This window comes from Hibiscus syriacus, unplaced genomic scaffold (assembly GCF_006381635.1).
Source record: "Hibiscus syriacus cultivar Baekdansim isolate YM2019G1 unplaced genomic scaffold, ASM638163v2 tig00110893_pilon, whole genome shotgun sequence".
Classification (NCBI taxonomy): Eukaryota; Viridiplantae; Streptophyta; class Magnoliopsida; order Malvales; family Malvaceae; genus Hibiscus; species Hibiscus syriacus.
In genome coordinates this window covers 10,128,796-10,199,231 of record NW_024062901.1, presented here as the reverse complement: position 1 = coordinate 10,199,231, position 70,436 = coordinate 10,128,796, and the positions used below count along the sequence as shown (strand labels likewise).

Here is a 70,436-nt window from a genome sequence, read left to right as displayed (position 1 = left end):
TGTTATTTGCTTGTACTGTATGATTCATCTCACTATTTTTTTATTTTAATATTTTTACATGTCTCCAGTTCTTCTTAATCTTTGTCTGATCTGATAATCAGCTGTGAAATTCTCAAGCTGTGATTTTTGTGAAAATGTATGTTGTTTTCAGATATTCTTTGTTTACTTATCCGCATATATTTGATGTTTACTCGTATAATTGTATCATTCATCTAGCTCTCTTTTTTAGTTTTAAATTTGTTTTTACATGTCTCGGTAGTTGAATTTTTTTTTCTTGGTCCCAATTTTTGTCTGATCTGATAATCTGCGCTAAATTATGCTCCAAAAGGTTTCATCTCAACTTTCATCATCCCCTTTTCTTATTTTGACTTTTTTGATGAGATGAACCACATCCTTCTATGCTGGTTTTAGTTATTTATGCAATCCCCAAAATTACTTGTTAAAATATTCATTTCTTTTGTCCAGAGATCATTTGGTGTCTGGAAAAAACAAGTTATTTTCAGAGCCATGGAGGAGGTAGGCGCTCAAGTAGCTCCTCCCATATTTATGCAACAGGCCCTTGGCAGCCACTTCTGTGAACCACCTTCCTTGTCCAGGAAACGTGACCTTCCTTATCGACCCCTCGATTTTCAGTACCAAGACCCTTTGCAACAGCGTGTTGCAAATCCCAGGGACAATTGGAACCCGAAGCTATGGGAGTGGGATGCAGCAAGATTCATTGCCAAACCCTTGAACACCGAAATTCTGCAGGCAGGGACTGCCACCGCAGAACATAAAAAGAAAGGCCATGCTATTGGCAATGAAAACTCTATAACATCCAAGAAGGCCGCTGCAGTAAATGACGATGATGATGAGAGGCTGCAACTGAATCTAGGTGGGGGTTTGAATTCTATGGAAGAGTCTGTGTCCAGGCCTAACAAAAAGGTCCGTGTTGGATCCCCTGGGAGTACCAACTACCCCATGTGTCAGGTTGATAATTGTAAGGAAGATCTTTCTAGTGCAAAGGACTATCACCGTCGCCATAAAGTGTGCGAGATTCATAGTAAAGCGACTAAAGCTCTTGTTGAGAAGCAGATACAGAGGTTCTGCCAGCAGTGTAGCAGGTTGCTACTTTTATGTTCTTAAAGTTTTCTTCCTTGGCATCAAGTTTTAGCTATTGGTTGAACCCACCTGACCTTTATTTTTCTTTTCTGCAGGTTTCACCCTCTTTCCGAGTTTGATGAGGGGAAAAGAAGTTGTAGGCGTAGACTCGCTGGGCATAATCGCCGTAGAAGGAAGACACAACCTGAAGATGTGACCTCACGGCTTTTACTCCCTGTAAACAGGGATAATGCTGGGAATGGAAATTTAGATATTGTCAATTTGCTCACACTTTTGGTTCGGACGCAAGGCAAGAAATTTATTCTAAAATTGAGTTTAAGTTTCTAATTATTGTTTTAAGTTGAAGCTGATGTTTGTCTGCTTAAAATACAGGCAAAAACGACAACAAAAGCATTAATTCCTCACCTGTACCAAATAGAGATCAACTTGTTCAGATTCTTAGTAAGATAAATTCATTACCTTTGCCCACAGACCTGGCTGCAAAGTTGGCCAATATTGGAGCTTTGAACAAGAGCCAAGATCAGCCTTTGATAGGTGATCAACACCAATTGAATGGGAAAAATGCAACTTCTCCATCTACAGTAGATTTGCTTGCTGCCCTTTCTGCTACATTGTCGCCTTCTTCTTCCGATGCCCTTGCAAATTTATCTCAAAGAAGCAGCCCGAGCAGTGATAGCCAGAAGACCAAGTCGATCTGTCCTGATAATGTAGCTGCTCCCAGTTCACGAATCAGGACTCCTATGGAGTTCACTTCAGTTGGAGGAGAAAGAAGTAGCAGCGGTTATCAATCACCTGTTGAAGATTTTGAATGCCAGATTCAAGAAACTAGAGCTAATTTACCATTGCAGCTATTTAGCTCCTCTCCTGAGGATGACGGCCCACCAAAATTATCATCTTCTAGGAAGTATTTCTCTTCCGATAGTAGCAATCCAATGGAGGAAGGATCTCCTTCTTCATCTCCAGTTGTGCAAAAATTGTTCCCAATGCATAGCACAACCGAAGCTGTCAAATATGATAAACCGCCCGTTGGCAGAGACACTAATACAAATGCTGAAGCAAGCAGGGGGCATGGTTCTATCCTACCTCTTGAGCTCTTTAGTGGGTCAAAAAGAGGAACTGGACATGGTTCATTTCAACATTTCCCTTCACAAACTGGGTACACATCTTCTTCTGGGTCAGATCATTCCCCCCCTAGCTTGAACTCTGATTCTCAGGTATCATAGAAGTATTTCCTATTCTAATTTTTATTCTAGTTAGACTTCATTTTTATTTCTTTTACCATGCATGTGTGTGGGTATGTGTGTTACATTAACATTTCTAATGGTGAATGGTTTCTGAGCAGGATCGTACTGGGCGAATAATTTTTAAGCTGTTTGATAAGGACCCCAGCCACTTCCCTGGTACACTGCGGACCCAGGTGAGGATTTATTTGCCAATTTTGGCTTTTTTGTCACGTATAATTGGAAGCGGAGATAACATAGAAGTCTTTCTTTTAGGGAATTACTGATGATTTTGATCTCTCATTTTGCAGATTTATAATTGGCTTTCAAATAGTCCGTCTGAAATGGAGAGCTATATAAGGCCTGGATGTGTGGTTCTGTCAATCTATGTGTCAATGTCATCTGCTTCCTGGGAGCATGTGAGTGTGTTACTACATTCTGCATTTGTCACTTTCCCTTCGTCCAACATTGAGTTGACCATTTGTATGGCACATATTTTTTTTTCAGCTTGAAGGAAACCTGCTTCAGTATGTCTGTTGTTTGTTGCAAGACTCAGATTCAGATTTTTGGAGGAAGGCAAGGTTTTTACTTCATGCTGGGAACCAACAGTTAGCATCTCATAAAGATGGTAAGTATGATGGAAATTTGTGGTTCTTGTTGCTCAGCTTTAAACTGTTCTACTTTATGCAAAACATTATTATTTATTTTGATACTCCTTGAGAATGTCTCTTTATTATCACTTACTAGGTTTAAGATGATTTCAAATGTATTCACTTCTTTGTTGATTGATTTGAAGCATGCAGTTGGATTATAAACTGTTTTGAAAGTTTTTTTTTTTTTCTCGACTTTTTCAGGAAAGATTCATCTATGCAAATCCTGGAGATCATGTAGTTCACCTGAGTTGATCTCAGTGTCTCCTCTGGCCATTGTGGGTGGACAGGAAACCTCTCTTTTAGTGAGGGGTAGAAATCTAAGTAATCCTGGCACCAAGTAAGCAAAATGAGCACTTTATATGAGAAGTTCTAATTTCTTCCTATTGTCTTTGTATTCTAGAATGTTAATTTGAAAACTGTGCAGGATTCATTGTGCGTACATGGGAGGATACTCATCAATGGAGATTAGTGGCTTGGCATATAAGGGAGCCACATGTGATGAGGTAAACATGGGCGGTTTTAAGATTCAGGTTCCATCACCAAAAGCACTAGGTCGTTGCTTCATTGAGGTAAGACTTTATGTCTAAGAATTACTATGTTTGACTCTCTGGATCATCCTCAGAATTCTGGAGGGTTGTGTTTTGACTTTTCCCCAAATTTTGAGCAGGTGGAAAGTGGATTTAAGGGCAACAGTTTCCCTATTATAATAGCAGATGCTGCCATTTGTAAAGAGTTGAGACTTCTGGAATATGAACTTGACGTAGAAGCGAATGCTTCTGATATTATTTCTGAAGAGCATGATTATGATTGTCAGCGTCCAAGGTCAAGGGAGTCAGTCCTTCACTTTCTCAATGAACTCGGATGGGTATTCCAAAGAAGTACTGATCCATTGCCCAAGAGTTCTGATCATTCCCTTTACCAGTTCAAATTTTTGCTCATATTCTCTGTTGAGAGAGACTATTGTGCTTTGGTAAAGGTACTTCTTGACATGCTGGTGGAAAGAAACTCGGATATGGATGGGCTATCCAAGGAGTCGCTGGCAATGCTCTCTGAGATTCAGCTATTAAGCCTAGCAGTGAAAAGAAGGTGTAGGAATATGGCCGACTTGCTTGTACATTATTCTATTAATGGCAGAGACGAAAGCTCAAAAATATATATCTTCCCACCAAATCTTCAAGGTGCTGGTGGAATCACACCTTTACATTTGGCTGCATGTACATCTGGATCAGACAATTTGGTAGACGTGCTGACAAATGATCCACAGGAGGTATGAGTTATTACAGCACTTTTTTAGGTTTAGTGTAAGGAATTGAAACTTTTCTCTTGATAACCTTTGTCAGACTATTTTAGTTAAATAGGTTCATTTCTTGCATCCTAGATTAGTAGTGTTTTTCCTCTTCTGATACACTACTGATCTTATCCTGAACATAAACTACGAAACCATGTTTACTCAATTTCATTTATTTGTAAACAAGTTACTAAAAGGTTTTTCAACTTTTTTGTAGATTGGTTTAAACTACTGGAATTCCCTTCTGGATACAAATGGGCAGTCTCCATATGCCTATGCTATGATGAGAAACAACCATTCTTACAACAAATTGGTGGCTGGCAAATATGCTGATAAAAAGAATGCTCAAGTTTCTCTGACAATCGGTGATGAGCAGTCGGGCATCACTGCAGTGCAGTTAAGCAAGACAAGTTCACAGCTCAAGCAAAATTGTAGTTCTTGCGCCAAGTGTGCGGTTGTGGCAACAAAGTATAGACATAGGTTTCCAGGTTCACAAGGTTTGCTTCAACGTCCTTATGTCCACTCGATGCTCGCCATTGCTGCTGTCTGTGTTTGTGTCTGCTTATTCCTACGGGGCTTGCCTGACATCGGTCAAGTTTCTCCCTTTAAGTGGGAAAATTTGGATTTCGGAACGATTTAATTGGTAGAGGGGGTAAATCATTTCAAAGCAAGTAACAATATGGGCAGATTATGCATGGTTCTTTGGACATTTGAGCCCAAGTACTCGAAGATAAAACTGGCCGTGGCCTGTGGCACAGGTGGAGGATTCCGTATTCTGCTGATTGCCTTTGAGCAAACCTGAGATATGGGGTATGCCGTTTAGGCTCTGCCCTCTGGCCTATGTATATTGGATTGTGGTAATCTCACACACCCTATAACCATACATAGAAGGCATAGTTGAAGATCTGAGCACAGGGTTGAATGAAAGTTACCACTGCTGAAATTTTGGAATGGAAGTGACAGAGTCGAAAGACGTTGTCCGAGAGGATGTAAGCAATGCAATGAGAGAAATAAATAGAAACGAACGTGCTTGCATTGTATTCTATTGTATTTGCATGTTTCACTTCGATTATTATTTTAGAGAAACAAAGTCATGGTCTGTATTATTAGTTTCATTATCTCATTGTAAAGTCGCTGAACGATGCGTAGGGTTGATTATAGTAATACAATGTTGTACTTGGAATATCAAATACATATGACCAAGTTTAATCATTTATATACACACTTGTACGTGGATTTGGTCAATCACAGATTCACAGGTAGACAACTCTTGCACGAGATTCGCCGTTGGATAAATCGTAAACTAGGGTAAGGGGCATGTTTAATATTTAAATTATTATTTTTATTTCGTGCTATTTAAATTTTATTTTTTATAATCATGTTTGATGTTTAATTTAAGTTTTAATTTGATATGTCACCTTTTAAAGCTTTTTTTTCTAATGATAATGACATGAATTTATAGTAACACGTCAACATATAATAATTTTGAAAAACAAAATAAAGTTAAGATATTAAAATGAAATAAAAATAATAATTTAAGCACTAAACATAAACATATTTTTTGTGATTGATAATACCATTATATTAATGAGATGAATTATGCCGCAATTAAGACCTACAAGTAGACACAGAGTCAATAACAGGGGCAGATAATTTGACTCTGATCGGACTACTAATAACAGAATAGAATTTTAATCATAATTAAATCTAAAGTTGGTTACTTGTGATCGAAGACAAGCTTGATTGTTTGTACTCCAAGAATGCGACTTCACACACACCGCACAAAACAACGCGTCATTGCTCACATCTTTCTTTTGCTTTTATAGTTATCACATAATTTAATTGATTCTTTACATCACTATATTTATAAAGCTAAATTAAAGGGTCTTTCAAAAAAAAATTAGAGAAATGAATATTAAATTTAAAATTATTTTTCAAATACGAAAATTTAATGTATAAATCTATTTATAACATTTTTTAAAAAATAATTTTTATTTGGAAGTCAGTCAGCCACGAGGCATTATCTATCAGTTTATGAAAAACGACAATCTTTGACTATTATGAACTCGGTCACCGGTGCTTTATGTCCCCCGCGTGACGGCGTCGATGATGTCACTCTTTGACTTTTTTAACCATGTTCACGGCAACTTCCCCGTCCACATTCAATCTCTTCCCTCTTTATTTATATTGAACAAACCCTTCAGTCTCTTCTCTCTCCGTTGGATTTTGTGTGTGTGTTTTTTAATATAAGTTCTTCTCCCAATTCGTTTCAATTCTTGTTCTTCTGTTGCTTGCGATTCCGGTAGATGCCATGGGGATTTGCTTCTCTTCCGGTACCGGAGACTCGGTCTCCGGTTCAACTCATCGACCGGCTGCTCATGTTGTTTCCATCAACGGCGATCTTCACAAATATACGCTCCCCGTCTTCGTCTCCCAGGTTCTCTACTCCGAAGCTTCTCCGTCGATCTTCCTCTGCAACTCCGACAGCTTATGTTACGACGAATACATTCCGGCCTTGGATGTCGACTACCAGCTGCAAGCTAATCAAATCTACTTCGTCCTCCCCGTTTCGAAGCTCCAGAACCGATTGGCGTCTACGGACATGGCGGCTTTGGCCGTCACAGCAAGTCGTGCTATCGAAAACGACTCTAATCGCCGCAAGAAGGCTCGTGTTTCGCCTGTGATGGTGGTGGCTGCCGCCGAATCGGTTCCCGACAAAAAGTCCTTTGCCAAGCCGCAACCTCAGCCTCCTGGGATGCTGAGATCGGGTTCCATTAGAAAGTTCCAGAGACACACCTCCAGGCGAGCTAAACTGGCCGTCCGATCGTTTAAGCTCAGACTGTCGACCATTTACGAAAGTTCTGTTCTGTAATCTCCCTGCAAATACGTACGTACGTATACGGATTGATCTACCTTTTCATGAGGTCCAATGTAAATATACTTTTATTTAATTAATTACATTGAAAACTGAGCGTGTAATTAACTTTTGAAAAAGAAAATCAGAGATTCATTATTCATTTCATTGAGGGTTTTAAATCACGGAATGAAAACGAGATAAGATAATATTTGTGAAATAACGATTTTGTCTCCGCCCGAATTACCGTTGTCGCAACCGTATTTCGGTTGGGTTTCGGGATTGGGCTTCGACTTGAAAAATGTGGATTGGGAGTCGCCACCGATCATTTATTTAAAAATAAATGGGTTGATCGGATATCCTATTTCTTACCTGATCTGCGTCTTACCAGAAATATGTCAGGCTCTGGAGTCGGTTACGGTCAAGGAAGGATTAACACCCTTAAACCGCCCTTTCAGTACTACGTAATTTTCCGTTGTCTTAATTAAGAAAATTATAATTTTAAATTAAAAGGTAAAATTTGATAATGAATTACTTACCTCTGATTAATTGACGAAAATACCCTTAAAAAGTCATAAGATGTGTCAGAGGAAAAAAATGAATAAATAAAAAATGAAGAATAAAAATAAGTAAAAAAAAATAAAAGGAAAAATAAATAAATAAATGAAATATATATATATATATATATATATAAATGAGTAAAATAGAAAAATAATAATCATAACAATAATAATAATATAAAAATATAATATAATATAAAAAAACCAAAAACAAAAATAAATAAATATATAAACCAAATATAAAAGTATACATATAATGATAATTGGCTTATAAATAAACTATTTAAAACATATATATATATATATATGTATAATGATAAAGTTAAAAAAATTAAATAAAGATAATTACAATATATATACATATATATAGTAATAATATGCTTATAAGTAAAATATTTAAAATATATATATATATATAATAAATATAGTATTAAAAAATAACCAAATTAATATAAATAAATAAAAAATATATGTATAGATAATAATAATATATAGTGTAAAAAAAATCAATTGAAAATCATTTAAAATAACATATGTATATATATTTATATAATGACAATAATATAAATAATAAATAAATAAAAATATCTATACAATAAATAAAAGGACTAATATAAAGAAAAATAAAGATTGGGGCTAAATTTGAAAGACAATTAACGTTGATATTACGCATTAGGAGGATAAAAAAATGAACACGCCTCGAGGTAAATCTAGGTTCGAAACTTCGAAACCCCACCCATTTTTTGTCATCGGCACAACCCACGTTTTGGGTTATTCGAACCAAATCTCAAAAAAATAACGTGCACATGCGAGAAATGAACAAATAAAACAATGATACCTTTTATTTCCTTTTCGAATCGTTTACAATAGCTTTGCCTTTGTATTTTCTGTATTTTCCTCTGTATTTTGTCCGTAAATCGTCTCTTACAATAGTGAGTTACAATGGATATTTATAGTGCTTGTGGATCTTATCTTTAGGAGTTTAAATTATAGTAGAACTCTATCCTATTTTTAGGAGTTTGAATCCTAGCAAAATTCTATCTTATTTTTAGGAGTTTGAATCCTAGTAGAACGAAAAGGTGTGTTGACAGCTGCCTCTCTTTGCCCATAGTCGTGTAACGGGGATAGGGCAAAGATTAAAAGACACACTTTTCGTTCGGTGGAGTTGAAAATTGACTCTGATGTCTCAATAACTCCCTGTCGAATTGAGTTACGGATGACTCCTCCGTCGTGAAGCCGAGTTCATCTTGAAATGATATGAAATTAAAGCCGTAGTTCAGAATTTGAATCAGCACGTGGCTTCTCATTGCCCTTCGGTCTTCTTCTCGGTTTAAAGACCTTGGATCGGAATCGAACTGAGAAATCTTCATTGACAGATAGCTCTTGCTTGAAAATGGTTGCTTGTCACTAAAGCACGGTTAACCCAGGTCCTCTTCTCGACTTGAAAACCTCGACTGCAACTGGAAAGTAGTGCGATTGATGTGTCATCGAGCTGAATGGAATCGAACTCGACAATTTTGATGGCAGATAACCCTTCTAGCCTTGAGTTATACTGTAAATAATGTGCCTTGGAGCTGAGCGTAGTCGAACTCGAACGTCTTTGTTGACAGATACTCCTTCTTTGAGTTGGATATCATTCGTCGTGAAGTTGAAATCCAATCTAAAGATGGATGATGCTTGTTTGCACGATTCCCTTCGTCATGAAGTTGAAACCGCGGGTGGCCCATTCGTCATGAAGTTGAGCCTGAAATTGGATATCCTTTGTCGTAAAGTTGAAATCCAAGTAAGTAGCATTGTTCTGAGTCCAATATCCTCCGTCGTGAAGTTGAAATTGGCTCTGGAACCGGGAAATTATTTGTTGACAACCAGCCATCCCTTCGTTGTGAAGTTGAACTTGTGTTGTCTCGAGTCCAATATCCTTCGCTGTGAAGTTGAAATTGACTCTGAATGAAATTTTATTGACAATCAGCCGCCCCTTCGTCGTGAAGTTGAGCTTGTGTTGTCTTGGGTCCAAGATACTTCGTTGAGAAGTTGAAATTGGCTATGAAATTGGGAAGTTGTTTATTGACAACCAGCGGTCCATTCGTCGTGAAGTTGAACTTGCGTTGTCTTGAGTCCAATATCCTACGCTGCGAAGTTGAAATTGACTCTAAAATTGGGAAATTGTTTATTGACAACCAGCGATCCCTTCGTCGTGAAGTTGAACTTACGTTGTCTGGAGTCCAATATCCTTCGTTGTGAAGTTGAAATTGGCTCTAAAATTGAGAAGTTGTTTGTTGACAACCAGCGGTCCCTTCATCGTGAAGTTGAACTTGCGTTGTCTGGAGTCCAATATCCTTCGCTGTGAAGTTGAATTTGGCTCTGAAATTAGGAAGTTGTTTATTGACAACCAGCGGTCCCTACGTCGTGAAGTTGAACTTACGTTGTCTTGAGTCCAATATTCTTCGCTGTGAAGTTGAAATTGGCTCTGAAATTGGGAAATTATTTGTTGACAACCAGCGGTCCCTTCGTTGTGAAGTTGAACTTGCGTTGTCTGGAGTCCAATATCCTTCGTTGTGAAGTTGAAATTGGCTCTGAAATTGAGAAGTTGTTTGTTGACAACCAGCGATCCCTTCGTCGTGAAGTTGAACTTGCGTTGTCTGGAGTCCAATATCCTTCGCTGTGAAGTTGAAATTGGCTCTGAAATTGGGAAGTTATTTATTGACAACCAGCGGTCCCTTCGTCGTGAAATTGAACTTGCGTTGTCATGAGTCCAATATCCTATGCTGTGAAGTTGAAATTGGCACTGAAATTGGGAAATTGTTTATTGACAACCAGCGGTCCCTTCGGCATGAAGTTGAACTTGCGTTGTCTGAAGTCCAATATCCTTCGTTTTAAAGTTGAAATTGGCTCTGAAATTGAGAAGTTGTTTGTTGACAACCAGCGGTCCCTTCGTCGTGAAGTTGAACTTGCGTTGTCTGGAGTCCAATATCCTTCGCTGTGAAGTTGAAATTGGCTCTGAAATTGGGAAGTTGTTTATTGAAAACCAGCGGTCCCTTCGTCGTGAAGTTGAACTTGCGTTGTCTTGAGTCCAATATCCTTCGCTGTGAAGTTGAAATTGGCTCTAAAATTGGGAAATTGTTTATTGACAACCAGCGGTCCCTTCGTCGTGAAGTTGAACTTGCGTTGTCTGGAGTCCAATATCCTTCGTTGTGAAGTTGAAATTGGCTCTGAAATTGAGAAGTCGTTTGTTGAAAACCAGCGGTCCCTTCGTTGTGAAGTTGAACTTGCGTTGTCTGGAGTCCAATATCCTTCGCTGTGAAGTTGAAATTGGCTCTGAAATTGAGAAATTGTTTATTGACAACCAGCGGTCCCTTCGTCGTGAAGTTGAACTTGCGTTGTCTGGAGTCCAATATCTTTCGTTGTGAAGTTGAAATTGGCTCTGAAATTGAGAAGTTGTTTGTTGACAACCAGCGGTCCCTTCATTGTGAAGTTGAACTTGTGTTGTCTTGAGTGGCACGATATCCTCCGTCGTGGATTTGAAATCGTGGATGTTTGGCTTCGAGCTAGATATCCTTCGTTGTGAAGTTGAAATCTATTCTCGAGCAAATTGTGAGTTCGAGAGAAACTTTCAATCTGTCGAGTTGGTCAAAGTGTAGCTTCTTGCTGCTGAGTTAAGAAACTAACATGAATCTTTAAAGATGCTTTTGAATCGAGTATCCTTCGTCTTGAAGTCGAAACTTGACTCTAAAAGCTGCAAAAAATTATGTATGTGGAAAATGATAAATATGATGCTCTAAAATGTATGCATAAGATGCATGCAACATGAATTGGTTATATTTTATCTCCTGAAAAAGGTCTGATAATTTGCATTAGGATGTTGAATCCAAAAATGCCCCAATATTTGATGTTGAATCTTCAAAGATGCCCCAAATGTTCCTCATTTCTTGCTTCAGTATTGATTCTGAGCATGAGTTTTGTGTCTAAAAGTCACATGTCATTTACCAAGATCCACTCTAGAGAGACTGTCTTGTTTGAAATAAATGTTTTTCTTTCTCTTTTATTTTCAAAGTTATGAAAATATCAATTAAAAGAGTTTTGAAAAATGTTTGATCCAAAGTTTTGAAAATATTGTCACTTTCACGGTTTTACAATTGAGATGAATCATAAACTAGAGTTCATCAGATATCAAAGAATTAATTATATTGTTAATCCTTCAATGAATTATAGCTATTTGACAAGTGTAAAGATCAAAGCTATTTTTGGGAAGTGGTTAAGTAAGGAAAGGATAAAAAAAATCTCAAGTTATTATGTTTGGTCAAAGGTTTGGCATTTGATATTCAAAGGTTTGGCATTTGATGCTCATAGGTTTGGCATTTGATGCTCATAGGTTTGGCATTTGATGCTCAACGGTTTGATGGGGTAGCTTGCATGCTCATCTACTGGAAGTGTTCTCTGACTCCCAACCTTCGTGGTCACACTCGGGTTGTGTGATGTCGTATCAAGGAATTTGTGTGATCGCCTCAGTTGCATAATTTTTATATTTGAGCCACCTTTTCAGGTTTTCAACTCGAACCCTCCTTTGGTTTCAAGACGTTATTCAGGATTTACGTCTTGAACCCCCCTTTGTTATTTTTCTCTACCATGCATTAATTGCATTGTTTTTTGCAAACAAAGATTAATCCTGATGGGCGGGATGAAATCTGAAGATAATCTCTTATGTTTAGAAATCCATGTATGATTAGAAGGGACTTTTAAGGCATGTAATGTAGGTCAGGGTTCATGGTTATGAAAAAAAGGATAAATAGGCCCAAACAAGTGTTTCAGGGTGTTGAACCAAGGATCAATTCATTCTGATGCCTTCAATCATGACCTGCTCAAAATGTCTCTCTCTTGATGCTCTATGATCTTCGAGTGAAGTGATTCAGTGATTCGGGAATGATTGTGCTTGATCAATCTCATAGTTTGAAGCTTGATGTGCCATTTCAAACAAGTGTTTCAGGGTGTTGAACCAAGGATCAATTCATTATGATGTCTTCAATCCTGCTCAAAATGTTTCTCTCTCTTGATGCTCTATGATCTTCAGTGAAGTGATTCAGTGATTCGGGAATGATTGTGCTTGATCAATCTCATAGTTTGAAGCTTGATGTGCCATTTTTTTAAGGAATCTTTGCATGTGTTTTTTGTCCCTTTTTCTTTTTGATTTTTGTTCTTGTTTCTCTTTTTTCTTTGTTTTTTTGCTTCTTTTCTTTTTTGTTCTTGATTGGATCTTCGCACTTGCCATTTGGTTCACCTTTTGGTATCTCATCTGAATCAATGTCTTCGCTCATGTGAGCATATTTCTTCCACCTTGCCCCCCAGTATGGAGGGTCATCCTTGGTTAGGGTTGAATCAGAAGAAAAATACTACAGGCTCAAAAGGGGACACAAGGGATATATTTTTTTCTCCTGTTGTGAAGGGATAAAGAAAGAAAGTCGTTCATCATTTCATACATTTAAATCTTCACAGAAGAGGTATCCCCAGGGGGATAGATTTTCAAGATTAATTATATTCACATGAAAACAGTGTAATTAATGCATGATAGAATTATTTTGAATGAATTTTTCTTCTTTTTTTTCCAGTTGTCTCAATGTTCAGGCTCTCCGCGAGATGCCCCAAATTGGTTCTTTAGAAGAATGCTCATGTTAAAATGAAAAACTCAATGCCTTGGGTTTTAATGGTAAGAAAGGTTATTTTTTAGTCTAAAAAAGACAGTGGTGTGATCTAAAAGATAAAGGCAATGTTTAAGAATTTCAAAAGGAGGTAATGTCAAAATTTCGTCTTTTGGTAATGACCACGAGTTATTTTGGGCAAAGAATCAAGGTATTTTATTCTGGGGTTTGAGACAGGGTAAGAAAGGTCTAGTCTTTCCATATGTCAAAAATCTATAATTCTTGAAGAATTAAAAGAATCATTAATTCATTTAATATTCGAAGAACTAAAGATTAAAATTTGTTCAATTGCTCCACCTTAGAAAGCATCATAAATTCAATCATTTAAAAGATTATGCAAACATGAAAGATCAAAGACGTGTTCAAACAAAACAATCCTCTAAGTGCAAATGGTATATGCCATGCCCCCTTCTTCGGCAAGCGCCTTACAGTTTTCAGAGGAATGTTTGGGGCTTCTTATGTGGTAACAGCTAACAGCTTCAACATCGTAGCCCTTAGGATATGGGGATTCTTTTCTTAGATCATCCTGGCAGGCTTTGTCCTACAATCAGCTGATCAGGCTCCCACTATATTGTTTTCAGTTTTTTTCTTTTGATGTTACAATCTTACTTCCATGTGATGTCATGTGGTTAAAACCACTTCATCGAATCCTCCATGAAGAAATTTCATGTTTATGAAAATGCTTAAAAATGAAATGTAGATGCAAAATGCAAAAAAATGTATGAGATGTTCGAGGCATTGATTCGAAAACATGTCTGTTATTATGAATAATCCTTATTGGGGACAAAAGTGTTTTATCTTTTAAGATACATAAAAACAATCAAAGGTACATTCGGACTAAATCCTCTAGACCCCGAACAGCTTCCAGCAGGTTGACAAGTCTTTTGTTTTCATCTGTCACTGGTTGTATGCCTTGTTGGACCACTCCAGCTTCCCTTGCCAGGCCGTGTAGATGGCGAGCTACCTTCTTTACTTGATCCAGGAAGTCTCGGATGACTGCGTCTCTGGCCTTCACCCTTTGTTGTGCTTGCTCCCAACGGAAACGCCACTGTAAACATTCGTCGAAGGGCACTATCTGAAGCTTGCTTGCTTGCTTCTTGAACCCATCTACAATAGCTTCTAACTCAGCTATTGTTTTGCCATCTCTCTCATGTTGTTTCTCCATATCAGCCATCCGGATTCTCAAGCATTGGTTTTGATGCTGACTGCCTGTTAAGTGCCTATGGGCAGTCTTCATCTGTTCCTTCCAAGCTCTCTCATTCCAGTATTTAGAAGCCACTTTCAACTTGGAGTTATTCTTGACTTTATCTTGATACCCCTTTCTCAAGTCTTCGAGCTCTAAATGTACTTTTTTTGTTCTCTTTCTAGTTTGTCTGCTCGATCTTTCTGAGAGTCGGCATCTAGATTTCACTGATAGCGCTCAGCCTCAAGTTCCTTTATTCTCTTCCCCAGCTCATTGTTCACAGCTTCAAACTCTGTTTTGGCTATCTCAAGTCTAGAAGGGACGGGCCTGAGATGTTCCTCCATGGTCCGAGTGTCTTCACAGTCTGGCACCAGAATATTGTCATTTTTCCTCAATCTTCGCCACTCCATATAGTCCGGAGCAAGCATGTTTCTGGCAGCTACCACATCCATCCGGAATACTTTCTTCCATGAATCGACTGCTTCCTTGATCATCTTCTTATAATTGTCACCGTGATACTCAAACTCTGATTTAGCTAGTCCGCATGTTGCTGGGACAAACTGGAGTGCCCCATAATGTCTAAGTGCTAACAATGGAGCATACCCAACTACATCCCAAAGTTCAAGTAAGGTCATAGTGTCAGAGTCCCCACATTTGAAAAGAACGTCACTGAGGAACAACCAGGGGGCTCTCCAAGTAATATCTTGGTCTTGATAGATGAGTGAAGACTTTCATCCACTTCTCTTTTGAAGTTCCTTCATGCCATTTCATGGTGATGAACTCTCTCAAAGGTGAATACGTAGTGCTAAATCAGCGATAGGCAACCCAATTAGTCTTCCAGAAGTGGCTGTGAATCCATACTTGAAGGAGCTGAACACATCCAATGAATCTACCTCCGCCAGCTATTTGGCAATGGTTGAGAGACCGAAAGGTCTCGGCTAAGATGGTTGGTGCTGGGTTGACTCGTTTCGGAAGTTGCTCAAACAGTTCCACCACGGCTGTGTCAATGCATCCCAAAATCTTCGGAAAGATGATCAAGCCATACAGACCTAGTGCAAAAAAGGTCTATAGTCTTCCATTCATCAGGGTGGTCATTCATTAGTTTCCTTATGTGGATCCACTAAATTCCTTGCCTGTTACCTTTGTTTCGGAGTCGGTCAGTCACCCACTTTTCATCAACTCCTGCAATCTTAGCCAGTCTGTTCTTGAAAAGCTGACTCTTGATGTGTTTGATGTAGGCTCGCTCTAGTTTAATGATTTCACAGTGCAATAGTGTAGTATACTCCTCGATGGTAAGTACCGTGTCCTCTTGGTTAAAAGTGAAGAAATTGTATCCCGGGTTCCAGAATTGAACCAAGGCTCTGATTAAGGGCTCACCGGTCTTAACATGAAGCAAAAGTGCAATGTCACCATACCGCTGACTGAACTTCTATTTTCGATCATTCTTCCAATTGTCCCAGATGTCTCGAAGTTCTTGCACATTGTTCTGTTTTAGGCTGATAGAGGCATAGCTAACAAGCTCTGACACATAACTTCCTTGAAGACTGTCTCATTTTCCTTTCTGAGTCTTCTCGGACCATAGTCGTACCTCGGGGTTTCTAATCTCCTGTATTACAACACTTTTGTCCATTAATACATATTATTTATGGTTAACGAACATGTTTTTTTGGTGGATCAACACCTCTTTTGAATGATGTGGATGATGGAAATAAAATAAAAGAGAGGAAAAAAAATGAAAAGAGTTAGTAAGGTAAAGATAATAATCAAAGCAATCATGAAAATAAAAGTCCTACCCCACATGATATCTACCCCACATGCTTATTATTCCTACCCGGACATGATCTCTATCCCGCAAGTTGATTTTGAATAAGTCCTAACCGCATGTTTTGAACATAAAGTAAAGCAGAAAATAATTTCGGCATCATAGGGTTTAAAACGAGGTTTTGGGGTGGGCCCTAACTCCTTGTAGTCTCCGAGTTTAGGTTCTAAAAAAAGGTACTCGAGTTCTCCTTGCCGGTGCCCCCTTGGGCTTACCAGACCCTTAGTCCTAAACCCATCACAAGCTTCTGTGGACTAAGTTAAACTCGAGAGGAAACATTCCCTTATGCCCATACGGAGAATAAATTCACACGAAGGCATAAGGTATATGAATCCCGAAGGTTACTTGCTAGGCCCATACGATGAATAAATTCACACAAAGGCGTCGCTTTCACCCCCACTTAAAACGGGTTCAGAGCTTGGGTATAGAGCCTTTGGATGAAAAATCTTTAAGGGCTGAAATCATTAAAAAACAGTCAGTACAACTATTTACTCGAAAATATAATCAAAAGTAAGTAATAAGGATCGAAATGTTACCTTAAAATTTAAACTTACCCTTTTCATTAAAAAGATAATTGGAAATTACCTTAGCCTGACTCACTTACCTGTGTCCCCAGCAGAGTCGCCAAGCTGTCGCAACCGTATTTTGGTTGGGCCCCGGGATTGGGTTTCGACTTGAAAAATGTGGATTGGGAGTCGCCACCGATCATTTATTTAAAAATAAATGGGTTGATCGGATACCCTATTTCTTACCTGATCTGCGTCTTACCATAAATATGTCGGGCTCGGGAGTCGGTTACGGTCAAGGAAGGATTAACACCCTTGAACCGCCCTTTCGGTACTACGTAATTTCCCGTTGTCTTAATTAAGAAAATTGTAATTTTAAATTAAAGGTAAAATTTGATAATGAATTACTTACCTCTGATTAATTGACGAAAATACCCTTAAAAAGTCATAAGATGTGTCAGAGGGAAAAAATGAATAAATGAAAAAATGAAGAATAAAAATAAATAAATAAATAAATGAAATATATATATATATATAAATGAGTAAAATAGAAAAATAATAATCATAACAATAATAATAATAATATAAAAATATAATATAATATAAAAAAACCAAAAACCAAAAATATATAAATATATAAATATATAAACCAAATATAAAAGTATACATATAATGATAATTGGCTTATAAATAAACTATTTAAAACATACATATATATGTATAATGATAAAGTTAAAAAAAACTAAATAAAGATAATTACAATATATAGTAATAATACGCTTATAAGTAAAATATTTAAAAAAAAGTATATATATATATATATAAATAATAAATATAGTATTAAAAAATAACCAAATGAATATAAATAAATAAAAAATATATGTATAGATAATAATAATATATAGTGTAAAAAAATCAATTGAAAATCATTTAAAAGAACATATGTATATATATTTATATAATGACAATAATGTAAATAATAAATAAATAAAAATATCTATACAATAAATAAAAGGATTAATATAAAGAAAAATAAAGATTGTGGTCAAATTTGAAAGACAATTAACGTTGATATTACGCATTAGGGGGATAAAAAAATGAACACGCCTCGGGGTAGATCTAGGTTCGAAACTTCGAAACCCCACCCATTTTTTGTCATCGGCACAACCCACGTTTTGGGTTATTCGAACCAAATCTCAAAAAAAATAACGTGCACATGCGAGAAATGAACGAATTAAAAAAAATGATACTTTTTATTTCCTTTTCGAATCGTTTACAATAGCTTTGCCTTTGTATTTTCCGTATTTTCCTCTGTATTTTGTCTGTAAATCGTCTCTTACAATAGTAAGTTACAATGGCTATTTATAGTGCTTATGGATCATATCTTTAGGAGTTTAAATCATAGTAGAACTCTATCCTATTTTTAGGAGTTTGAATCCTAGTAGAACGAAAAGGTGTGTTGACAACCGTTACACTCGTAATAGTGTCCAATATCGCCCACGGCCACAATCACAGTAAACCTCAAATGACCAAAAACGTGACCGTGACCATTGCTACATTATTTTTTTTCTAGGTTTATGTTCTTCTCTACGTCGAATTAATTGGAGCATGAATTCATCATAAAACAATATAATTGAGTTTATTTTGATTCATATATCGTTAATAAAAACCATTAAATCAAACATACTTAATATCTCCAAATGGCTGACATGTGGTTTTGAGAATGGCTAGTCAAGGTTGGACGCCATAGAGAAGCCCTCCAAAGGCCCTATCAAACCCATTGCATATTTGGGCCATTCACTTGAATTCATGAAGTGTAAATTTATTCTCACTAATAAGTACTATATAATAATAAAAATAACTTAAATTTTAAAATAATATTATTGAATAAAATAGTAATGAATGAATCTTTGAATATATTTGTAGAACGACTATAGATAGTATTTGAATATGTATAAGTTATATTTATTATTATGGCTGGGTTGTATCATTTACTAGTTGAGAATGTTAAGATACGTCCGTCAAACTAAATAAATTCTTCCTGACACCATACGAAAGAACCGAGATGTCTTCGTTCTAACAATAAGAGTCTCTACATTGTTGGTTCAAACATAAAAATACCTTCACTTTGCAAGTGTTGAGATGAATCCCTTACAATAATAGGAATTTCTTCATTATTATTATTATTATGAGTATCTAGATGCCTTTGTCCAAACAATAGAAAGTCAAAATCCCTTTTTTGCTACACAATGTTGATGTCAATTCATTTTGTCAACCTATGAATAATAATCACGACTCTATACTTAACACTCGCACACTAAGAGTTGATATATAAGTCTCTCAACACAAAGGATGTGCATATCATGAATACTCTTTACCCTTTTCTCTTGACACTATTCATCATCTGAACCCATTTATGTGATTTCAGTGGCACGGGACGAACATAGAAATTAAGACTCTAATAATAAGTATAAAAAAATTGAGTTGTAAGAACAAGCAAAACTAAATAAATTTGTTTGTAAATTGTTTTTATTACGTTTAATAAGATATCTAATAAATATGTCAAATTATAAATAGAAAACATCGAGAAAATTTAGGAGAGCCCATGTTAGATTTTAACATAATCCATCTTGTCAACAAAATAATAAAAGAATAATCAAGGGAAAAGTAAAAAAATAATAACTTAAAAATACGATATTAGCATCACCGTTAATTTTTTTAATGGTGGGTATAAAAACAAAATATAAAGTTAAGTATGATTTTAAAAAATGATAATTAGATGACCGAAATAGAAATAAAATAATAAGTAAATGACAAAATAAGTAATTTATCTTCTTCTTTTTTTAATTTTAAGGACGAGTTTGTTATCATTTTCGTTCTTCCTAAAATAATTCGTTGTGATTCTCCACTCAAAAACAAAATAGATGAATAGTTGGTAACCCACATTTTATAATTTAAATTAAATAATTTAGAATATAAACTATCCACAAAGAGCATTGTAATCATTATTAGAGGTGTAAACGAGTCGAGTCGAGTTCAAGTATTGCTGAGTTCGACTCGAAAACTTTGAAACAGAGCTCGATTCAACTCGAAAATTCACGAGCTTAAAATTTTCAAGCTCGACTCGAACTCGAAAACATGAACTGAAGCTAGTGAGCAGTTCTAAAAGGCTCGAAATGAAAAAAAAAACTTAAACTTAACTCGATTGAAACCTCAAACTTGAACCTTAAATACATGAAAATCTTATTGTATTTTTTTAAAAAAAAGTCCACATAAATTTTAATATTATTAATAATTTATTTAAAAAAAATAAAATCTTAATATATTATATTTTCGAACTGCTCATGAGTTTTTCGAGCCGAATATCAAGTAGTTTATTTTGGCTCGTTAATAACTCGAGTCGAGTCTATTCGATCCGAGTATTTATCAAGTATTAATCAAATTAATCTCGATTAACTCGCGATCTCTCTCATCTCATTTACGGTACTAATCATTATAATACCAACTTAACCATCCATCTCTCTTGAAATCCAAGTATATCCCAATCATGATCTGAATCAAGATAATTAATGGCCACTCATGTTTTATCTTTAATTAAGAGAAGCAATGTGAGGAATGAGGACAATGAGAATGGACGGGAATTGGTACGTGCGGGTGAGTTGGGGGGACAGGAAGGTCTGAGTCGGGTCCTATCAGTGTCTCCTGCATGCTCATGCATCCTATCCTACAACTGTTGGTTCACCTTTTGCTTTTGCTTTATCTGATGTGATCCCTTCTTTGTTGCCTCTCTCGATGGACCAAGCTCACTTTTCAAAACCCTACGCTTTCCTGGTATTATTTGTACATACAAAAATAATACTAGTACATGTGTGCCTCTCCCACTCATTTGTCTGACCTTGTAGCTGCACGCGCATGATACAAATATACATCGTTTTGCAGAGAGTGCGATCCGACAAAGGAATGTCGAATTATTAGGGAATAAGGACACGTGCGGTGCAACGCATAAATCAATCCGACTCAAAGAATGTGATTGAATTGCCTTACAAATCACTGTTTTATTTATATTATTATTGCCGGACACACAAACCAGCGTGGCCCATGCTGCATCATTCTGGTATACTTTCACAATCCAACAGCCTCATTCTTTTTTTATTATACAAATCACTGTTTTATTTATATTATTATTGCCGGACACACAAACCAGCGTGGCCCATGCTGCATCATTCTGGTATACTTTCACAATCCAACAGCCTCATTCTTTTTTTATTAATTCAGATGGATTGATTTAAGGGTAAATTGCTAATTTCATCACTTAAATTTATTCTTAACTTTAATTTAGTCATTAAAGTTTAAAAAATTTCAATTTCAGTTATTCAGCTTTCAAGTTACTCCTATTTCGGTCACTCCATTCTTGAATCACAAACGGTGTGATGGCACACCAAAACGACATCGTTTTGAATTCCTAAAAATTGAAAAGTTTGACAAAAACAATAATGTTTATGCCCTTGTAAAATAACTTCTATAAGAACCCAAAGTTATGTCATTTTAGCCTAATCGAACCCTTAAATTCAATCACGGACAGACATAAAATTCTATGCTAAGGGGACGAACTTGAATTTATAAAATTTTAAGGGGCGAAATCATATTTTTAATATAAAATATATAAAAAAATCTGAAATATATAATAATTTTAAAATTTTAGGGGACGATTGTTTCCGCCAATATCGCCTAGGTCAAATCATCTTAAATTATAAAATTATAATTTTTGCCACTACAATTTTTTTTATTTTCTCGCATGATTATTCCTCTAAAAAATTCTATTTAATGGTTCCAAATTCGGCTCCCCTCGGTTCACACACCCACAAAGGCAAAAGAAAACACATCCCACTAGGCTTCACCTACTACTTATTATCGCTATATCTATGTATCTGTAATTTTTACTAGCTTAGTTGAAGCTTCCAATAATCATCACATACACAGTAGTTATTTCAGAGTCAATTACCATGAAGATGATGATAGACCTTGGGAATCAAAGAGGTCATCCTCTCCATATAAACACAATGGACATTGCGATGGCCACTTCGATCGATTGTGGCCGTGAAGTTCGGTTCCGCCGATCCATATGGTCCCTTGTCGAATGCATGGTCCCTTGTTTCGGCTTCCCGCCTTCGGTCCCGGTCTCCGGCAACGACACCGACTCGTTGAACACGCCGACTTCTCCTTCGACGTCGACCATCACCGGGACCTTCTTCGGGTACAAGAAGGGTCGCGTGAGCTTCTGCCTGCACGACGACACGCGGGGATCTCCGATCCTGCTGTTGGAGTTGGGGGTCCCGACGGCGTACCTGGCGAGGGAGATGCAGCACGGGCTGATGAGGATAGCGTTGGAGTGCGAGAAGAGCAAGGAGAGGCCGTCGTCGTCGTCGTCGTGCTGGCTCTATGAGGTGCCGGTTTGGTCCATGTACTGCAACGGGAGGAAAGTTGGGTTCGCCGTAAAGAGGCGGGTGAGCGGCGGAGATGCGGCGGTGCTGAAGACGATGGAGTCGATGTCGGTGGGGGCGGGGGTTTTGCCGGTGGGGGGAAAGTGTGAGGAGGAGCTGATGTATATGAGAGCTAGTTTCCAGAGGGTGATTGGGTCACCACACTCGCACTCGTTTCACATGATTAACCCACTGGGTAGCACTGCCCAGGAACTCAGTATATTCCTATTCAGATCATAACATCTTATAGTATTTTACTTTGTATTTAAGTAGCACATTACCATGAATAAATTCTCTTAGTTTTCTTTCTCTACATTATTTAGGCCAAATTACAGCCTGAAGGAACAGAAATTTTCATATAAACACTATACTTTTTTTAAAATGTACATAAAACTTGTGAAATTTAAACTTTAATCATCCAATGTTTATATTAAAGCAAAACATAAATTCATTACTATAATTGAATAATAAAAATAATAATAATAATAATAATAATAATTATGTGAAATTTAATTTATCATATTTAATAAAAAAAGTTAACCGTTTAATTCAAAAAAAAAATAAAAAAAAATAAAAAAAAAATCGAACGGTGAAATTAGAAATGGTCAAACTGCTTTTGAATGAATATGGGATAATGATTAAAAAAATACACATGAGTAAATGCTTATGTCATCCGAGGCTTGATGCATTAAAATTATAAAATTAAAGTGATGGATATTTTATAATCTAAAATGTCATTTTATTTATTGTCGGTGTCAACTATACAAAAAGGAAGTGTATTTTATTAAGAAAAAAGAATATTTATTACAATTAGTATCGCAAGGCAAATGTTAATCATATTTATAATTAATTATTAAGTTGAAAAAAATGTGTGCATAGAGAGAGAATGGGAAACACTTCACGTGGAGACGAATACGATGACATGCGAAGAGACAGAGATGCCCTACGCCACGCCATTGATGATTTAAGAGAAAGAAGGCATTGCATTTGAAGGACTGACGTGACAAACAGATTACTGTCCCCAACAAAATCACTTGAACCATGCATCATTATTAAAATTTTAAGAAAAAATTAAATTTATTATTGTTAGAATTTAACTCGAATTTAATCAAGTATCTATCCATGTGAACAAATACTAAGGGTAAGAGTTAGATGTCAAATTTTTCTTTCATCAAAATTCTCTTGTATTTTCTTCTTTTATATTGAAATTATCTCCTTTATATTTGGTTTTTCCCTTTTGGATTTTTCACATCTTCAACCGTAACTGTTTATTTGTTTAACGATAATCGTTTCAATATTATAAAAAATTGGTATCCTAGATTCAAAAGGGTACGAATTCTTCAATGAAAGTGAAGCTATGAAGATTTGCAAGCGTTCTCTTGTTGCAATGAAAAGAAAGAGCAATACTGCCAAGTTTTATGTTTTACAGGATTCACCGGTTTTAAATAATGCAAGTGATGTTTCCTCCTGTGTCAAATAACATTGTTATTGGTAAAAACGTCTTGACTAAATCTAGCAAAAGAAGTTTTTTTGTTGAACAAGATAATCGTGGACATATTAGTTATGTGAATCAGAAAAGAGTTTAATTCCGTGGGTGTAACGAATTTGAAGATAGAATTATTATTAATAATCGGGATCGTGTTGTGCATGATATTGCTCGTAGTGATACATTTGTGAGTAAATTTGGCACTTACAATAAGCATGTTGATGTGAAAACTAAATCCAAACTTAGAAAAGTTGGAATTCGGTCAGTGTCCATTACCGAAGATAACTCCATTAAGGGTGTTGTGGAAGAGGTGAAGAAGTGTTCGTTGAAGTGGAGAATTGTTTTTGTTGAGAATTTTATTAAAGTGGATTTATATTCTATGTAGTTTTTCTTTGTAATGAAGTATCTATCCCTATAAATAGATACTAAGGGTAATGGTTAAATATCAAGTTTTTTTCCGACCAAAATCCTTTTGTATTTTCTTCTTCATATAGTGAAGTTCTACTCCTCTGTCTGTGGTGTTTTGCTTTTAAGTTTTCTATGTAAATCTTGGTATCCTTTGTTTTTCTTTTTTGATTGTGTTTATTTTTCTGCCGATAATTGTTTCGATATTTTAACAAATGTAGGGGAGGGAAACAGATTCTAAATAGAAATTACATAAAAAAATATAAAATATATGATAATTTTAAATTTTCAAAGAATAATTGTATTTGTCCATCCTCGATCTAACAAATTTTGACTAAATTCCATTTAGTAGGAATAAAACTTTTTAAAGAAATTCAGATTTGGAGCGAATGAGATAGGTTTTGAAAAATGAAGTCGATGTCGAATTAAGTTCATATTTAAGATAAAAGTTCTCTAAATATCCTATGACTAACAATCATGACACCAGATGTTCAAGCACAATATATGTGACTATTAAATCTAGGATAAACTGTACATTTATTATCTTAACTATTACTTTTATTTCATTCTAGCCACCAAATTATATTTTATTTCAAATTTGTACACGATGTTACATTTCGATTATTCACCATTAAAAAATTAACAATGATGCTAACGTATTATCATAAGATAATGACACGTTATAATTAAAAAAATAACATCAACAATTTTATTAATTTTTTAACAAGTGACCAACATAAAACCAAAACATAACATTAGGTAATGTTATATTACGTCACTGAAAATGTGACAATATCTCTTTCTTCACATATAGATTGATTTTAATGTATTATTCGTGACGATGTGAATTATTAATAACAAAATTTTATATAATTTAATGACGTAACTAGTTTGTCATTGAGTATCAATTATAAAGTGACGTTATGTATAAACGTCATTTATACTGCTAATAGGTAACCATGTATTGCGTCACTAATATTGTGATAACTTTTTCTTTCGTCACGTATACAAAGAAATTATTGAGTTATTGGTGACGATATGGTTTATCAATGACGAAAATGTACATTATTTGGTGACATAATTAATTGTCATTGAATGCAAATTATAATGTGACATTATCTATTAACTTCATTATATGTTTAATAAGACGTGACGAAATCTTATACATCGTCACATTTGACATTTAGTGACACACCTAGGGTGACGTTCGCCGTGACGTCAATTTTTATGTCACAAAATACAAATAGTGACAATATTTCAGATGCCACAAATAATCAAATTTGTTGTAGTGAGTGTATGTACATGTGTGTTAGTGCGTCATAGTGTTGCATGCATATCTTCTCTTCTCGTCAAGGCATGCACATGGTTGACGCGTTACTGCTTGTGCTAAATGTGCTGCCAGTGTGACTGTGTGCAGTACTACTTGTTCTAGAAGCACAACTCCATTCCGAGGAGGGAAACAATGATCAGAAGGATCTGCAAAGAAAGCTTCGCAGTCATCCACTTTTCTATGGCATAACAATGGGGCTGCTAGCTGAGGTTATAAATTCTAGGTAATTATTCATAGCCTACTGCGTATGCTGAACAAATGATGCTGAAGTGATCCAAAATGCATTTTTTTAGTGGTGTGCAAAGTGTTCAATTATTGGTTGTTGCAGTAACTTGTACCATGTTTCACGGTTAGATGATACAAGTCCTGAGCTGTGTAATTGCAGTCGGGAGTGTTAGGTTTATTCACCCGCAATTGTTAGTATTTTTTTTTTAAGTTTTTACCCCACTTGCCACAGGCTTTTTACAACTGTCCGAGATTCCCTTGGGTTAACATATGACGTATCATTTGAGCTGAACTTGTTTGATCGACTTAAGCTTGGATGGTATGTGATATCTGTAACATCAACTCCAAGCAAGGTGGGCGACCAATCCAGATACATCTGCGTTCTTTTGTTGTTTTCGTGGGTATTATTATTGTCCTTTTGACCTCATCACTGATTTTTGGGATTAACTTCCAGGTATATAAAGCTGTTGATGCTTGCAAGAATGTTCTTAGAGGTTTACACACCAACAGGATTTCTCCACGGTAATTGGAGGGGGTTAGTTCTTATATAAGTACTATGACGTGTGTTATATATTTTATGTTGCGATGTAATTCGAAATTGGTGTGGAAGAACGTGGTTCAGGTGGAAAAAAAGAAACAGAATTTACACGAGCTAGCTTTCATTTGTTTAAGTTTATAAATGCAATCCTTAAACACGCAGGCAAAGCGGACTCTTTTAATGAGACACGAAGCGGAAGTAAAGTCAAATGCGTGTTGGCTTGGACTATTGGCTCGCCTGCAAGCTTCTTCTGCTCCTAGAAAGGTGAAATGAAATTAGATAGTTCAGTCTTTATATTCTTGTTTTCCAATACCTCGTACCTTTTTTTATGTGAAAGAGATCCTACCAATATTTTTGAATTCTTATTTGTCTCATGGTCATGGTAATAAATTCCAAATTTGCTTTATTCTTTGGAGTTCAGGACATATCATGCATCAAAGAGCTTACTTCACTCTATGAGGGTGCTTCTATTGAAGATATCTACCTTGCTTTTGACCAGCTGAAAGTGGATGAAGATTCTTTGTACTCATGTATTGGAATCGCAGGGGCTGATGCCGGTGAAGATACTACGGGTGAGGACCTGCCTCAGATTTATCGTCTTATTTGGCTATTCATTTTTACTTTATTTTGTTTTCCTTAAAATTTGAGTGCATATTCCTTAGAAGAGGAAGAATCAACTAAAGTGAAGGCTTCCAAGTTGTTGTTCCGTAGGGCGCGGTTTATCTAACATGACAAGGCCAAAAAAATGAACCTCTTTGATGCCGTCGGCCAGCCGTCGTGTTGGCGAAATCTCTCCTAAACCACCCTTCTTCTCCGGTGGAAGCGCGCTGGCAGGAAGGGACCGGCTTTGGGAATTTACATGATTTTGACACCGACAGACTCGATGGTATTCTTTCGAACGATGGGAATTTTGGGTGAATAAGGCCCCCTTATCAATATGTACCCATCTTCCTTTTTTAAACGTGCAAGGCAAAATATAATGAATTCAGAGCTCATTACATGTTTTGCTGTTTTTCTGCAACAAATATGAAATTTCTATCGTTTGGTGAAATCAAAGAAGTCTTTTAAAATTAGAAAATATGACGACAAAATATATGATATTATATTTTTGATTGGTTGAATTTGCTTCGCGCTCGTTAATTTTTAAATTTACGACGTCGCTTTGTAGTGTGGTTCTGCATGTTTTTTTTTGGGGACAATCGACAGTTTTGACTTGAAAAAATTGTTCTTATCACTTAAAATAATAAAAACACTATTCCGGCTCCTCTTTAGATGCTGGAATTCAGAATCCAAAAATGGGGACGCCACCCAATTCTGCCTCCTACACTGACACTGAGGGCGGTGCATTGGCCGTGCTACTGATGTTTTCGTTTCTTTCATGGTGATCTGATAGACGGTGTTTTTCTTTTCATAATAAAACCATACAAAACCCAACCCTAGGCAACATTCCCACAAAGGGTGCATAGTTAGTTAAGGCAATCACATTCTCATTATATATATATATATATTCTCTCTCGGCTCAACTATCACATCATATTATACCACACCTAACCAAGCATTAATATACAGATATGATCCACTCCACACACAAATACAATCCACCATTGAACATGTAAACTGAGCTGTAAATTGCATTTCACAAAAGTATAATATAGATATAATTACATGCATCACAAAACATGTAGGTCATAGTGAAGCTAGGGTCAAATATAACAGAATACGCTCATAATCAGAGACATCAGGTCACACACCTGACCCAAAGAAAGAAAGAAAGAAAGAACCATTAACGCAAGTTAAACCTAAGGAAAACTGCAGTTTTACTACATCTGGAAGCAGCTGGATTAACTTACTTGTTTCTCGAGTTGGTTCTTAGTCATGGAACTCAAAATATCCTTTACGTTCTCTTAAGCTTCTTCCTCTCCTATAGTCAATCTCCGCATCAGAGCATGACAAGCCCGTTTGATATTTCCTGCTCCTTGACGAACCCTTCTTCAAAAGTACATCCTCTTCATCGGTCAAGGGATGGTCGATAGGCATACCTGACCCAGAGACATCAGCCACCTGCCTCCTTGATTTGTGATCTGCACCGTATTAGGAAAGAACGTTATTGATTTTCATGTAACAGGGCACAATAACTAGGATGCACGAGATTCCTATTACAGTGCCGAAACAGTCCAGATGCTCAGGAACTTAAATTTTCTTGAGCAAGATTAAATTGTTTGATTCATCACGGCCTCCAATTCTATCACAATGTTATTGTCTTTTACTCCTTTTACAGTAAAAGTTCAGATATGTACCTTAATAAATTTGGGTATAAAGTAGGATTACTAATGCCACAAATTATCACTAAGAATTTTAAAATAAATATATCCAAAATCCTTAAAAGGTTAAATATGAAGATGCCAAGGACTTTCAGTAAAATTGCAGTTGTACGACTTCTTGACAACCAACTGCTTGAGTAATAAATGAAGATTAGATCAACTAGAGGACACTTTACCTTCATATCCATTGCATGGCACTTGCACATCATGCTGTCCAGCCCAATGGACAACATCAGGTTTTGATTTTCGTTTCATATCACGCAGAGAGTTTTCCTGTAACCTCTCTGCCTTCGGTCCTTTGGCAGCCAATGCAAGTTCCGTATCCTCGGCAGGTTTATCTATAGGAAAAGGTGTCATTGTAAACGAATCATCTGTAACATCATTAATCTCTACATATTGAGTAGTAGTGATTATTTCATCTGCACTGAATCCAAAGGAAGCCCTATAAGCTTCAAGTTCTTCTACATCTTGCTTAGGACTTTTACTCTGCTTATTTTGATGCCCACTGCTACTGGTAGGGTAAACATCAGAATCCTTCGAAACACTTAATCTCCCAACAGCATGAGGAAGTGGATTCTGATCCAGATAGAATCGTGCAAATGTATCGGGACAAAAGAAGTTAGTATCTTGAGACCCTATGGAGGAACCGATTGCATCATGCTCAAATAGCCTGCCAGAACCACTCCTGGAACATTTGCCATTCTGAGGAGAAATTGAAGGATCCCATTGTGGAGGAAAATCCCGTTCTGGAAATGAGGATGACAAACAGTCGGCTGAAGTCCTAGAGATTGGCGATCTGAGACTACTAGCAGGACTGCCTGGGTAAAGTGAATATGTAGATTGAAGATCGTTTGCAGCAATATAATTATTCTTATTGGCATTTTCAAGATCTGCAGAGGTGGTCAAGAACCGTGCAAAAGGGACATCAGGTGAAGAGGGGGTAGTCAGGTGGGCCAACTCGGGAGGAGGAGTGAGAGGAGCAGTGGAAGGCTCGGTTGTGAAGGTTGAGAAAACAGGAGGAGAAACTAGTTGTGTCTCATGGGCATATGGTCCAGTGGCAAACATTGTGGACGACGGCCTTCCAGGTGAGTTAGCTGATAATGACAAGAAGCAACTAGGTGATTGAGCAGTTGAAGGGATGGCAGAATTGGAAAATGACGCTGGGGAAGAAGGCGGTGCTAGAAGCGATGGAGCTAATGAAGTAGATTGATTGGTCAACCCAGCAACAGCCTGAGAACCATTCGGCTGGGCAGCTGATGCATTGCCCTCAGGCATACGAGATGCAGGTACAATCCGTTTTCCACCTTTCTTTGTACCTAAACAGGAAAATGCCCCCCAACATCCTCCCCATCTCTTCTGCTAACAACAAGATTAAACATAGAAAGATTATGATACTAGAAAAGAAAATTGAAATTAAACAAGTAAAAACCAGCAATCCCCATAACTTCTAAAAAAGCCAGACAAAACTCAGAAACAGAGATACAAGTACTACAAAATATCTCTACATCTACTGCAACATTAAAGGCAACGCATATAACAAATACCCAGATTCTGCATATACAAACAAAAGAGAGGGAGAAAATCATTATACTGAATCGTGTGTTTCTACTTAATAACCTAGAACAGAAAACTCACGTTCCCTGAAGAAGAACAAGAACTTCAAGTAAAAGTAAAAGAAAAAGAGAACATGCCTAGAAGAATGCAACCTTAAACAAAAACTTAGGCACATGGCTACGTAAATTTGCAATGCCATATTTGCAAGTTTGAGCTTCTTTTAGAGTTAGATTTACAATCAAAGTTGACGAAGATGCTGTTCAATGTCGAAATTTTAGGTAAATCACGTTTAAGACTCAAGAGAAGGGATCTATGTATCTTAAACAGTTGACTATCATCAACAAAAACAATTTGGTAAACAGAATTTGAACTAAGGATGTAGTGAAGTAGCTGGATCTGTAGATGAACGAAGAGTGAAAGAAACCAAGTACATGTACGTACGATCAAAGAAAAAAGGAAACAATTAAAACTCTAATGACTAATGACAATTCAACAAAAACAAAGCACAAAGAAGAAAATCAACCACACCAAGGAATCCAGCATTTCATCAAGAGTGTAGGCAGGTCTCAATCAAATGGCCCAGCTCAGAGTTTTTTTCTCCTCCTCCTTCCAATTGATTTTCACTATTTCTTTAAAGAAAAAAAAAGAAGTCCATATTACAACTAGAAAGCAAATCTGAGCACAATAGAGTAATAAGTAGCAGCAGACATGAAATCAGATCTGAGACAATTTTTGAGGCAAAAATGAACAGATCTAAACAAGGAACGGGGAAAATAGAACGTACCCGTTCTTGCTGGGGGAATCTGTTCGGCTGGGAACCCATTTTGGGTGGGGAATTAAGATTTTTTTTTTCTTTTTTGATATATGAGTAGCAGTAGTAGTACAATAAGAAGAAAACAGATAGAATGATTAGGAGGAAGTTAAATTAAGAGGAGATTGATGAACCCAGAAAAATCCATCATTCATTTACATTTCTTTTTTGCTTATTTATTTGTTTCACGACATTTGGAAAAGATGAAGGGAGGAGGAAGATTGAGTGAGGGAACACACACACTCCTTTACTCCTTAACACTGCTCTAGGCCGTGGCCTGCCCAGCTACTAGCTCACCTTCCCCCCTCCCCCCCTCTTACTAGTATTACGAAGTTTTTGGATAAAACAATCAGATGATCTCCCAACTATAACTCGTTTTTTAGTTACGTACCTCAATTATAAAAAAATTATAAAATAGTAATTTGAATTAATAGAAAATTATAAATTGGTCCTTTATGTTAAAGATGTAATGGCGATTATGTAATAACTAATAAAATTGACACATGCTTAAATTGGTTATGGCTGTCGTAAGAGTAATTGTCAGTAGTAGTCGTGGATTCATGAGCAGTGAAAACAAGACCAAGAATTGAGGGAATAACATTATCCTGAGAAATGTGAGTAGAAGATTAGAAAAGAAGTAACTAAGGATTCATGCAATTGAGTATATTTTGGTGAAAACAAATGGACTCGACCTTATAAATTTCTTTATTAGCTTATCGATAAGACACGTCCTCAGTTGTTCAAACCCGAACTCTTTAAAAATAAATAACATTCCCTTTTATCACTATAACACTTCCTTTTATCATTAAAACGATGAATAATTCTCTTAAAATAACTTGTGGTTTACTAATATTAAATCATTGATTTAATCCTAAACAACCCTTCCCCTTTCACTTAAAAGAACAAGTTTCATACTTCGTTGCATAATATTAATATATCGACTTCCAAAATGCAGCTCAATGGGCAGTGATATAAATTAGCTCAGCTGCTCAGGCATAGGGTAACGTTATTGCAAACCACATTACGCCAAGTTCTTAATCCCATTTTAAGAATCTACCTAAATAACAACACTTGAAAAATCCAATAATTAAACCAAAAGTAAACCATCCAACAGACAAAAGTACAGCGCGGCACTAAATCCACCATTTTTGTGCAGATAGCAAAGCAACAATACTGTTAAAATTCCATATGGTCTGAAACTTCAGGAAACATTCATGGCTTCAGCATGATAGTTCTCAAGCTCCTTGTCAAGATCATCTGCCGATTTCTCTACAGGCTTTCTTTTTCCACGGCCTCGGCCTCGGCCTCTACCACGACCACCTCCACCACGGACATTCCTCATACCCATGCCCCCCCGACGACTGCAACAAGATCCAGCAACTAGTAAGCTAACAGCGGATACCAAAATTCAACCACTTATCATTGTTAGGAAACTATCTGGGGAAAGATGGAGTTTAAAATGCTTTCAATCAGTTCAACTCATCCACCACCCCTAATCTGCAAAGATCGCGCGATAAGCCAAAATACAAAGCACAGGTAATTGTTCCATCTACAATATTCACCACTGCAGCCTCCCTTGCGGCAGGTATATATGGTTACGGTAAACCAACCCAAAAACTATGACAACACTGGCACACCTATTAAAAAATTTAAAGGCTCTAAGATGTAATTGCTCTAAGATTTTGTTCTAGTTTTTAAACTGTATGAACAACAGGCTCAAGGAAATGACACATAATACAGGATGTCAAGGGCCAAGGACATTATTTAGGCCAAGGGCTCCAAGGAACTGCAGGAGAATTTGCAAATGCCAAGTCTCTAACCCCAACCTCGTGAAAAATTACCTCCTAAGGAAGATGGGTGAATCATTTAGATTAAGCCATAGATTATGAGGGGTCATCTACAAAAGCAAGTCCCAATAACTTAAAAAATTGCTCAACTCACAAGATAAGTTATCTGACAATGTGTTCAGTAGAAATGAAAATGGCAGAAAAGAACTCATGCTTTCCTTCCCCTCCTTTTTATTTCCAGTTCTAATAAACGCAATGTAACACTCAAAAAGTTTCACATACAAGCTTTATACAAACATCTTACAAGAAAGAAAGAATTAGAAAATTATTGATCATATTTTAGATTATTTTAAATTTAATGCCAATTATAACATACATATGTATGCTAAGCAATGGAAATCTATATTATACAGGTGTTAGAATTAACTGTAACTTACTTAAGACCACGATTAATTCCAGCAGCGCTTCTCGATTGACCTGCTCCAGGCCTGCACAAATACTTATCAGTGAAGTTATTGTAAAATGGTAAAGAAAAATACAAAAAAAAACTAATCAGCAAGGAATAGGCAGAAAGACTGTGGACAAAAAAGGAAGTTTACCAGCAACTTCAACACTTATAAGTAGAAATATGTTCGCAGCCCAAGCTCCATAAACAACATATATATTTTGATTGATCATTTCTCTTTCTTAACTCTCTCTCTCCATAGCCCTGCAGTCATTCCTCTTATGCATCATCTCACTGTTTTGAGGTGGCCGGGTGTTTTTTAGGAGTTTTTCAGGTCTAATATTTTCACATCCAACAAGCAGAAACAAAAGTCCTTTGTATTTACTTTCTTCATTTGGTGTTTGTGTTGCCTTGTGTCAATATTCCAAAACCATATGCCTAATACGGTATTAAATACATATTCCATATCTCTATCCTCTAATATTGAATTGATACTGGTATGCTACCTTAAATGATGAATCCATGTAAGAAAGCTTAAAAACTAAAACTGAATGGATGCTTAAAAACATATATTCTAGATGAGGGTTCAGGCTTTATTTCAAAAATGAGTGTAGCTTAAAAAGAGTTACTAACAGCTTAAAAAGAGTTACTAACATTTGATAAGACACGAATATGCATCCCAGGATATGAATTCAAAACAGAAACTGAAAAGCTTATTGGTAAAATAAAACAGAGAAAGAAATAAGCAAGAATATTGAATCACACAAGTCATGATAATCAAATAAGACAGAAAGAACATAGAATCACATACGCCATAACAACGGTCCTCTTCTGCCTTCCCCTTGTTCCAGTTACATTAACGCGAGCTGAAACAGGGACTTCTGCATTGGCACCAACAATTTCAATTATCATGGGTTTTCCATCCAACAGTACATTGTTGTACCTCTTAAGAGCAGCAAATGCGTCACTCCTCCTAAGATAGACAACTTCAGCTGAACCCTGAAAACATAAATCAAACACCATCGAAGTAACAAACATTTAACACTGGAATAAGAACAACCATGTAACATATATGGTAGATATGAATGGGGAAAATATGAAGAAGAATGTAAATTAGAATATGAAGGCAAATGACTAGTCAGAAAGAATGTTTCATCATCAAGGAAAGAAACCACTCCCAAGCTTTAAGCACATCTCTACAGTCTACACATCCAAACACGCAGAAGGAGCAAAAAAGGAAGGATATGGGCAGTCACCTCAAACCAAATACCAATTAGAAGAGGCATAATAAGAATTCAAAGTTAAAAGTAAACTTGAAAAATCCAAGAGTTAGCATGTCTGTAAAAAGCAGTTGCTAAAAGCTCTACTTTAATACAAAATAACAAAATTATTGACCAATTAATATGCACAATTCATGCAATGGAATTGCCGAAGTTTTCACAACAAGTAGTTGCTGCTAGCATCAACTTAAGTTAAGCCAATTCTTTATTCATTGAAGTGCACACAATTCATACAGTAGAACTATCCTTGAGTTTTTTAAATATCACTGCTTTAAGAAAACTGTAAATCTGTCAACATGCCAAAACCAGTTGAGTCAGATTCAATTAGCATAAAAGATGAAACTTCCATAGAATACCAGAGGCAATTAGCATAAAGGATGAAACTTACACTTGAACGACCATTTTTATCATAATGTACAGAGTATCTTTTCAGCTCTCCGATCTCAGAGAAAAGTTCCTGTCACGTGGATAAAGTTTCAGGATGTTTCTCAAAATACACTAATAAAATGGACCATAGCCTTTAAGTTTTCATAAATATAACACTTTACCTTGATATCTTCATTTGTGACCCCAGGATCCAAGTTGGAAACATATAGCTTGGTGCCAACTTCTACACCAGATATCCCTGCGGCTCTAAGGCTGTCTTCAAACAAATCATGTTGCCAGGGCAAGCTCCTTGTTTTGTGGGAAGACTAATGAAAGCAAACATAATGTGTCAGCTTATTACTTGAAAGCAAGATCACTGTCATCAGTATGAATAATGATCAGCTATATTCCCACAGAACATTATAACAAAAGTAGAAGCAGTAGAATCCAGTTCAGTAAAATGTTAAAGCAATCTAGCGATTCATCAGTAGGTTCAGAGTTGAGGATTAGAACCACTACATTTCAATCACTGCTACACTATGACCATGGGCGAGAATACCAGTTCTACAGCTATCAGCTAATGAGAAAGGAGTTGAAATCTTGCACAGAAAGAAAATTCGAAGAATAGAAAGAGCATCCACAAATTCATCATAAATGCCAGACAGGCATCAAACACTAACTAAAATACAAGCATATTTTATGGTTAACAAAATGGGAGATGCCCAAAATCCTAAAAAGCCTTCAACTTACCAGAATTCCATCTAAAAAAACTAACGAAGCAGCAATGTACAAAAAAAGTTAGGATTGACAGAAATCCCAGCACCAAAACTTTGGAAAATATCAATGAGATCCCCAGATAAGAAACCCTAATATAATGTGATCCCAAATAATGTCCAATAAGCATAGGTTTGAACTTGCCTTAGTAATGTAATGCTGGGATGGGCGGGCATTAAGACCGAGGGGGCCTCGACTAGTAGAGAGAGGCACTCTTCCAGCAGAAGGTCTTCCGGTGCGCGGCGGCCTAAGGCGGGTTCTGCCTCTCCCGATATTATTTCGATTTACCATATCATCCAGAAAGCTAGGCATGAAACAAAGCTAAAACAAAAACAAAATCATTAAAAAAAAACTAAGTAAAATAGAAATTTATTGCTGAATTGAAGACGAGGAAGAGAAAATTACCCGAGAAAGAAGAGTAGAGAAAGATGAGAAGACTCGGACTAAGGAGAAGGGAAAGGTAATTAATTACACTGATATATTGAGAAACTTTCGAGAATCACAATCTATTCATTCAGATTTTAAGGCTTTCGTATTGGTATTTTATTGAGTAATTTAATTAGACTTAATACACTACCTAAATTATAACTCAAAATATGGTTTTGTGTTTAAAATTCTTTTTTCTAACGATAAATGTTTAATAGTTTCAACATTATATTTTTATGTGTTCGGGTCTTGATTACTATTAAATTAACTGTTAGGTGACGCATGCCATTCTAATATTTTTAAAATTTTTTATTTTTAAGAAAAGTAAGAATATTATTAATTTAAAAGAAAAACCCAAGTTTTTTAAAAATTATAAAAAATGGAAACCTTAAAATTTCTCATTCCAACCCACGTTATCATCCATCGTTGATCATCACCGGCCACCTTTATCGCTATCAAATGATCACCTACCCATCATCGGACCTCAACTACTAATCATCCCTCTTGTCGTTATCAAAATCCCTTAAATTCATAATCTCTAAACCTACAACCTAAATTTCTAACCCTAATCCCAAATACCCATAGTCGGTAGTGTAATTTACAAATGATTTACAACCATTTAACTCGTTATATGATTTGCAATGGGCGATTTTTTTTAAGATTTGAAGAATTGTATGAGATTGCAATGGGATTGACACGAGGGAAAGTTTTTTTATCAAAAAAAATTAATAATTTTTTTATTATAAAAATAATTAAATATATCGGTAGAAACTTAAAAGTATAACAGAAAAACATTAGGCACTTATTATTAGCAAAAAATTCTTTAGGTATCAAACCGTAATTTTAAGTATAATTTAGGCACTAAAATGTGTATTAAGCCTTTTGTTTAACATAAGGGTAAATTAAAAACAAATAGGGTTAACTATTTGTATGACCACTTAACTATTGTCTCTTTTCAATTTGACCTTCGAATTTGAAACTTTTTCAATTAGACCACTTAATTATTTCATTGTACAAATCAAGTCATTAGTCGTTAATATTTATCGGAGATGCTGATGCGACAGTTAAAATTGACGTAATTGTATATTTGATTTTCATTGCTTCCACATTCTATCAATTTAATTCTAATTTTAATTTAATTAAATTAAAAAAATCCAACCCTATTTAAAGGCCTTATTCTTGACTTACCAAATATTGTATTTTTTAAAATAATATGGGATGATTATAGGACATTATTTATTTAAAATTTTCTTAGACTTATTGATAATTTATACATTCTACGAATATAACTATTCAAATCCAAAATCTTTAAGAAGAACAATATTTCATTATCGTGAAGTGTGTATTCGTTAAGGTAACGCAGGCACACTAGTTTTAGTATCTACTAGTATACATATAAATAATTATAACATATAAGAGACCCGATGAGATTGCGTGAGAATCCCTTTGTGTGTATGGTGTTGGGGGCCTGTGTTGTATCAACACTATTAATTAAACACTTTAAACATCATTGAATTTCCTTTATCACTCTACTTTATGTATACTTTATTTTATACTTTATTCTCATTTGATTTAGAAATCAAAGAGCTGTGTGCTGATGAACTAATATGACATGGACTTAATCATTGACTTGGAGAATAATGTAGATAGTCATTATTCCCATGCCACTGCGTATAATTGAGTGAAAGAATGAGGCTGGAAAAGGACAGCAAGCACATGGCATGTGGAACCCTATTCGTCTTGTCAACTTATTCATTCTTTTCTCATAGTATATTTACTAAGAAAACACTTGGAAATCACATGAAAACTGTATCAGACAAACATCACTCCAAAAAATGGAAATCCATACCAACACCCTTTCGAGGTATTAATACTCCCCCAAAGCCATATTCCACACAACAAAATTAGGTAAAAAAACACACACCAGAAACAAAAACTTAATTACAACTCAAACCCCTAATGGAAAAGGGAAAATGCATTGTGGTCCACCACAGGCTGTGTTGTTTAGAAACCACATGTATTTCCCAAAAGCAACTGACATCCCGCACATGCTCTTGCCCCCGTTTGCATTTGCATTTAAGCTTTGAACTTGAAGCTAGCACATGTATTTGCACATGCTCTCTGCCCCACAAACCTATCTTATCTCTTAATCATTTTTTTTTTTGCTTTTCATTTATGGCTAAACAAATCCAAACCCTCGCAGCATTTCTTGAGTCACAAGTCATTGAAACCTTTTTTCTAGGACGATCACACAAAAGAAGATAAAAAAGGGTTTAATTAGTTAGAGATTGAATTTTAGGTACTTTTTTTAGTTATGTGTATGCATCTGGGGGCTACTGGTTTGGTGTTTGTCCCCATGAAATGCATTATTGTTGCTTGGATATGTAATTATCTAAATGTTTAGTCATAGTTATTTATAGGTTGTTGTCTGATAGCGAGTGGACCAGTGGCCTCTGGATGGCTAACAAGGTGCAAGGGAGGTGCCTGTGGCATGTAATGAGGTGGTCGTTGGTTAAACCGGCGGCTTGCATGAAGGAGTGGATGACCGTCGGTCCGACGTACCTAAACCCCCTTCTTACAATGTCCTTGCTTATGCTCTCCGACTTTGATGTCTTGACCGGGATCTTGTGATCGAATTTGTATTGCGTCGACAACGGCTTGTGATTTACGAATCCCCATATGTATTTATCGAACGACCCGACCTCCCTCTTGACCTGAATTCGTATGACATAAACACAGAAGCATGTGAGTCGTTGTACTGATCGGTGATCAATGCAATGAAGGGGCCATGACTACTATTTGCACATGATCGAGTTTCAAGCTTCAAGATGACTTGAGAACCACCTAACTCAACAACTTTTCCGAAAGCAGAAGGAAAAGAACATGATAAATATAAATCTGTACATATATAGTGATGATTTATAAATGCTTGCAAACGTGTATTTTTCAACTGCCAAAATTAATTTACCTCGAGAATACGGTTGGAGTTGTCCACAACACCTCGAACTCTGCTTATGTCAATGCCATATCGGGTGCTGATTGTGGTCATTTGCTTCTCGGTGAAGCTGGCTACGGTTTCTGCATCAAACCCTGAAAATGCGTCCCTGTTGAACGTTTAAACAATACATAAATCATGCCAGCCTTAAAATGATCGCGACGATGATCGACCGCAACGAAAAGAATGGTACTTTCTGATGAGATTAGTGACCTGAAGTATTGACGTTTCTTCAAGATCGAAGTCCAATCAGAGCCTACTTGAGCACCACTGAGAACCAACAACTCGAAGAGCATGTTGTCATCATGTGTTGGAATTCCCCATTCTTCGTCGTGATAAGCCACATAGATAGGATCTAGGCATTGAATTGCATATGATTTTAGATTCAAAATCGTTTAAATTTCTATGAAATTAATGAATCTATCAAGTGAAAATTACAAGAACAAGTACCTGAGTTGGGGGTGATGAAACTGCACCTCTTCTTTTCCTCGGCAGACATGGGATTATCGAGAGGAATGACCTGAGATTCGAATTTGGCCGATTTTGATCTTCCGTAGTGTGCAATTCTCATCTTTCTTTGTGCTTGTTGAAGAGCCACCTGTTCCCTCCTGACCGCAGCTATGCTTCCCGGTGCCTCGACCGAGTAGTTCAACGACGAGGGATCGAGTCGATCGACGCAAGAAGATAATCCAGTCCCCATACCCTCTTTGAAACTTTTCGATTTCTTCCTCTCCAAGGTTTTATAAGTACTTCTGGGAATGGCAACCTTTTCGGAACTCGTGTTCAATCCATTCGGATCACTCCCTCGCGGGGCGGGGAACTTCGAGCTTGGGGATAAAGGCGGCGTCAACGAGGCCTTAGCCCTGCTACCATTGGCAGCATTAGTAGCCGGTGAAGTTGATGTTAGTGGTTGAGGTGGTGTTTTCTTCAAAGAATTACGACGCTCGAGGCTCGGAACACGGTTACAAGTAGGCTGAAGAACCAGACGGCCATTGATCCTGGCCGCAGAAGGTGGCGTTATTATCTCAACAGCAGGAGCAGCAGTGGTAGTACCACCTGTAGTCACTTTAGCCTTAGAGGTACACATTTTTTTGTTCTTGTAATTGTTCTGTTGTGAGGGAAAACGGAGTTGATGTGATTGTAGATGCAACAAGGAGGAGTAATGAGGGGAGAGGAAAAGAGAGAATGAAGGGGAAGAGAGGGGGTGATCAGAGAAGAGGGGAATGGTGGGGTTATATAAAAGGGAAGAGAACGTGGGGAGGTTGGGGTCTGCCATACAATCCCTTCTGAAGGTTTGGTAACTGCACCACGAGGGAAGAAGGCCTTCTCACCCTTTTTCTTTTTTGTTCTTAGCCACTTGGCATTGGTTTATACGTAATTATTAATAATTAATGCAAATCATTAATTTGTTATTGTTGATACAACTGAGAGAGAGAGAATGATAGAGATTTGTTGGGTGGTGCTGGTCTCCTATGTTCTGTTCTTGGTGTTGCTGCGCCTGGCTGGCTGGGTTTACTTAGCCTTGGGAAGCTTCCTTCTTATATCTAGCTCATTATATATAAATATAATCTAATGTATAGCTCATTATATATAAATATTATCTATTATAATATAATAATCGATGATATGGATAATCGTTTTGAATTAATTTTAATATTTTTTATTTAATCACAAATCAACTTACCTCAACGATTAAAGGGGTTACGGGTTAAGCACAAAGACTATAATAAAATGTTTAAACATTCATTATCAAATAGTTAAAAGTATTTAGAACAACCATTATTTGTAATCAACTTTTCTGTTCTTATATTCAATTTACTTCTAATTTTTTAATCTAATCACTAAACTTTATGTATTAATTTTTTTTATTAATTGATTGTTTATTTCATAATAATATCATGACATGATTTATTTTAATATTAAAACTCAATTACATAATATTTATATTTATTAAAATATGGATTAATATTTAAAAATCTAAATCTTAAGGTTAAAATTCAAACCCTAAAAATTTTATCGTGAAAAAGAAAATAACATAAGAGAAACCACCATCCATAGCAGTTTGTATCTTTGTCTTCTCTCAAATAGAGAAATCATCATCTTCCATTGCTCACTTTCTTTCATATTCCATTTTGTAATTTCTAAAATGAGATTGCATCCATTCTGAAATTGCAACAGACCTTCGAAATGATGTATTCTATTTCATCCCATCACCGATAATCTCAAATCTCATTTTTTTTTTCTACTAACCCTTTACAATTGTTTCAGTTTCTCTTTGACTTAACCTGCAAGATTTCGTCAATATCTTCTTCTCCAGTACTCTCTATCTCAGTTTCCACGTTGAAACCCAAAGTCGAATTTAAACCTTTGATGGTATGATCTGGAGTTTTAGGGGTTAATATGAAATTTGGAGGTTTTAGGGTTTGGTACATGATTTTGGGTATAATTTGAAAATTTAGATTTGGGTAGAAATTCAAATCTCTTTCTAATTTCACGATCCAAATTTCTGAATTGGAAGGTGATCTCTGGTGAGAGAGAAAGGGAAGAAAATGGGAACTTGGAGAAAATAGGATACGGGAAAGAGAAACAAGAAAGGTTTGAAAGACGAGAAAAGAGTTAAAAAATAATTTGATTTAATCATTTTTTCTAACCTGAAATATAAACGTTAAAAAATAATTTAATTTTTCTACGTCATAACATCGTTAGAGTTAAACGTTAAAAAAAGCTACACAGCTGTTAAACGTGAATTTAAAATACAATTAGTTAATTTAAGGTTAAAAAAGTTTAATATAAAAATAAATGTTTAAACTATATTTAAAATTAATTTTTTGCGTTTAAAGAATTTTTCGTTAAAAATAAGTGTTTAATGTTTTTGATGTTATACTTTTAGGTGTCTACCGTTAAAAAAAAGTTAAATGACATATATCACATTCAAAATATTTTTTAAAAAAATATAAAAATAATATTTTATTTAAAAAATAAAAAAATATATATAAAAATGACACGTGTCGTTTAACAATTCTTTCAACAATAACCGCCTAAAAATATAATAGAGAAAATATTAATCATATATTTTTAACAAAACAAAAAAATTTAGAAACCGAAAATTAATTGTAAGAATAATTGAAACATTTATTTTTTTATTAAGTCTAGAAAACGTTGTAATCGGGATCCGAGTATACCCGAGATGAGGGATATAAAGGTAATTGTGTGGGTGTGTGAGTGTTTATGAAATGACCATCCAGCTCAGTTGGTAGAGCACAAGGTTTTTAATCTTGAGGTTGTGGGATCGAGTCCCACGGAGGACATTTCATAATTCGGAGGTCTCTTACGAAAACTGCTCTCAACCTAGTGTTGGGGGTAACCTACTATCTTTCCTCTCTCTTACCCCATACATATAAGAAAAAGGGACAGCCATGTGTGGGTGTGAGTGGCGGAAAAAGGAAGGTTAGCATGAAAGAAAAGGACTAATGATTGTGTATTTTCCTTTTAGCTGGAGCTGAAGTTGTAGAGCAAGGGAATCTGCCTCTCCCAAGGAACCTTTTGAGGGAATCCCACGGAACAACTTTTCAGAGGAATAATATGTATTTGTAAAATGCTCGTCAATTGTGACCTTATCCAAGCTTTTCTTAACAGTTAAAAAGGCATAATTGATTATCAATTACCACAATTATTGTGAGAAAACGTGATTCCATGATTAAAATGAAAAAGAGATAATAGTTTGATGATCACTCATGTAATTTACCCTTTATGATAAGTGTGTATTATAAATTCATAGGGTCAGTACATGTATGTAAAAAAAAAAAAACCCAGATAGGGTCAGTACATGAATTATATTCTTAAACCCAAACCCATTATCTAAAAGCCTTAAAAGAAAAGAGCCCCGACGTTTATCCTAATAGCAAAGGACAAAATTAGGTTCGGTGGATTAAAAAATTGGCCCATTAAATTATTTTTGAAATTAATTTAGGATCTATAGTAAATATTATAGTGTAAAGTAAACTCGTCATGCCACATGACGAAGTTTGTCTAAATAATATTTTTTATTTAAACTCGTCACGAGATGACAAATTTTAAATATATATATATATAAATTTTTATTAAAATATGTCAAGTTAGAGTGATAAGTATCAAACAAAAAATATATTTTATTGAAACTTGTCATGCCCACTTAACGAGTTCTAAGTCACTGCAACAGAATTTGTAGTTCCCAAAATAAAATATCTAATATTGTATTGGGCTAAATAATTAACTTGCCTATCATATAGGACTAAATTTATCATTAGCAAAGAGGTAACTGACAGATAAGCTCAAATTGAACTGATTTTTTTATTCAAATTCGTTTATTTTAACTATTTTAAATACCTTTTCACAATATTTTAAAAATTAAGTTTAATTAAAAACTAAACGTCTAAACTAAACTTTTATTTATTTTAGATGTCTATTTCTTTTATCAAAATACTTATTGTTTATCTCATTATAATTTAAAGTGTTTAAAATTTTATTATATTATTTGACATGTGATATTAATTTTTAATTAATATTAATTTTCAGAAATATTTCATTAAAAAATTTAGTTTCTTAACTCAAAAGATTTATAATTCTCAAATTTCCTTAAAACTCTACTTGAGTTGCATTTTTGATCACAACTACAATGTTGATGTGCTTAGTTTAAATCTATTGTTTTTCTCAAAAAGAGGTTTGTGCAGAGGGTTTGTATATTATAAAGTGTTGGATTCATTCACTACAGTAAAACTGCCTTTTTGCGGCATTTTTTTTATCTATAGCGGCGTTTTTAATCGCCGCAAAAATCGTGATGTTATGACAAACGCCGCAAAAAGCGCCGTTGAAAATAGCGCAGCTAAAGTTCGCGACGTTGGTTAACGAAAAACGCCGCAATAGGTTCTGATATTTAGCGGTGTTTTCTTACAAACGCTGCAAAAGTCTAGTATATAGCGGCGTTTGTAACAATAAACGTCGCAATAGGTATTAATATTTTGCGGCATTTTCTGATACAAACGCCACTAAATGTATGATATATTGCGGCGTTTTTTGTTACAAACGCCGCTAAATAACACATAATTTAACTAATTCAAAAACTATTATCGATTACCCCAAATCTATTTTTTCAACCTGTTACATTATCCAACAAACATGACAGCAATAACATCAAACTCTATATCCATAACAAGCAACATCAAATCCAATATAATAAATAAAAATTTTCATTAATGTAATATAAATTCAGTTAAACACGGTTCAGTAGCATTAACAAAATGCTCATAACAAAAATGAGACTATGATGGTGGATTTTGAGGTTGAGTTTTCTGTATCATATGCATCATATCATTGAGTCATTTTTCAAATTCTTCACATCTATGCTGATATGCTGCTTCTCTCTGTGCTGCCGCTGCTTCCCTTGCTTCATTTTCCACTTTCATGTTAGCCATTTGTTGATCCATCTCAGCCAACTGTTGTTTTAAACGACTAACTTCTAATTGAGAAGATTGAGGCTGTGATGACATGTACTTTGATGAATTGGATCCAAAATATTTGGTGGGAGTAACAAATGATCATTGACAACGTACTCGGCCATATCTTTCAAGACCCAAAACGTCATTAATAGCTCGATTTTCAATGTCATCATCATTAGCAAGACCTTGACTCAAACTAGTAGCATGATATTCCACCCTTTTCTCCCTTAATTTTTCCTAATAATAAGGTGAATAATTAATTAAAAAAGTGTTATGGTATAAATATAAATAAAGTCAGGTAAATTAAAACCATCTACCCAATAAACGTACCATAATTTCTACAGCTTCAGCAGTTATAGGAGTGCCATCTTTCTTCGTATGTGTCATGTCGAATAGTTGGATTCGACCAACTTTAGAACCAGATGTATTTTCCTACAATGTACCATAATATAATTACTATGAGTTAGTATGTACATGTAATACAAAAAATAATATCAATAATTTATAATACCTCCTTATTAGCTATACAAGCAAAACTCTTCGATCCAGCCGTGTGCGTAAACTTTTGATGTTGCCTGCTAGCAACACCAACATGCTCTCGGTCCTACAATGTCAAACAACCACTTTTAATGATGATTTATAATTCATTACAATTATTTTTGAAAAATACATCATACATGTCCTTTTTGTGAACTCCAAAATCTGACTGCATCTTCCCATTGGTACCTGAGCATTCCAGGTGGGACTGTTTGCAACTTCTCTTCAAGGCTGAGATAATTCTTGAAGTATTTCTTCTTTAAGGAGCTATTGTGGTCCCTATATCTCTTCCCTAATGCTTACTTCACATAATCGTCAGAGACCTCTAAAGAAAATCTCCTATACAACAAATAAGTGTACACCGTAAGTAAACATTAGTATTGAATTTCTATAGAGTATATACTAATAATGACATTATTACCTTAACAAAATCCAACGCCTGATTTTTGTTACTATTAGGCATTTCGCGCCATGACTCATAATTGATCGGTAACAGATTCGCATTACGTCCAACTATGCCTAAGTAACCTGCTAGAAGACGTGCTTCTGGGCCAATAGGTTGACCGACATCGTTTCTTGAAACTTTGACACGATGCCCAGGAGTAAGTTGATATAATTCCTTCAAAGTTGTACGTCCTTGAGTCTTGCACGTTCCAACATTTTCAACTATATAAGAAATTATTAAATGCCAGCTTTGAAAATGAAAAAAGTAGTAAATAAAGTTTCGAAGATTACCTTGAATTTCTACTTCTTCTTCAACAGTTTCAGGAACTTCGAAAGACTCAGGTGCATTCGATTCCTCGTTATTTCTTTTTTCATGGTATTCAGAAGCTTGAACAACCCGCAAATCAATTATTTTTCTCCTCGGCATGATATCTGTAATAAACAAACATGTGTAATAAAAAATGAACTAATTAATGAATATATTGAAAGACAACATGTTAAAGATTATAACATTATAAATAAATAAATAAAGATATAAAATCGTACGACATTCTTATGAAATGTCAGTTGTCATAAATATCTTCATCAACGTCATCCCAAACCCATTGAAATTGTGTTGTATTTATGATAGTTTCATCTAAGTTTTGTGGTAGTAGAGGTAAACATTCTGATCTTGTTTAAATTTCATCTATACTTCCATCCCCGATGTCTATCAAGTCTATGGGAGTATTTCGTAGCACAACATACCAACCTTCATCCATTAGATCGTGACAATAAAATACTTGTTTCACTTGAGAAGAAAATACATATGGTTCATCCATCAAACGTTGACCCGTATGAATTAATCGAGAGAAATTCACCATTGTAAACCCAAAGTTATCTCTTTTTGTGCATCTTTTTACATCAACCCAGTCATATCGAAACAATACAACCTTTCGTTTTCCATAATAATCTAACTCAATAATGTCCGTAAGATTTCCATAATAATCGACCTCCCCCTCCTGTGGATTATTGTCTCTGACAGTAGCATAACTTGTAGTTGACGAAGTAACTTCGACTCCATAATTTTGTGTCCTCCTTAATCTTTCACGAGATTTCGTGTGGAACCTAAACCCATTAATGAGGAAGGCATTATATCTTTTAACTATTCTATTCGGACCTTGAGAAAGCCATTTAACATCTTCACTAACTTCTCTCCCACTCCAAACCTATTACACACGAATGGTGAATTAATTTTTATTGATGTCGATATAAAAAGCAAGACATATATTATTTATAAGTATTCCATAAGATTTAGTTGCTTACCGTATGGCCTAACCATTCATGAAAAGTTGTTGTGAATAACTTATGTAGCTCTCGCTGATTTAATCTTCGGGAGCGTGCACGAGATCCCAAGACTTCTTTAAACTCACTATAAAGTATATTATGTTGTTAAAAATTTATATATATAAAAGATTAAGAGATTTCATATAGCTTGGGTCCGAAAGACTTACGTGCGAAAGGGATCTATTGAATTGTAATGAAAAAGAACATATTGGTGTGCTTGAACCCAAGATGTGTCATCTAAGTGTGCAATTTCTACTTTCCCTAATGGTTGACCATAACTTTCAAATAAATAATATTGAGGTAAGTCATCAGTACTTAACACATCATTTCGATTTGGTCTATTCCATCTGTTGAGTTAATCGATCGACGGAATCGGCCAAGAGGGGGTAAATTGGCAATTAAAATTTTTGTGGAAGCTTTTGCAGAAAATTGAAAGTAATTGCACAACGATTTAGAGTGGTTCGACTTTCTCAATCAAAGTCTACGTCCACTACCTTAGCTATCCACACTAAGGATTTTCCAACAAATTCACTAATTTGTTCTTTCTTTTGAGGCCAAAGAGATAACCTTACAAATCCCTCAAGAATATACCCCAATTCTTGAGAACACTCTTTCTCAAAGAGAAGATTACAAATTTGCAAACTTACAAGGAAATCCTCACAAGGAAAGATTGTTTGCACAATTCAAGAACAAAGAAAAGAACACTCAAGAACGAATACAATTGAGTACAAATAGTGTTCTTGAAAGAAAAGTGAATATTGAATGAAAAATAGGCTTGAAATGCTCAAACTTGAGGTTTGATGCTTTCTCTTTGATTCTCTCTTGATTCTAGTTGCTTGTTGTTTCTTGTTTTTTATCAATGGCTTCTAAGCTTGTTTAAATACACCTTCAAATGATTCTGAACGTTGGGGATGATTAGTGGAGTCAATAGAGCCGTTTAAGTGTGAAAACAATTAATTAAAGCGGTTGGGAGTGTCAGTGCATCGATGCATACCCTAGGTGCATCAGTGTAAAATCCAAATATTTTGACCGTTGGACTCTCAGTTCATCGGTGCACTAAGAGTGCATCGATGCATCAAGTGCATTCGATGTTTTAAAATAGCCAGAGTGCATCGATGCATGGCTGGTGCATCAATGCATCAAATGCATTCGATGTTTTCATAAAATCCTCAATGCATCGGTGCATGGTATGTGCATCGATGCATGAAATGCATTCGATGTTCAATTTAATTCATGGTGCATCGATGCATGGATCGGTGCATCACTCTGAAAAAATGATTTTAGGCTTGATTTTGGTTCAAAATACTTTGTGAAAATTGTTTCAAAAATATATTAAGTATAAAACACAATTTTACACATTTAGTAAGGTTTGAAATTGATCTTAAACGACTTGGAGTAATAATTTGATATTCAATTAATTGAATCGAATATACTTAGAAAAATCATTTGTAAAATCTTAAAATTCATTTAAACTACAAAAATATTTTCAACAATCTCCCCCTTTTTGATATAACAAAACATTTGTGTTATTTTAAGATTTTAAAAATTTGAAATCAATTTTGAAAAATTACTCCCCCTTACTATAACACTTCTCCCTTTTAACACATTTTAACACTTAACATTTCTCCCCCTTTTTGTTAAATCAAAAAGTCTTAAAAATCGATTTAAACAAGGTTTTGAAAAACATAACCAATTGATTAAATATATATATATAGCTTAAGTTGCTAAGATCACAATCAAAAGAGAGATTAGTCATTAGTTCCATAAAAAATATTCATAAGTAAATGTGAAATGGTAAATTGGTCATAATGCAACTAAGATGTCAATAATGCAAAAAATAATAAACATGAAGCTCATAAAGATCAAACCAAATAAATAAAAAGTTCAAACATCCAACAATAGTTAAAAAATTCAAAAACAACAAAATGTTTTAACAATCCAAGTTTTAAGTTTTAATCCCAAATACAATCAAAATAAAATAAGTCTAGTCATCCATAGAAGGATCGGGAGGCGGAGGAGGAAATCGAGCTTGCATCTCAAGAGAGAGAGCATCCATGCGTACAAGCATCTCCCTTTGAAACTCCATCTGATGAGCTTCCAAAGTGTCTAAGCGTTGATTTACTGCTTCGTGAGTATCAGTCAAGTGGGATTCGATGGAAGCATACCGTAGATCAAATGTCTCCAAAAATGAATGAAAATATGGAGGCATTTGATCCTCTTGTGGAGCTGGTTCCGGTGCAGGTTCGTCATCGGGTACGTGATCATCGATGTCTTGCATAAGATGTTGAAATTTAGGATCATCGTCAGTAGTCGGAGCCATAGGAGGAGGAGGAGGAGCACGATAGGAGCTAGGAGCAGCTCGTGAGGAACTAGCTCCCGGAGTTTGCTTACCGGGTCTAAAAACCCATTGACCGGTTACCTTGTCTTGTTTTCAATTCGCTTTCTTCAAGGATATGAGATTTATTTGATTTTGAAGTGGGATAGGATTGTCGAGAGAGACGTCTAGACCAATTTTGATAAAGAGGTTACTAAGAAGACATCCATAAATCAATGTTTCAACATGTTTTGAAGGAAAAATGTTTATGATGTCCACTAGTTTACTGAATATAATATAGGGCAGATTTATTTTGATTTTATTTTTAATACAATAAATCCACCATAAATCCCTAGCACAAAGTGTAAAGTACCTACCTCCGGATGGTCTAAACTACGAAGAGATCATCAAATGGAGAAAACGATTGTGATGAGATCGTAGAGTACTAACACTGGAGTTTGGAACATAGGGATATTCCACATTTTCACTCTCAATATATATACCACTATCATCTAACCCAAATCGAAAAGCTATAGTCTCGGGGTCAATATTAATATATTGGCCTAAAAGATAGGATCTAATGGCTATAGTTCCACATTGAGTTTCATTTTGAATACATACTGCATTGGAATAGAAAATGCTGACCAATTGTTGATAGACGATAGGTTTAAGATGAAACAATTTATCAAACTTCCAAGCTTTAAGAATCGGAAGGTATTCGAAGTCAATATCAACCATGGCTTGAAGCGAAGGAATACACTCTTCACGGATTCTATAAGTTTGGAAAGAATTTCTGTACCTAAAGTACAATTCGTCTCTACGACGCTCAGGCATGTTAAAGCAAGATCCTAATAGGCTATTAGGAGGTTGAGAAATGGAATTAGGAGGTTGGTTTGAACGAGAACGACTCGACGAAGTTCTAGGGCGTTTGGGATTAGACATGGTTTAGGAATTGGAATAAGAAATATAACCTACAAATTAAAAGACATGTATGCAGTTTAATCAATCCCAAAACTCAATTAAGTCCGCATTAATTCAAGGTTCTCTAAACCAAATTCTAATGGGCATAGTTTTTGAAAAATTATTTAGAAAACAACGTTTGAAAATTATAATATGTATAGTTTTTCATGAAGACAACATAATTAAATCAAAAACATCAAATTTAAAAACTAAATTCAAATTTTCGATTTTTTTAATTTCGAAAATCCAAAAATTTATTGAAAAATTGTGTGTTTTTGATGAAATTTGTTGTAAAATCTAGTTTAGAATCATCATATAACCAATGCCCGATATAATGTTCATCCTAGAACTAATCAAAACTAGCCCTAAGATCGAAAATTGATAAAATGAGTTTTTAGAAAAGTTTACCTTGAAATTTTGGATTGAGAGGGATGTATTGATGTTTTGCACGAATTAATGATTGAAGCAGGATTAGGAGTTGAAAAGCTCGAAGATTCCGTTAAAAAACCAAGGATTTGGAGCAATTTTAAGAGTAGGAAAGAGAGAGGAGGCGAACGGCTAAGAGAGTTTAGTTTTAGGTTTTAAAACAATTGAGAAAATAAGCCTTTTTAACCTAAAACCCGATGGATGCATCGATGCATGACCCTGTGCATCGATGCACATTCAAGGCATGCATTGGTGCATCAGCAAGATGAATCGATGCACATTCAAAGGGATGCATCGATGCACTGTTAAGTGTATCGATGCATAAAGCACAAAAATGTCAAAAATCAGTTTTAAACACTTAAAATGCTAAAATAATTATCTCTAGTGGTATTGGAAACTCATATATTAAAAATTAATCATGTTTAATCAATCAAATTAATCTTTAAACAACATTTGAACATAAAATTAATTTTCACCAAATAACATAAACTCCCTCTAACTAATAGCAATGAATACAATCAAAAATTACCATTATAAGCATTTTTCATTTATTCTTAAAAGTGCTAAAAAATATTTTAAACACTAAGTGAAGATAGGTCAGTTAAACCTAATTCTCTCTTAAGTGTCCAAAATATTTCCTTGTCTAAAGGTTTTGTAAAGATATCTGCTAATTGGTATAAAGTATCAGCAAATTCTAGAATTACATCTTCCTTAGCGACATGGTCTCTAATAAAGTGATGCCTAATTTCAATATGCTTAGTTCTAGAGTGTTGGATGATATTTATAGTGAGACAAATAGCACTAGTATTGTCACACTTGATAGGAATGGTACTTACTTCAATTCCATAATAAAAAAGTTGTTGTTTCATCCATAAAACTTGTGCAAAACAACTATCGGTTGAAATGTATTCCGCTTCAGTGGTAGATAATGCAACACAATTTTGTTTCTTTGAAAACCAAGAAATCATCATATTTCCAAGGAATTGGCAAGTACCGGAGGTGCTTTTCCTATCTAATTTGTATCCTCCATAATCCGCATCAGAAAAGGCATGCAAGCTAAAGCTAGAGTCTCTAGGATACCAAAGTCCTAAACTAGGAGTGTCCTTAAGGTATCTAAAGATTCTCTTAACAGCTAGTAAATGTGAATCCTTAGGACAAGATTGAAATCTAGCACATAAGGAAACACTAAACATAATGTCCGGTCTACTTGCAGTTAGATAGAGCAAAGAACCAATCATTGACCTATATAATTTAACATCCACACATTTACCTCCTTCATCTATGTCAAGCTTTGTTGATGAGCTCATTGGAGTGTCATGAGGTTTTCCATTTTCTAGTCCAAATTTCTTGAGCATATCTTTGACATACTTAGCTTGATTGATGAAGATGCCATCTTTTCTTTGCTTGATTTGGAGTCCCAAGAAAAATGAGAGCTCCCCCATCATGCTCATCTTGAATTCGCTTTGCATTAACTTAGAAAATTCTTGGCAAAGAACATCATTAGTAGAACCAAATATTATATCATCAACATAAATTTGAACTACTAATAAATCTTTACCTTTATGCTTTAAAAACAATGTAGTGTCAACCTTCCCTTTTGAAAAACCTTTTTCAATTAAAAAATTTGACAATCTTTCATACCAAGCTCTAGGAGCTTGTTTTAAACCATAAAATGCTTTTGTCAATTTAAGAACATGGTCCGAAATTTTGAATCTTTAAAACCTGGAGGTTGTTCCACATACATTTATTCTTTTATAAAACCATTTAAAAATGCACTTTTAACATCCATTTGATATAATTTAAATTCATGAAAACATTCAAATGCTAATAACATTCTAATTGCTTCCATCCTAGCTACGAGAGCGTATGTTTCATCATAGTCTATGCCTTCTTCTTGAGTATAGTCTTGAGCAACAAGTCTAGCCTTGTTTCTCACTATATTACCACTCTCATCAAGCTTATTCATAAATACACATCTAGTACCTACAGTAGATTTATTATGAGGCCTTTCAACTAGTGTCCAAACTTTACTTCTCTCAAATTGATTTAACTCTTCTTGCATAGCCATAATCCAATGTTCATCATTTAATGCTTCTTTAATATTCTTAGGCTCTATGCATGAGATAAATGCAACATAATTACAAATATTTCTAAGAGAAGATCGAGTTGTTACCCCTTTGGATGAATCACCTATAATCTCACCATCCTTGACATAGTTGTATTCCCTTGGGTAAGAGACTTCCCTTTCTTCAATGGTTGGATTCTCGAGAGGATCATGAGTTTCCTCATTTTTCATTTCTTCCTTTGATGATGGTTCTCCAACGTCATGTCTAACATCATTTGTATTTATAATACCTACATCATCATTCAAACAAGAATTCTTCCTCGGAAGGAGATTATCATCGAAAACAACATGTATAGACTCTTCTACAACTAAAGTTCTTTTATTAAATACTCGATAAGCTTTAGAACTTAAGGAATAACCCAGAAAAATTCCTTCATCACTTTTAGTATCAAATTTGCCAAGACTGTCTTTACCGTTATTTAAAACAAAACATTTACATCCAAAAGGATGAAAATAGCTAATGTTAGGCTTTTTGTTTTTGATAATTTCATATGGAGTTTTCTTTAAAATATGCCTAATCATTACTCGATTAATAACATAACAAGCGGTATTTGTGGCTTCCGCCCAAAAATATTTTGGCAAATTGTTTTCACAAAGCATGGTTCTAGCCATTTCTTATAAAATTCAATTTTTCCTCTCAACAACTCCATTTTGTTGAGGGATTCTAGGTGCTGAAAAATTATGGCTAATACCGTTAGAATCACAAAATTCAGTAAATCCAAGGTTTTCAAATTCAGTTCCATGATCACTCCTAACACTAGTTATAGAGTAAACTTTTTCATTTTGGATTACTTTTGAAAACGTGATGAATTTTTCTAATGCTTCATCTTTAGTACTTAAAAATATAACCCAAGTATATCTAGAATAGTCATCTAGCAAGACAAATGCATATTATTTTCCACCCAAGCTAGTAGTCCTAGTTGGCCCAAAAAGATCTATATGGATCAATTGTAATACTCTACCAGTTGATACATCATTAATGGATTTAAAAGAAACTCGCTTTTATTTTCCTTTAGCACAAGCATCACATATTTTATCATTATCAAATTTTAGTTTAGGAAACCCTCGAACTAAATCACCTTGAATTAGCCATTGCAAAACACTCATACTAACATGTCCTAGTCTCATATGTCATAACCAACTATCATGCTCATCCTTAGCAACTAGGCATAAATTAGTCATATCAATAGAGTCTAAATGTACCATGTATATGTTTCCTATTATATGACCAATAAGCATAATTTGATTAGATGCAATGTCAATAACTTTACAACCATTGGTTTCAAACATGACATTGAATCCTTTATCACATAATTGACTAATACTTAAGAGATTATACTTTAATCCATTCACATATAAAACATTTTTAATTTATATGGAAGAGGTATTACCTATAGTACCTATACCTTCGATGTGACCTTTTGAATTATCACCAAAAGTCACTTCTCCTCCATTTTTGGTGTTAAGTTCTATGAACCGGTTTTTGTCTCCGGTCATGTGTCTTGAGCATCCACTATCAAGGTACAATGAGTTTGAATTTGTTTCTCGTGCCTTGTAGCAATGCTCCTTTCCTTACAAACATAGATTAATTTCTAATTTTTGGTACCCAAATTCTTTTGGGTCCATATTCATTAGTTTCCAAAATCCTAGTCCCCTTATGTATCAATTTGTGTAGGATATCCTTATCTTTAGTAGTAATGAGCTCTTTAGGAACCCATATACTTCTAACGATTTTTCCATTAGAGGTTCTTCGGGGACCTCTATGATTATAGTTTTTAAAAAAATTTCTAACAAAGTTAGATTTTGAATTTTCTCCATTTTCAAAACGTTTTGTTCCAACTTTATCAAAAGAAGTTTTAAGATCATCAATTTTCTTTTGATGATCATCATTGACCTTTGAAAGTAAATTTTGCAAATCCAAAATTTTCTTTTCAAACTCTTCTAGTTTGATTTGTAAATCTTTGATTTTACTTTCAAGATCGTTGTTGGTTTTGGATATGAGTTTATTTTCATTTTTCAATTTTGAAACATCATTTTTATATTTTAAAAACAATTTCTCATAATCCGAAGCCAACCCATTATATTCCTCTAATAGCTCATCATAAGATAAATCATCAAATTCAGATGAGTTAGAGGTTACCTTAGAATCTTCCCTGAATGCCATCAAGCACAAGTTTGCTACTTCTTGTTCCTCTTCATCGGAACCCTCTTCATCGCTCCATGTAGCCACATGAGCCTTGTGCTTAATTTTTGATTGACCATTTCTTTTCAATTGTGGTCAATCATATTTGACATGCCCTGACTTTTTGCATTCATAGCAAATGATAGGGTCTTTCTCTTTTGGTTTATTTTTGAGGCCTTCATCCCGTTTGAATTTTCTTCCTCGGTAAGGTCTCATCATTTTTCTGAACCGTTTGGCAAACAATGTCATTTTCTCGTCATCGTCATCGTCATCTTCATCCGAATCACTCTCATCTTTTGTGGATTTGAGAGCAACTCCAATGTTTTTCTTCTTCTCATTCTCCTTTGGTGTCTCGTCACTCTTATCGAGGTCCACCTCTTCTTCAAGCATCATTTCATGAGTGAGGAGAGAACCGATTAGCTCTTCAAGAGTTAAGGACTTTAGGTTCTTAGCCTCGATGATTGCAGTCTTCTTGGATTGCCATAATTTTGGAAGTGAGTAAACTAACTTCCTCACAAGTTTTTTGTTTGGTATGATCTCTCCATATGATTTGAGACCATTGACAATCGTTAAGAATCTATCCTTCATAGCTTTGATATCTTCATTTGGTTTCATTTTGAAATTTTCATAGCTATGTGTTAGAAGACTAATTTTAGATTCTTTTACCTCGTCGGTGCCTTCATGAGTGACTTGTAGTTTATCCCATATTTCCTTGGCGGTTGTACAAGATGAAACTCTTCCATATTCATCTGGTCCAAGAGCACAAAATATAATATGAATGACTTTGGAATTGAGTTGGAACATTCTTGTCTCTCATTCACTCCACAATCTTGGATGAGTGAGCGTCTTGATATATCCATCTTCTACAACATTCCATACTCCCATGTCACTAGCTTGAATAAAATATATCATCATATTCTTCAATAGGCATAGTTAGCCCCATTGAAGAAAGGAGGCTTGTTGACGGGCATCGAATCGAGACCGGAGTCGACGTTTGAAGTGGAGGTCATTGATGACTTTGATTATCGATGTAACTCTTCCCGAATCGACTCAAGAGGTGATTAAACCTTCAAATGAGTTAGGTTATGATACAAATTGTTGAGTTAATCGATCGACGGAATCGACCAAGAGGGTAGATGAATTGGCAATTAAAATTTTTGTGGAAGCTTTTGCAGAAAATTGAAAGTAATTGCACAGCGATTTAGAGTGGTTCGACTTTCTCAATCAAAGTCTACGTCCACTACCTTAGCTATCCACACTAAAGATTTTCCAAGAAATTCACTAATTTGTTCTTTCTTTTGAGGCCAAAGAGATAACCTTACAACTCCCTCAAGAATATACCCCAATTCTTGAGAACACTCTTTCTCAAAGAGAAGATTACAAATTTGCAAACTTACAAGGAAATCCTCACAAGAAAAGATTGTTTGCACAATTCAAGAACAAAGAAAAGAACACTCAAGAATGAATACAATTGAGTACAAGTAGTGTTCTTGAAAGCAAAATGAATATTAAATGAAAAATAGGCTTGAAATGCTCAAACTTGAGGTTTGATGCTTTCTCTTTGATTCTCTCTTGATTCTAGTTGCTTGTTGTTTCTTGTTTTTTTATCAATGGCTTTTAAGCTTGTTTAAATACACCTTCAAATGATTCTGAATGTTGGGGATGATTAGTGGAGTCAATAGAGTTGTTTAAGTGTGAAAATAATTAATTAAAGCGGTTGGGAGCATCAGTGCATCGATGCATACCCTAGGTGCATCGGTGCATCAGTGTAAAATTCAAATATTTTGACCGTTGGACTCTCAGTGCATCGGTGCATCAAGTGCATTCGATGTTTTAAAATAGCCAGAGTGCATCGATGCATGGCTGGTGCATCGATGCATCAAATGCATTTGATGTTTTCATAAAATCTACAGTGCATCGGTGCATGGTATGTGCATCGATGCATGAAATGCATTCGAAGTTCAATTTAATTCAATGCATGGATTGGTGCATCGGCACATCACTCTGAAAAATTGATTCTAGGCTTGATTTTGGTTCAAAATACTTTGTAAAAATTATTTCAAAAATATATTAAGTATAAAACACAATTTTACACATTTAGTAAGGTTTGAAATTGATCTTAAAAGACTTGGAGTTATAATTTGATATTCGATTAATTGAATTGAATATACTTAGAAAAATCATTTATAGAATCTTAAAATTCATTTAAACTAATTTGTTATATCAAAACACGAAAATGTTTTCAGCAATTGATCCTTCCGGATAACGCTTATTACGACAATAAGACTTCAACTTGCCCAAGAACCTATACACAAAACAACATACTACGTAAATACATTTTATTAAAAGGTATAATCAGTAGTAATTTGAAATGTGTAATTCAATTAACACCTCTCTATAGGGTACAACCATCGATAGAAAACTGGTCCACTAACTCTTGCTTCGTGAGGAAGATGAATTAGCAGATGCACCACAATTGTGAAGAATGAAGGCGGAAATATCTTCTCCAATTTGCATAAAGCCAAGGTGACTCGATCTTGTAGTTTATCAAGTTCTTCAACCATTAGCACTTTCCCACAGATGGCTTTCATTATATTAGAAAGTTCAATGATACAAGATGCCACCTTACTCGACATGCAACCGCGAACAACTACTGGCAGTAAATCTTACATTAATATGTGATAATCATGTGACTTTAAACCATAAAGTATTCGATCTTTAACATTAATATGGGACCTTTATATCCTTCAACACCGTGCAAAACACTTCTTTTTCTTTCTTTGAATGAGAAAAAATAGAAGGCGGCAAGAAATATCTTCACTTCGGATGTAATTGCGGATGAAGATCATGTCGAATTCCCATATCCACTAAGTCAAGTCGACTCTTAAGATTATCTTTATATTTTCTGCCATCATTCAGAATGGTCCCGATAATATTCTCACAAACATTCTTCTCAATATGCATTACATCAAGATTATGTCTCAAAATCTACTTTTTCCAATAAGGCAACTCGAAGAATATACTCATGTTTTTCCACAAGTCTACCTCATTTGGATCATCCTCTTCATCAGACTCATCATCATTTTGTTCGTCAACTTCAACCTCTTCATTAAAATGCTTTGCCTTTTTCTTTGATCGTGTACTACTTGGTTGATTCATCTTTCCATAAGTAAAATTGATATTTTTCAACACTCTGAATATTTCAGAGCCATTTGTTTGGTCAGGAGCATTTCAAAACTCTTCATCACCATTAAACATATTCTTTTGACATCTAAATCTATGATTATTATGTAACCACTGAAGATGTCCCATATAAGAAAACTTCTTTCCATTAACCAACCACTTTGAACATGTTTATGCAGCACAACAAGACAAGCATAACGACCTTTGGTACTTCAACCAGATAAATTTGTTGAATGGATTAAACCCATCAGTTGCAAGACTGAGCCTGACATTTCGAGGATCTCTCACAAAACTTGGATACTTGTTGTCAAATGACTTCCAAGCTAAAGAATTCGCAGGATGCCGTAATAATCCATCATCGGTTCTGCCATCATGATGCCACCTCATAGACTCAGCAGTCTTGGAGGACATAAACAATCTTTGTAGCCTAGGTATGAGAGGAAAATATCGCAGAATCTTGACCGGTTTCTTTTTTGATCGTGCTTGAGCTTCATCCTTAGTAACATTTTCTGCCTCCCTAATCATCCATCGAGATCTTCCGCATACATGACAAGAGTCCTGATTTTTTCGATCCCCCAATATAACATACAATCATTAGGACAACTATGAATTTTGTCATATCCAAAACCCAAATCTTTTATCATTTTCTTCATATATTTGCATGATTGAGGAATTTTTGCAAAAGGAAACACTTCTCCTACTAACTCCAAAAATTGCGTAAATGAGTTACCAGTCCACCCTCCCATGCATTTTAAGTGGAAAAGACGAATACAGAAAGAAAGATTTGAAAACTTTGATCCCTCATAAAGTTGTTCATTCATTTCATTCAGCAACTTGTAAAACTTTGCCACTTCTCCATTTGGCTCTTCATCACTTCTGATTCTTCCCATCTCAATGGGATCATTAACATTAGCACAATAATTTTCTGTAACATACGGCTGATGAGTGTGCATATTAAATGCATCTCGTAACATCCCTTCCATGTCATCTTCTCTAAAAGTTGGATGGTGAGAAGGAGCAGGATAAGTCGAATAGCTCGTGGAAGCAGATCTATCTGATACAAACTCTCCATGAAAGATCCATTTTCTATACCCCCGAACAAATCCAAAAATAACTAGATACTCGTACACAACTTCACGAATGTGCCAATTAATGTTCAAACAATTCTTATAAGGGAAAAGAATCATATTCTCTTAGCTTGCATTTAGAAAAGCTAAGTGTAGAAAGTTTTCGACTCCATTTCGATATTCGACGCTTACCCTTGAGAAATCCATCCAACTCTTATCCATTTCGTATTTATGGAGTTTCAATTTCAAAAGTTAATTGCTAATAATATATATAAATTTATAACCTAAACAAAAGCATTAAACTATCAGATTTTTAACGCCTCTAAAACCGCCGCATACTATATATTCATTAAACTATCAGATTTAGCGCATACTATAAAACTAAATACTTACACATATGTTTCATCGAACTAGAACCAGAACCAGAAGCATAACCAAAACCACTCCTAACCTTATGGAAAATGTTGATTATGATGCTCTTTAGATGAACCAGAACCACAAATGTTTAGTGATCCACACCTAACCTTATGGAAGTTAATTCCATACAGTAAATTAATTACTCTAGACTTAAATTTCACCATATATATTACTCAATGTGAAAAAGAAAATGGCAATGCCACAAGAAGACAATAAACAATAAATAACCATAAAATGCTATGCCAAAAACCTTTAAAAATGAAAACAAGAAAAAATAAACGAAGAAAGATAAACGAAGAAAGATAAAGGAAAAAGTGAAATGGTTAAAAATGAAATAAGTGACGAAGTCTTATACCTCTACAACTCGATCAAACTCCGACAGCAACAGTGATTTCCGAGGTTAAGGACGTTTCAACAACAAGATTTACTTCAAGTCTCAGAGCAGAAAATAAGCAGACGAAGTAAATGGACCTACAGAAAGGACGTAAGAAAGCAAGGTCAATCAAACCAAGATAATGTCGAATCACACACAATACAGACAGATCATAGGTTCTCTTCAACATATATCTAATGCAAGGCCTGACATTAATTTTGCAGTAAGCAAGGTCAATCAATTCAGGCACTTTCCGGTAGTATTATTTTGTGCAACATGTTCAACAAGTTTATCATGGACAATCACATGTGGAATTTCCTCTAATAGTACATGTGTATTCGATCCATTCTGATAAATACAATTATTTGTAACCTGGTCATCATTTTCATGTTGATTAACATCATGAACCTCATTGTTAGTCAGTATAAAAGTAATTTGAGAATTTGAAATATGAGCATCTTGGCTAGGAAACAAAGAATCTTAATTTATCGTAATTATATATCCTAAGCTTAATTTACATTTATCATAAGCTTAATTTACATATACATACATGCATATGACATATAGATTCCTCACATGCATTCATAAGACAAATACGACCAAGAACTCATTAAATTGAATCCTATGTATTGACAAGTATCATGAAAATGTTAAAACAAATGGTAATGGAAATCGTATTGATAAGACATTGTGATGAGGTTTCTATAGGGCCTGATAGATTATCTTGATAATTTAAGGATGTAAAACCAAAATTTTCAATTAGCTCTAGGTTGTAGAATGAACACAAACATATAAGAAGAAACTAAACCCTCAACTATTTCAAATCCAATAACTGTAAGCACATCAACATCTACGAAAACAAATTCCACTTATAAAACGCAACCCATGAAGCATTAAACAATTATTGTGCAACACTAACTATGAACAGAGACAAGAACATAAAGAACATAGAAGAAAATTACAAATATTACAGTATAGAAAGACTAACAAAAAGCATAACCTACTTTTCAACAATGGAGCAAGTCTTGGCAGTAAGAACTCCCTTAAATTCTTGATCGCTTTCTTCCAAATATTCAATTAACTCCTTTGTTAAAGGCTTCTCATTGCTTTCACTCACCAACAAGTATACAAGGTTAAGTGCCTTCTTTCGAATTGGAGCATCTGAATCTTGGAACACAAAAATTCAAATAAGAAAATTACAAATCTCTACTTAATTCCTACTCCAAGCTTCCTCCATTCAAGCCCAAGGGACGATTGTGGAAATCTCTAAAGGGGATTTATCCTCAAGAGGAGATCAAATTCAAATGACATCTAAAGGGAAAATAATCGAGGAGATAAACAAAAGATATGAAAAAAATCAATTGTTTTCTTTCGAGTAAAAAGATGTTAAAACCTCAGTAAGCAATCCGAGTTGTTCCACCAAAGGACGAAAGAGCTGGAGGTGAGAATAACTGGTTGACTCGGAACAGTGTGGAGATTTTGATGGGAGTGGCGGTGAAGGCGACGATAGCACCGAACGACTGCAGCTTTGTCGGTAAAGGGTAAACAACAGAAACCAGGTAAAGAAAAAAATGACCAGCGGCGCGACGATGATGAGTGATGGCGCAACGTTGGTCAGTAGAGGCTGGACGGTGGTGAGTGGTGCCGATTTGATGAAGACGCACGACCAATCCATAGAAAATTAGGGATAAAAAAATTAGGGAATGGGCAGAATTGGGGATATCTGATATAACGATGGACAATAGCGGTGTTTACATTAAAACGCCACTAAGGGACCAAATATATGCGACGTTTATTACAAAAACGTCCCTAAAGGACAATACTACTGCGGCGTTTATTAATAAAACGCCACTAAATGATAAAACTATTGCGACGTTTTTATATAAACACCGCTAAAGAACATGGATATTACGGCGTTTTTCTACAAACGCCATAAATATACATGGATATTGCGACGTTTGGTCACAAACGCCACTAAAGTACAATACTATTACGATGTTTTCTCACAGACGCTACTAAATTAAGAGTATTTTTGTGACGTTTAATAAAAAAACTGCCGCTATAAACTAACCCTATTATGACATTTTTAGTAAAAACGCCACTATAAAGTAACCCTATTGCAACATTTTTTTAAAAAACACCACCAAACTTTCATTTTTTGACATTTGGGTTGTAAACGCCGCAATATGTTTAAAATTTGTAGCCTTTTCCCCCCTAATTTTTTCCTTTAATAAAAAGAGTATCCTAAAAAGATAATAATCCTAATATCCATAAACTAATCAGAACCGCATATTCAAAAAAAATAAAAATAAAAATTAACATTTAAATACAATCCAAAAATTAAAATAAAATAAAAATAGAGAGCAAATGTTTAATAAAAAAAGTCTCCTAAAAACATAATAATCCTAATCTACATAAACTAAATTTACTATAATGTAGTAGTTTTATGTAATTAACAACAATCATTCATTTAATTAAGACAGAAGTTTTGCATAAAAATACATAACAACAAAATACATTAAAATTTATAAACATTAAAGTTATGCAACAACAGTTTTCACCATATTGTTCACTACAATTTAGTCTTCATTGCTCCTTCGTGGGGAAATGACGTAAGAAAGTCGTTTTCTATGTTTCACGACGCATCGTTAAGTTTTCCCCCCGTGAAAACTCTATATGGAGAAACTCTTCATCCATTTCACCAAATAAATCCCCTACCTCCGGTTCACCAAGAAGATTGCTTGTGCGGTTCAGTGTTTCACTTGAAATAGATAACGACCTTCCACCTACAGTATGAAACTTGATTGGAGGTAGCTTTGGAATTGAATCAAACATTAAAAAAAATTTAAATACAAGATAGAAACGTTTACTTGGAGTATCATTAGAGCCAATGTCGTCTTCATTGAGGATATATATTGTTTTTGCAATTGAAGATTCTTTTAACGCCAGTTAGTTACCAATTTCGGTTCTAAACATCGGGTATTTATCCACTCCTCTATCATCGTTCTCAATAAGCTTAGAACATCCTACATGCGTGCGATCTATGAAATTTTAGATTAGAAAATAAAAATATAGTGGCATAAAATTTCAGCGATTAATTATTACCTTTACTTAGGAGATCAACCATGGAAGGGTATTTTGCAATAGGAGGGCCTTTCGGGTCATCATCGACTATCGACATCAAGTTCAGACTGATAGCCTCCCAACAATAATTTGATCCATCGTCAGAACTAAGACGCCACGTGGACATTTCGACTATATTTTCTCTTACTGAATGCAACACCTGGTCTTCGTATAGATATTCATGTTTTCAAAAGCTATTATTTTCCTATTAGAAAGTAATTATTTTTCTATTCGAAAGAAACAAAACACTTCTCCCAAGCAGTAAACCAGTAAAACAATATGTATACATATTCTTTTCCTATTCGAAAGCTATTATTTTTCTCCATTACGTTAGCTTTATGGTTTTCCCCATTTTCATAATACCAACAAAAAATAAATGAAAAAGTTCAATAGTAAGAGAAGGGATCAAACCGTGCAATCGTAAGATAATTGTTCGCTACTGAGAGGGCAAATTTGGTCGTCGGGACATACAGAAGACGACGTCGGCTAGAATCGTGTGTGGGTCGTTGTTGTACCAGAGAAATCCTTTAGGGAAGCAGTGTTGAAATGATTTTAAGGATTGGGAAGGAGAAATGTGTGGAGCATATATTGACCCTTTTGCGGCATTTTTTAAACAAACACCACTATAGTACATGTTTTTGCGGTGTTTTTATAAAAACGCCACGATAAACAACATATTGCTCCGTTTGTGAGACAAACGCCGCTAAATAACTGCTCTATTACGGCGTTTGTTTCATAAACGCCGCTAAATTACTTCTCTATAGCGTCATTTGTTGAACAAACGCCACTATAAACAACACAATCGCGGCGTTTGTATAAAAACGCCGCAAAATTACCACTATGTTGCGGCGTTTGTTGAAAAAAAGCCACTATAAACAAATCTATTGTGGCGTTTTAGCTATAAACGCCGCTAAATTACCATTCTATTACAGCATTTTTTTTGAAAAACGACGCTAAAGTATCATTTTGTGGCGTTTGTATTGTAAACGCCGCGACATGCTTAACTTTTGTGGCATTTGCCCTTAAAACGCTGCTAGAAACGCTGTTAGAAATGCCGCTATAGAACACTTTTGCTGTAGTGATTATGGAACATCAGTTCTGTTTCTTCATGGGATTGTTTAAATGGCACAAATTTCCTGGCATTATTTTGTAGCTTGAGAATGCTCTCAAGGCAGAAGAAAATGTCAAAGCCACACTTAATGCTGAGCGTGTCAATTCAAGAGCATTGTTGATGACCGAGGATGAGATCACACCAGGTTAGTCTTCTTGCAACATAGTTATGTTAGGGGCAATCAGCTTTTCCCCCATGCTTTTGGCCCTTCATATAGATTCTTTTAGTCCTAAATCTGTTGATATCATGCCAATTTCAGTACCCTTTCAGAGATCTAGCATTTGCTAGTTTATCCTGATCTAATGATATTCCCTATTTCTTGTAGTAGTGCCCTTATGTAATATTTTTGTTCCAAAAGATCTTATAGTTAAATCATGTAATATATGCTGATTAGGGAAATGAATTTGCTCCGTGAAAGTAACATGCAGCTTAGAGAGGAGAACAAGCTCAATTTTGAGGAGTGCCAGGTATGTCTTTGGAGGGAACCTGGCACTCTAGGCCTAGGATCATTTTGGGGAAAAATCAATTTTCTGGAATAAGCAATATTTGTTTATTTATTATGTTTGTCAATTTACAGGTTTTCCTGTTTTGCTTATAGAAATTACGAGAGGTGGCTCATAAAAGTAGGATTGAATCTGAAGCTCTAGGAGAGTCAGCTGATGGACAGGCAATTTGAGCTTGAAGCTTCTAAAAGGGAAATTGAAAAGCATCAGACGGAGAGAGGTGTCTTGGAAAAGAGGGTCTCTGAGGTAAGAGTACGAGTTAAAGTGTAGACTGCTATTTTTCTCAAGTAAAGTTACTTGAGAGATGTAGAAACATCGATGTGGAAGACTATGATCGTCTGAAAAATGATGTGCAACAGAAGGAGGTAAGATGAGCTTTTATGAACACATATCACTTCGTTATAAGCATTTGAATTGCAATCTGTGAAAGTAAACTTTCAGATCACATTGATTCGGTCCCTTGCAATAGATCCAGTTATGGGATGATGCAAGACAGAATCTGAATTGGTGTGGGGAAGATTAGGAGTTTGGGAAGAGATTTTCTTTTGCAGGCCCATGGTGTTTGTTCGTTACCTGCAATCTTTTTGAGTTGAAGTATCCAAAATCTTGAATATTTTTCTGCATAACTTTTACTGAATTCAAAAATTACCTGTAGGCATGAAAGAGTAGAGGAGTGTCCTAATGCTGCTGGAATGAGAAACTGGAGGCATATCCTCCTAAATAGCAAACATGGAAATAGGGAACACATAGCAGCAGAAGCTGAAGTAATTAATATCCTAAAAACAAATTTCAAAAAATACCAACCAAAGTCAAATTTAAATATTTATTAATTTTTATATAATAGTATTATTATTATTATTATGAGATGTCGTAGTCTCATAATAACCGTTATGGGTTATTTTTGATATTATGCAAATTTTTATTACACTTTTATTAGTTCATCCAATAAAATCTTTTTGTATTCGTCACTACATGGGTCGAGGGAGACTGACAGGGGCAAAATTTTAGTTTCTCTTATAATTTAAATATTTTTTTATTGATAATTTAATTTTCATTCTCTAGAATTTTATTTTTATAAGTTACAAATACACATACGTAAAATGAAGATTTTATTTTGTAACTTTGGGGACAAATGAGCATTGAAAAGAAAGAAGGCGTGTAATTTCATGCATGTGAACTGTTAATTAAAGAAATGAAAGAAAGGACGTAAAGGCATGAAAACAATAAGGGATGATTTAAGTGAAAAATGTCGACATTCTAAGGCTGTGCGTCGTTTGCTTTGGTCGTTTGGTTTAATCAAAAGCCGTTTGGATGACAACATTATGTCTCCATCTTCGTTGTACTACTCGATCCCATCGTCTTCTCCTACACTGTGCCCACCTTTACAAACCCTAGACTACCTTTAACTATATTTAAAAAACACAAAAATAATGAAAATTTAGACCCTAGTCTCAAAAAAATAATTTGAACTCTAACCTCACTAAAAAAAATCTAATATGTTATCTCACTAAACGATCCGATTATCGTTCGATTTCATTAATTTTTTAGTTGAATATAAATATAAATACAACAAAAACAGTTATAGGCATGGGAATCTAGGCCATCATGCTAACGCTACCATGTATGTATATAAATTATTGAGTGGTTTTCCCTTGCAGCTTCATATTCTCTTGTAATAGCCATCAATTGCAAGTTGTGTGCTTTGCAAATTCCTCAGCTTTCCATATAAATATCATCTTTCCTTTCTCTATGATCAAGCCCCTTTCCGTCGTATAAGGCACCGTGCCCTACACCATACTTCAATGGCTCATTTTCAACTTTGTTCATTAAAAGTCTTGCAGATTTTTTCCCTTCTCCTGCTCCTCATTTACCCTGCAACAGTCTCTTGCGAGTGTACTTGCGTAGACGACGATGTTCGACAAGACAAGGCCGAAGCGCTCCGATATAAGCTCGGTGCCATTGCTTCCATTCTCGTTGCCGGTGCTATCGGAGTTAGCCTCCCGTTGTTGGGGTCACGGATCCCTGCGTTGAGCCCTGAAAACGACCAGTTCTTCATGATCAAGGCGTTTGCGGCCGGCGTGATCCTCGCGACCGGGTTCGTTCACATCCTACCCGATGCATTCGAGAGCCTGACTTCTCCGTGCATTAGAAGTAGACCTTGGGGGAAATTCCCTTTCTCAGGCTTCATCGTGATGATGTCGGCTATAGGGACGTTGATGATTGATGCGTTCGCGACGGGGTATTATAAGAGACAACATTTAAGTAACGAGAAGCAAGTTGATGCAGATGATGAAGAACATGCAGGTCATTTGCATGTTCATACGCATGCCACTCATGGTCATGCTCATGGCTCTGCAGATTCCCCATCTGATCAGGAGTTGCTTTCCTCTCAGCTTATCCGTCAACGTATCATATCCCAAGTAGACTCAAATATACATACATACACACATACATAAACATACATGTTCCCATATAGTTTGATATCCAGATTGGATATACACTGATTTTTCAGGTATTGGAGGTGGGAATAGTGGTTCATTCGGTGGTAATTGGGATATCTTTGGGAGCTTCTCAAAGTGCAGGCACAATAAGGCCACTAGTTGCAGCCTTGTCCTTCCATCAGTTCTTTGAAGGAATGGGACTTGGTGGTTGCATATCTCAGGTATTCAATTCTAAATTCCTACACTTATACTAAGCTGAGGGGAGGGAATTTGGACCTAATACAATCTTAATTGTAATTTCAGGATGTATGTGTTCGGTTCATTTCGAGATTTTATCTTTTATACTTTGTGAAAAGGTTTTGAAAACCCCACATATTTTTAAATGGTTCATTCGACTGTAGCAAACAATCACGAGTCTAAATGATATTAGTGTCCCATTAAACGGACTTTAAACTTAAAATCGTTTTTTAGAATAAGTTAGTCCCATTACTTCATTCTGAAATAAAATAATCATATAAAGTATTCTCAATATGATCTTAAGCTCAAAGGCCCCTTAATGAGAACATTAGTACCACTGACACGTGTTATAAGCGGTGATGTGATACATCCCACATGTTCAAAGCGATAACACGTCACATGTCATATGTACATAAACTTACGCCATCACTTACAAATGTAAGACTTATTACATCAACGACAGATATTGATTATTAATCAATTAACTATTTTTATCCGGTCAGAGACGTTTAACTCTAAAATAAAATGTTGAGGGGTAAAATGCTTCCGATCTCTAATAATACCCGAATTTTGATACTCATGATCCGATAACTAAGAGTTCAATTTGGTTGATGGTGGAAATGGGAATGAAGGCACAATTCAAGTCAATGTCGGTGGCAATCATGGGGACATTTTTCTCCCTAACAACCCCGATGGGGATCGCAATAGGGATTGGGATATCGAGTTTCTACAAAGACAACGACCAAACAGCACTAATCGTGGAGGGAGTGTTCAACTCGGCATCGGCAGGGATATTGGTATACATGGCTCTAGTAGACCTGCTGGCTGCAGATTTCATGAACCCAAGGCTGCAATCCAATGCTAGGCTTCAACTCGGTGTCTATGTTTCACTTCTTCTTGGGACTGCCTGCATGTCTGTCTTGGCCAAATGGGCTTGAACCTTTTTGCTTCTTGTTTATTATTAGTACAATCCCTACCTTTTTTTGCTTTTCAATTCTTTGGGTCTTTTCTTCTTTCTCATGAATTATAGGTACGTTTATATAACATATACCAAGAAAATTCTAAGAGAAGCCAACTAAAAGGGCTTCAAGGGTATTAATTCACTAAATTTTTTAGCATTGACTAAAAATAATTTTGCTGCAAAATAATATTGTTAGCATTGACAAAAAAATAAAGTAATAAAGGAAAATAGAACAAATTATTGTGTCATGGTAGGAGTCACTGTTTTAAAAATAACTTTGTCCAAATTGTTGCAATCTCGAAAATGGACGTTGTCCCATAAGGTTAACACAATATTTCTAACTTAGTACACCCAAAATAAGAATGTAGAACCCGCTTGTATTACTCTCTTCGACAAATTTTTTTCTGAGGAGAATGAAATAGAATAATTAATTTTTTGACTAATTTGAGGGAGACTATCCTTTTTATACATGATAACTAGAAAGATAAAATTATCAAATCACAACTATCCACTACAACCACTCTTTAAATAAAATTGATTCCCCACAATTTAAGAAGGGACTGTGCTCGTGAATTTGTGTCAGGGGTGCGAACATAAAAAAATTATATTAAAACTTTAGGGGTACGAGACTAAATATCTCAAGGGTATGAACAGAGCCGGTCCAATGAGTTTTAATGCTCTGGGCGAAATAATAATTTTATGCCCCTATACTTGTACCGTATAATAGACAAAACTTAAATAATTTTTTAAAACAAAAATGTAATAGAAATTATAGTAAAACAATATTAATACTAATATAAACTGAAAACTGATGCCCCCTCAAACAATATCAGGAGTTTTGGGCTAATTTTTTTTGCCAATTATATATATACACACTATAAGCATTAGAAAACTGATGCCCCTCAAACATGTTGTCATGGACTACGACCCATCTGACACATGTATTGGGCTGGGTCTGGGTATGAAATTAAATAATGGGTAAAGTATAGTAATGGTCACTGAATATTTCTGAAGCTTGCATTTAGGTCCCCCAACTTTTAAAACTTGCAATACAGTCCCCCAACATTTATTCCGTTTGCAATATGGTCCCCCAACTTAAACTACCGTTAGAAAATTAGGGTAAATTATATAAACGGTTATTGAACTTTTCAGACACTTGAATTTAGGGCCCCCAACTTTTAAAACTTGCAAAACAGTCCTCAATTTCATTCTAAACCCCAATTTCCAAAGTAATTTCAATTTCATTCTAAACCCTAAATTCTAAAATAATTCAATTAAATTCAATTATGTCATATTTATTATTATTTAATTTCATCTTATTTCATGTGATACATATTTTTTATATAAATATAATAGTATAATTCTTATCTGTTGAAGAAATTTTTTAATTAAAAAAAGTAGTTAGGATATAGAAGAGGTTGAAAATAATTCAAATTTTAAATTTATAAAATGTTATTTTGAAGTATAAATAAAAGTGTAAACTACTCGGTTGACAACTTAACTATCTAACCCTTTTTACTTTTATCATCGATCTTTTAAATTTATCAATCATACAACATAATTATTTAACTGTTTCAACTAAGCCACTAGTCGTTACCAATTGATAAAAATGATGATGTGGCAGTTAAAAGAAATTGACATTATTATACATTCAGTCTTTATTATTTATATAATCAATTTGGTACTAAATTAAATAAAATTTAATAAATTAATCATTTAATTAGGATCTGACATGTGTTAGCACATGATCATGACACGTGTCATTGGTGACACATGTCACCACCTAATTATTTATATATGCTATCAATTTGGTCCTAAATTAAATAAAATTTAATAAATTAATCATTTAATCAGGATCTTACATGTGTTAACACATGATCATGATATGTGTTATTGGTGACACATGTCACCACCTAATTAGAAGAAAATTAAGTTACAAAGAAGTAAAATTTGGGTCTTGGGCAAACTCAAACCTGAGTCACGCAAATGAAAGATACAGAGTGAAGCCACTAAGCTAGCACCATCGTTTGTATTAAGAGATATACAATAATACATATACTAATAGTATGACCAATGCCAGAAAAAAAAAGAATATAATGGAAAAATGGAAATAATGAGATTTGAACTTCGGCAAA

General features: G+C 35.2%; 8 protein-coding genes and 1 long non-coding RNA gene across 15 annotated transcripts in view; 6 read left to right on the top strand and 3 right to left on the bottom strand.

The window, feature by feature from the left end:
* The window catches only part of LOC120145446 (squamosa promoter-binding-like protein 14), a 5,775-nt gene extending 375 nt beyond the window's left edge, over window positions 1-5,400 (top strand). Inside the window, exons 2-12 of the mRNA XM_039159269.1 lie at window positions 64-133; window positions 464-1,103; window positions 1,197-1,390; window positions 1,474-2,315; window positions 2,444-2,518; window positions 2,633-2,740; window positions 2,829-2,949; window positions 3,176-3,311; window positions 3,399-3,543; window positions 3,642-4,241; window positions 4,480-5,400. Coding sequence (XP_039015200.1) covers window positions 508-1,103; window positions 1,197-1,390; window positions 1,474-2,315; window positions 2,444-2,518; window positions 2,633-2,740; window positions 2,829-2,949; window positions 3,176-3,311; window positions 3,399-3,543; window positions 3,642-4,241; window positions 4,480-4,902 — 3,240 coding nt within the window. The 5' untranslated portion in view covers window positions 64-133; window positions 464-507 and the 3' untranslated portion in view covers window positions 4,903-5,400. The remainder of the gene's footprint in view (window positions 1-63; window positions 134-463; window positions 1,104-1,196; window positions 1,391-1,473; window positions 2,316-2,443; window positions 2,519-2,632; window positions 2,741-2,828; window positions 2,950-3,175; window positions 3,312-3,398; window positions 3,544-3,641; window positions 4,242-4,479) is intronic.
* Window positions 5,401-6,466: 1,066 nt separating this feature from the next.
* On the top strand, window positions 6,467-7,179 carry LOC120145453. Its single transcript, XM_039159281.1, has one exon. It carries the CDS (start codon window positions 6,574-6,576, stop codon window positions 7,132-7,134), a length of 561 nt encoding a protein of 186 aa, XP_039015212.1. The 5' UTR covers window positions 6,467-6,573; the 3' UTR covers window positions 7,135-7,179.
* A 14,276-nt stretch (window positions 7,180-21,455) lies between these two features.
* On the bottom strand, window positions 21,456-40,388 carry LOC120145449. 2 transcript variants are annotated; one of them, XM_039159275.1, is made up of 5 exons: window positions 39,548-40,388; window positions 39,311-39,452; window positions 39,071-39,206; window positions 38,540-38,816; window positions 38,256-38,507 (listed from the first exon to the last, which is right to left on the bottom strand). In XM_039159275.1, exons 1-5 carry the CDS (start codon window positions 40,371-40,373, stop codon window positions 38,503-38,505), a joined length of 1,386 nt encoding a protein of 461 aa, XP_039015206.1. In that variant the 5' UTR covers window positions 40,374-40,388; the 3' UTR covers window positions 38,256-38,502. The 2 variants fall into 2 exon arrangements, with proteins under 2 accessions (XP_039015207.1, XP_039015206.1); XM_039159276.1 differs by lacking the exons at window positions 38,256-38,507; window positions 38,540-38,816 and adding an exon at window positions 21,456-21,466 and having other exon boundaries at window positions 39,040-39,206.
* On the top strand, window positions 21,747-22,667 carry LOC120145452 (protein MIZU-KUSSEI 1-like). Its single transcript, XM_039159280.1, has one exon. The coding sequence runs from the start codon at window positions 21,878-21,880 to the stop codon at window positions 22,592-22,594; it is 717 nt and encodes a 238-aa protein (XP_039015211.1). The 5' UTR covers window positions 21,747-21,877; the 3' UTR covers window positions 22,595-22,667.
* On the top strand, window positions 25,648-26,532 carry LOC120145454 (stromal processing peptidase, chloroplastic-like). The gene is made up of 4 exons (XM_039159282.1): window positions 25,648-25,798; window positions 26,033-26,153; window positions 26,255-26,335; window positions 26,501-26,532. The coding sequence occupies exons 1-3, from the start codon at window positions 25,767-25,769 to the stop codon at window positions 26,324-26,326; spliced, it is 225 nt and encodes a 74-aa protein (XP_039015213.1). The 5' UTR covers window positions 25,648-25,766; the 3' UTR covers window positions 26,327-26,335; window positions 26,501-26,532.
* LOC120145448 (uncharacterized protein At1g76660-like) lies at window positions 27,889-31,294 on the bottom strand. 4 transcript variants are annotated; one of them, XM_039159272.1, is made up of 4 exons: window positions 30,998-31,294; window positions 30,742-30,842; window positions 28,836-30,018; window positions 27,889-28,419 (listed from the first exon to the last, which is right to left on the bottom strand). In XM_039159272.1, the coding sequence occupies exons 2-4, from the start codon at window positions 30,754-30,756 to the stop codon at window positions 28,208-28,210; spliced, it is 1,410 nt and encodes a 469-aa protein (XP_039015203.1). In that variant the 5' UTR covers window positions 30,757-30,842; window positions 30,998-31,294; the 3' UTR covers window positions 27,889-28,207. The 4 variants fall into 4 exon arrangements, with proteins under 4 accessions (XP_039015203.1, XP_039015204.1, XP_039015201.1 ...); XM_039159273.1 differs by having other exon boundaries at window positions 28,836-30,015; XM_039159270.1 differs by lacking the exon at window positions 30,742-30,842.
* LOC120145450 (THO complex subunit 4D-like) lies at window positions 32,096-36,207 on the bottom strand. Of its 3 annotated transcripts, none has more exons than XM_039159278.1 (7): window positions 36,082-36,207; window positions 35,821-35,997; window positions 35,085-35,228; window positions 34,925-34,993; window positions 34,068-34,255; window positions 33,249-33,299; window positions 32,096-32,385 (listed from the first exon to the last, which is right to left on the bottom strand). In XM_039159278.1, the coding sequence occupies exons 2-7, from the start codon at window positions 35,986-35,988 to the stop codon at window positions 32,226-32,228; spliced, it is 780 nt and encodes a 259-aa protein (XP_039015209.1). In that variant the 5' UTR covers window positions 35,989-35,997; window positions 36,082-36,207; the 3' UTR covers window positions 32,096-32,225. The 3 variants fall into 3 exon arrangements, with proteins under 3 accessions (XP_039015209.1, XP_039015210.1, XP_039015208.1); XM_039159279.1 differs by having other exon boundaries at window positions 35,821-35,980; XM_039159277.1 differs by having other exon boundaries at window positions 35,821-36,207.
* Window positions 40,389-64,545: 24,157 nt separating the features above from the next.
* Window positions 64,546-65,056, top strand: LOC120145248. The gene is made up of 3 exons (XR_005518113.1): window positions 64,546-64,626; window positions 64,758-64,908; window positions 64,956-65,056. It is a non-coding gene; the product is annotated as an uncharacterized LOC120145248 (long non-coding RNA).
* Window positions 65,057-66,322: 1,266 nt separating this feature from the next.
* On the top strand, window positions 66,323-68,329 carry LOC120145056 (zinc transporter 1-like). The gene is made up of 3 exons (XM_039158963.1): window positions 66,323-67,082; window positions 67,175-67,324; window positions 67,973-68,329. The coding sequence occupies exons 1-3, from the start codon at window positions 66,465-66,467 to the stop codon at window positions 68,276-68,278; spliced, it is 1,074 nt and encodes a 357-aa protein (XP_039014894.1). The 5' UTR covers window positions 66,323-66,464; the 3' UTR covers window positions 68,279-68,329.
* The last annotated feature ends 2,107 nt before the right edge of the window (window positions 68,330-70,436 follow it).

Excerpts from the sequence above, each read along its gene's own strand:
- LOC120145452 (XM_039159280.1), top strand. The coding sequence starts at position 21,878 with ATGAAGATGATGATAGACCTTGGGAATCAAAGAGGTCATCCTCTCCAT.
- LOC120145454 (XM_039159282.1), top strand. The coding sequence starts at position 25,767 with ATGGGGCTGCTAGCTGAGGTTATAAATTCTAG. Across the intron at positions 25,799-26,032 it reads GCTGAGGTTATAAATTCTAG|GCTTTTTACAACTGTCCGAG; the intron begins GTAATTATTCAT and ends CACTTGCCACAG. Across the intron at positions 26,154-26,254 it reads TAACATCAACTCCAAGCAAG|GTATATAAAGCTGTTGATGC; the intron begins GTGGGCGACCAA and ends ATTAACTTCCAG.
- LOC120145449 (XM_039159275.1), bottom strand. The coding sequence starts at position 40,373 with ATGGCAGACCCCAACCTCCCCACGTTCTCTTCCCTTTTATATAACCCC. Across the intron at positions 39,453-39,547 it reads TTTCATCACCCCCAACTCAG|ATCCTATCTATGTGGCTTAT; the intron begins GTACTTGTTCTT and ends TTCAATGCCTAG. Across the intron at positions 38,817-39,070 it reads ACTCCAACCGTATTCTCGAG|GTCAAGAGGGAGGTCGGGTC; the intron begins GTAAATTAATTT and ends ATACGAATTCAG.
- LOC120145450 (XM_039159277.1), bottom strand. The coding sequence starts at position 35,988 with ATGCCTAGCTTTCTGGATGATATGGTAAATCGAAATAATATCGGGAGA. Across the intron at positions 35,229-35,820 it reads CCCAGCATTACATTACTAAG|TCTTCCCACAAAACAAGGAG; the intron begins GCAAGTTCAAAC and ends TGCTTTCATTAG. Across the intron at positions 34,994-35,084 it reads TCACAAATGAAGATATCAAG|GAACTTTTCTCTGAGATCGG; the intron begins GTAAAGTGTTAT and ends TCCACGTGACAG.
- LOC120145453 (XM_039159281.1), top strand. The coding sequence starts at position 6,574 with ATGGGGATTTGCTTCTCTTCCGGTACCGGAGACTCGGTCTCCGGTTCA.
- LOC120145056 (XM_039158963.1), top strand. The coding sequence starts at position 66,465 with ATGGCTCATTTTCAACTTTGTTCATTAAAAGTCTTGCAGATTTTTTCC. Across the intron at positions 67,083-67,174 it reads GTCAACGTATCATATCCCAA|GTATTGGAGGTGGGAATAGT; the intron begins GTAGACTCAAAT and ends CTGATTTTTCAG. Across the intron at positions 67,325-67,972 it reads TTGGTGGTTGCATATCTCAG|GCACAATTCAAGTCAATGTC; the intron begins GTATTCAATTCT and ends ATGGGAATGAAG.
- LOC120145448 (XM_039159270.1), bottom strand. The coding sequence starts at position 31,036 with ATGGGTTCCCAGCCGAACAGATTCCCCCAGCAAGAACGG. Across the intron at positions 30,019-30,997 it reads GATTCCCCCAGCAAGAACGG|CAGAAGAGATGGGGAGGATG; the intron begins GTACGTTCTATT and ends TCTTGTTGTTAG. Across the intron at positions 28,420-28,835 it reads GCCATGCAATGGATATGAAG|ATCACAAATCAAGGAGGCAG; the intron begins GTAAAGTGTCCT and ends AATACGGTGCAG.